Consider the following 72,089-nt stretch of genomic DNA (forward strand, 5'->3'; position numbering starts at 1 on the left):
CTCCATGAAGGTTATCTAAAACTGCCAAGTGGTAAAGTAACCATTTGTAGAGGACTGGAAGCATTTGCTGAATGCTGATTCATGGCTTCAGTCCCCTGTTGACAAATACACAACTCTGATTCCTGCTGTGTGAGATGAAAGGAGCAGAGAGATTTACACTGTGGCTACTTCTTTGACAGAGTCAACTAAATATTTGACTGAGTCAACTAAATAATCTACTACATCTGTGTCTTCTCCTGTGGATACGCCTAAATCATATTAATAAGCCATTATTTTTTGAGTAATCAAAACCAGCTAGTGTCTTCTGTCCCTCATTGACCTCTGTACGAATACTGATTCCAAATATATGCTCAAATCTCATATAACAAACATGACCAGGCAGTCTTTTGATGTCATTCCTGGTTTATGTAGAGCACAGCACCACAGCAATCCATTTCTAACCAGTTTGCATATGATCTCTATGCTTTACCTCTATTGCTAATGTTTCTTTGAAATGACCATGTGTGCGTGCAACAAAAAAAATCACGTAGCAGTGACAGAAATATTTTTGCAGTCCTGGCCCAAGCAATCTGATAGATTATTTTCTTTTTTTTTTAAGTTGTGATTTCAAAATAAACCTACTCCAAACCCCAATAACTGAAACAGAAAATATCCTGTGTTATAGGCAACTCCTCCAGTCATCTGGAGACATATGCAGCAACCCATTGAAACTCATGGAGTGGATGATGGAACAAAATGACTCACTTTTGGGCTTTGACTAGTCTAGCAGAGATGATGTCATTATTCAAACATGACCATCACTCCTGTCTAGCAGACGAAGCCTGAGGCATTGGAGTCAGAAGGGCTGGGTTGCTCTCCCAGTTCTGGTGTTGGCTTGCTGCTGGATTCTGGACAAATCCTTCTTCTCCATTTGGAAAGAAAAGGAAAAAGGAAAATAATAGCATGGGTATGGAGAGTTTGGAAATCATATAAAGTAAGAGGAGCTGAGTGTAACTGCTAAAAAACAGTGTCTATGGAAGCACTGTGGTATGTTTGCATGGGCCTGGGCCCATGCGCGTGGGCACGGACACAGGATGACTGCCAGGGAAGGAACTTGCTCATTGCCTTAAATTGGGCCCAAGCTCTTGTCCACGTGCATCTGCACAAGTGGGAATTGTAGATGATGCCTTAGGCTACAGTCCATCCCATCAAGAGTTATTCCAAGTTTAGCCTGTCCTAAACCCAAGCACAGGCATTTTAAATCTGAGCTGCAGCCAACAGTGTGATGGAGCTATAAGGTATAGGGTACTTAATTCTGTTCTCAAACTGCTCTTCACCCTGTAGACTAACTTCCTTAGAGACTGTTGTCTCAGAACAGCTGCAGGGGACTGCCTCGCACTGATGGGCTGAAGAAATTGCAGAGCCCAAGGTGGGAGTGTGTGCTTGGTGGGGGAGCAGCCAAGCAACCCCAGCCAGCCTGGCACTTCCTGCAGGTCAGCATGGAGAATGTGACTGCAGTGTGGGCTGGAGACCCACCAGTTGGGCTGTCAGTGGTCAGAAGAATCTGTGCATGGTGTCAACCACCCTGCTCCACCATGGGGCTGCTGGCCACAGAAACAGCCAGCCTTAGGCAGGGTCATCCAACTGGCTGTTCAGCAGAGCCAGCTCTTGGAGCAGAGGTTTCCTCAGAGAACAGCCCTGGCTGGGGAAATTTATCTGATTTTTTTTTTCTCTGGATAAACACTGAATCTGGGTTTCACTTGAAGGGCTTGTTTCCCATTGAATTTGTTCTATCTTGTGCTTTCCTACAGGAATGACATTGCAAAAGGTACCTCCTTCTCCTTTCTCTTAAATGCCTTTCCAGATTTGCACCATCCCAGCCCTACAGGCAGGCTGCCTACTCATACTTAAAGACACAGTACACAGAAACCAGAATTACAGCTGTGCAGCCCACGCACTCATGTCTGCAGGACAAACGTGCATCAGTGGAGTACAGGAGGTAATGAAGTTTTTCCCTTCCTTTTTTTTTTTTCTTTCAGGTGCTATATGATGAAATGGAGATATGTAAGAACCACAGGAAGCATTTAAGTACAAGCTAATGCCATGAATGTTATTTCCATTACATGACAGCCCAATGAACCACAATATGAATAAGGAAAGGAAAAACTAGTGTTTTCATGACGGGCAAATCTCTCTGTTGCTTTCTCAGGTTTCCTATCAATACCAATTTGCATTCCCTTGCAGACCATTAAGGATGTCAATAGCTAACAGCATCAGGGAGGGTTCAGAATTGCAAAAGGGCTTGTGAGTAGATGCTGACATATTTCTGGGGGGCAGGAAGTGGGTGGGTGCAGGAGCTGAAAAAGGAGGTGTTGGTCTGGCTGATATATATTTCCCTTGATATATAGCTGGTAACTTAAGCCCATCAATGTGAAATCAGTTTTGATATCGTGAAAACAATGCTCTCTTTGTTCAGCTGCAAAAGAAAGACAAGCAGGCAGGCAAAAGCAAAATATTCTAGCACAAATATCCTGCTGGTTATCAGGCAGATAGAGAATCAGGCAGAGAACCTCTGTTTCAAATGGTCAGTGTCCTGGCAAATATCAGCATGAGTAACTGGAGTTCATCAGCCTGTACTTACAATTGGATACAGAACGCTCTACCCAGACGCGGAGTGTTGTCTTGCATTAAACTCTCAACCACCTGAGCACCTCAAGTGAAGTGTGATTAAGTGTCCTGCTGACCAGCTGCTCATTCCAGCTGAGAGTAGCCTGTTTTTCGGTAGTGGGTAAAAATCACTTCTATATAATGTGAAGTTGGCATCCTGCCAGGATATAACCATTCCCTCCTTTCGCTCAGTGAGTCATGGACCCTCTCATGACATCTGTGACTGGGAGGCTCACTTGATCTCATCTGAAAATTGCTGCCTCCCAGACATGCTCCAGGAATATCACCAGTTTGGTCATAAACTCCTACTCTCACTGCTGAGGACTTCAGTGGGACCTTGCCTGGTTTTCTGCTCACACTTTTCATCAGCTTCACTCAGGCAATGGCTGCAGAGGGGATGTGGAGATCTCAAGCTGGAGATCTGTAAGGAGCATGGAGAAAGTGAGCCAAGGGTGGCCACCAACTTTGCTATCTAGCCCATAGCAAGAGGCAATTTGGAAGGCCCAAATGTACCTTCATGATGTCGCAAAAAACCTCTGGAAGGGGACTTGGCTGTGTACAGGATAGGCAAGTAAAAAGTGACCTCTCAAAAGAGGAATTGAACAACAATCCCTTGTTCTCTCCCTACAAAGTAAGAACCACCCACAGAGAAAGACAAGTCATCATTTTCATTAACCAGAGGGCTAGTTTAGTCTCTACTGTTCAAATTGGATGACAATTTCTCCTGCACCCTAAATTACAGAGAGGATGTAACTTCTGGATTAACTGGGTTTTGACATCCCCACCCCATTGCTCACCCCTTCCCTCCTGGCAAGGATGACAGCAACAAGCACCACCCAACTCCTGCATTAAGGGTTATCCGATACAGGGAGCTTCGGTGGCTGTGTGAACTTGGTTTCTCTGGTATGAGAGAAGAGGCCCATTTAGATTCAAGCCAGAGTCAACATGACTCATTGGCTCATACATCCTTCACTGCAGGGCTCAGGAGGTCACTGCAGGTTCAAGTCTCACACTGGGACTTGAAATGGTACTTCACACTGTGGGGAAGGGAGGGGAGATGCTGAGCTCCTGGAGGTGCTTCCTACTGCAAGAGAGAGAGATTTTAATCTAAGATCCCTGCTGGCAACTCTTCCAAATGGGAATTAATTACAGTAGGGCAAATTCATCCCTGGTGGGGGCTCTTTTAGCTTCAATGTGTCTGTCATAGGGCTGATTCTGTTGTTATTTTGAAGGAGGGCTGTGTGCTATTTCTTTCTTTTTGTTGTTGTTGTTTTGGGGTTCTTTATTATTTTTTGGCTTTTTTGGGTGACCTGGTCTTCTGGCTCATGTCCACTCTGGCAGCCAAACAGGTTCCAGCAGCCAAAGGTGTGTGTGTTTGCATGAGCCCTTGCAGAGTTGCTGCACAAGTTTCTGGCCTTGCTAAATCACAACTTTGCTGCTTTGCAGACCTCTTTCTTTCACCTTTCTCCTAGGACTGGAGGAGTGGGGAAAGAGGTATACAGACCATCTGTCTCTGCATTTCCCAGCCATGCAAACCCCTAACACAGAATAAGTGACTGGAGAGCTACATCAGTGCCCCCTTCCCTGCAACTCCAGCTCTTTGCTGCTTTTCCATCACCAGTTCTGGTTTTAACACTGCTGCTCCCTCTCTCCAAAGAAATGCATGAAGGTGCAGCAGGTCTGGGGGAGCTGTTCCCAAACAGCTACAGGCTCAGCAAGAGACAAGGACTCATTAGGTAGACCCTTCCCTGCTGTCATTTCAAAGAACTTCCTGAAGCTTGGTTAAATGGCCTTTTGCAGAACTATGACAGCTGAGAAATGCACAGAAAAGGTGGGAATTTTCTTAGCAAGCTCTGATGGTTTAAGCTCCTTTTCCTTGATGAAGCAGAAGGAAGCATTCATCCCTCTAGATCAGCTCAGCTGGCAGTGAAACACAGTCAACTCTGGTTGAAACTCAGGACTGTGTACAAGGAAGGGATGAAAGTCCTCATTTCTGAGCAAAAAGGGTGACAAATTAAAGGGTGAAGGTCAGTGTTGTCTTATCACAGCTGGAATACCTCTGCTTTGGGAAAGGGGTCTCCATGGAGTTAATTCCAAAAGGTTTGCAGCACCTGGTCTTAGAGCATCATCTAAAATGAGAAAAAAGAGGAAGCTGTCAGAACCTCTATTTGTAGAAATATGCTGAAATATGAAACCATTTTCCTTACAGGCACAACATCTGGATGTAGAGTAACCAGTAAAGAGTATCCAAACCTCAGCTCCTGCTGCTTCTCCCTCCCAAGTGGCCCCATTTATCTATTCTCTCAAAATGATCCCAGTGAGGTTCTTCCATGACCACTTTGTATTTTCCTCCGTACTCTTTTTCAAGCAAGCAGGAGTTACCATTCACTCCATTTGTCAGTCACCCACTAATAACATTGAATCTATCCACTGATCAAAATTGACAGAGGGTGAAAAGTATTGTGTTCCTACTATTATTGGGAAAATAGGCAACTAGGGTAGAGGGAAAAGAACTCTTCTGAAGGGAAAAATTACAGCAGGGAAAATGTTATTTTTAAACACCAGAAACTCCAGCCAAATAACATTATGCCTCAGAATCCATGCTCAGTCATTTCTGCTCTTCACAGGACTGGTAGTTTCTGAAGCGGTTGCACAGCAGATTTGTCTGGCTGCTGCCTGACACTCTCAATCCTCATTTTCCTCTTAAAAATCATTGTTGCAGGACCATGGGAACAGAAATTGTTCAAGAGGACAATCCAAGGGACTACCACTTTGGGACAGACCTCATGGTAACTGGGCTTCCAGTTCATTTCAAAGGGCAACAAAGTGGGTAAAAGTCATCACTTGAATGAGGAGGACTAAAGATGGGTCAAGGCAAGTTTGCATTAAGTTAGCACCCACAGATGATGCTAACTAGAGATTTTTAGTCTCCCTTTTAAGCCATTACAGCTGAGGCCAGAGGTGAAACATGATGATGTTCGTGCAATAAGACCCATTGGCAGGATTTTGCCAGACCTGTTTTCCTGTCAGATTCACCCCAGGAGGGACGAAGGAGGATCGTCAGCGAGACTTGCTCTGATAGAGTTAATGTATTTTACAAGGAAAGCTGCCATCTCTCAAGGTCATTTTATCTCTTAGTTACACGAATTCTAGGAAAGCAAAGATTCTTTCCAAGTAAGTTGCTGGTTTATCCAAGTGATGGTGTTACAGAAATTGTTGTATAGAATCCAGGTCTTTCCAGGGTATAGTGTGTGTGGTGTTTAGATTTAGGCTGTGTGCTGCCAAGCTACTGACTCCCTTTTTTCTTCCTTTTTTTCCTCATCCCACTCTCTCTCCCCTAAATCACAAGCCTAAGAAAAATAAATAAGAATAATAAATAAACAGATGAAAGTGGAAACATTCCCAAACCTGTTATCACAGAGGCAGTTTCTGTCCAGACCATGCTAGTTTCACAGCAAGCCTTGGAACTGTCAATTCTCATTACTTTCCAGTGTTGAGTGCGGGAGGAGAGAATTTCAATCTCTGCTTTCCAGAATCAAACCCTCTGTTTAATGCGGTAGGGAAAGTTGAGATGAAATATAGGTCTCAGGGGACTTTTCCTGTGTGAAAGCTTATTACAGCTGTAACAAAACCTTCTAATCGGAACGGATTCTGTTACATGCACGATATTCTGGTCTTGGGCAGGGCGGGGGGAAATGAGAAAAAGATGACAAAAAGCTTTAAAAGCAATTAAATGACAACTGCATTCATTCCCTGCCTCCTCCTCCTCCTCACTGCTTGCACTTGCTGTTTACACAGAACATTTTCTCTTCTGCATTTTCTGGCGGTCTTGTAATATTTGTAGGAGTTTTGCTGGTTCAGGTTGTTGAACGATATTTTGAATTTACAAACTCGGAATCACCTGCCCGAATGGAAAACTTTTCTGTGGTGTTTGAAATACAGAATCCATATTACCATAGCAAGAGAGCCTAATGGTCTATCTAAACACAGTATTCAGTTACAGCTGAAGACAGGGAACCACTTAAAATGTGTCATGATGTCCAGTGTAATAATAAAGTCGTAGAGAGAATAAACCCAAAGGTGCAATTCCTGTCCAAATCAAAGTGTCTCTGGGCCTGTGCGGGTGATGTAAATGGCTTCAGTAAAGCAATTGAGAAAAGAAATAGTGCCAGCCTCTAATATAGACACATCCAAGTTGTTTTCTTCTGGTTTGCTTCAATGAATTATATAGGCTATAAAAGAGACACAGAGAAATTGTGAGGGGAAAAAGAAAAATATGTAAGAAGAGGAAGTACCTTGCTATTCTGCATTGTACTACCTGAGTTTCTTGTTCCTTGTGATGGTCTAACAGTACAAGTCCACCTCACCAACTCCTTTGGGCATTTTGGGGATGCTATGGGTTCTCTGCAGCAGGGTGGCTCCAGACCAGAAGTAACATCTCTTCAGTTAGGAAAGCATGGAAAAGAACTGTATTGTGCAGGGACTCATTTTACGGCTTGGCGAAAAGAGCTGTGAGACAGCTGTGAGACAGACCCTGTATACCTGCCTGACCATGATTTGCTGGGTAAGGCTGGGCATACTTTTGCCTGATAGTGGTGAAGTAGCCACATTTACTTGGGACAAACACACTGCAGTACTCAACACCAGTGATGTCAAACCCTGCTGAACCGTATGTAGATGAGGAGCAATGAAAAGGTGCTTCCAGTCTCTTAAGATTTGGATTCCCACCAGAAGACTGTAGGGTGTTCTGAATATGGATCATCTCTTATTTCATGTGTCTATTTGTTGGCATGACTTGGAAAGATTATGAGGCTCCCTCTCCAAGGGCTGCTGTGACAGTATAAAATAAAAGCAGCAAGTGCCCTGGTGTTCTGAGGCAATCCCACAATGATGATGATGATCCAGGAAGGAGATCAAAAATCATCTGATCCTCTCTGCTATCCATGTGAAACACTGTCTGTGCACTGGGGTTTGAAGGAAGCAATCTCATTTTCCTTCACCTCTCCCGTGGGTAGGTCCCCTTTGTCTCTCCTCTCCTTCCCCTTAAGAAATACAGGGTAGGGGCAGTAAAATTATAAAGCAGCCTTTAAAGCTGCTTCATGCTGTGAAATGCAACTCAGATAATGAATGTTTCCAGCCCAGCCAGAGCACTCTCTGAGGGATATTTTTATCTCCACAGTGCCAGAGATTAACTGTACATTTGTCATAATGGTATCACCCTTTAGTGTTAATGGAAGTTATGTGTGTAAATCCCTGACCATCCAAATGAGAATACACTTTGAATAATCACAATAAATCAAAGTAAATGGAAGACCCCTGCAGAACAAATTCATCCCCAGAGCAGCTCCTGAGGCTTTTAGGAAGATTGTGCCAAGCAGGCACAGCAAGAACAAACACAGTAGATCATGTCACCTGCTTTATGGTTTCAAAGTATTCATAATGATGGTACTTCCAGTTCAAACACAGCAATTTACTCTTTTGAAATGATTTGCAAAGGAAAAACACCACTGCATTTGGTTATGTTGGGATCTCTGTAGTATTTGCAGAAATTGACTCAGTGATTATTTATTTCCAATCTACTTTCATCTCAAAAATGAGAATGAAGGTCTGAAAAAAAGGTGATGACTACTGGAAAGGGGAAAATACATTTATTTTCAACTGCTTAGACCACTTTGGACTGATGAAATTTTGTGAAAATGGGTCAATTTTAAACACAACAGCTATTAAATTCTTAGCAACAACTCCAATTCCCTTTTCCAAGAAATACAGGCGAGAGAGACATAAAAGAATAAAGAAACATAATGTTCTTCTGTGTGTGAAGTAGAAACAAATATCACACAGTATAATATATTAGTCTTTTGTGCTTCACTTAGGCACCATGGAAGTGAAAGACAGACAAATCATTGTCCTTTTATAATTTGAAGATTTTTTTAGGTGAGGAACAATAACTTAAAGGGCACTGATGAAAACAGGGATGAGTATAAGACAAGAAAGGAGTTTCTTCTTCCAAAAGACTCTGCAACTATCCATATGCAGAGACGACCTAGAATTATATTTCAGACTTTATCAGCAACTCTGTGTTTGTTGAAAAATATATTAATTTCTATTGCCCACATTTCCCAAGTAGAACTGCTTGAACAGAAAAATGAGAACAGGGAAGTCAGGTAATTTGCTGGTTTTCATTGTGAAATGCAGCAAAATGCAGAAGAGATGTCAGAGAAGATTATTAACTAAAAAGTAGAAATATTAGTACTTAGGTTGTTTGATGAGGGCACAGAAAAAGTCCTCTTATGAAAAAATGACTCTGGAGGCCTCCTTCATTCGGGCTATTCCCGTTCAGTCTTGCTCTGTCACTTACCTTTGAGGATTGCTGTGCCTTATAGGTGACAAAGTCAATGCCAGTCAATAGCTTTTCCCTGTTAGGTGGTAGCAACCTTAAAAAATTCCTCATTATAGCTTTGCAATGAAGTAAGAAAAAAATCCACCTCTCAATGTCTCCATCCAAGGTCTCTTGAATTTCATACATCAGATATAGTGCAGACTACTAGGGAGCTAGGAAATCACCAGTCAAGTACCCTGGTCATTTTAAGAATTCAGCATTTCTATGCTGGATAAGTCTCATCTGGAATAATGCATTAGGAAATAGAAGTATGTGAAAGGCAAAGAAAAGAAAAGAAAACTCAGTCTATAACCTGTTATACAGATTCTCTTTCCATCTCTAGATGTGGATTAGAGACTTGCAGGCTGATGACAATGAATACCTCCCTCCCAAACATTCACTTTCCCTGTATGCATACTTTCTTTCAAAGCCTTTTCTTTTGATGGATGGGAAGAGGGCTTAGAAATAAATCCTCTAGTTTCATATCTAGTTTTTTCTTCAGCTGTCCTCCAATGTAACTCTAAAATTAATTCTTTGGCTGCAAACTGCTCTTCAGAAAAATTGTGGCCATTTTCCATCCCTAGAGCTTCTCCATTCTTGTTTCTTTGAGAACTTATATGAGCTTTGTGCATTTAAATCCCTCCTGTTTTGTGTAGAAACTGTTTATGCATTTCCTTATTTACCTAGACAAATCTCGGGCACCATGACTCCCTGATTCCTGAAGAAATGTAAAGGTGCTATCAAGAGCAAGAGGAAACTCTTTTGCACTTTCAAACAGTACTCCCTGGGTTATACCACTGCAGAAGTGGAGCAAGCCAATGAGTTAAGATCTACATATTAAACACACCCATGTTGCAAACTGTTAAAATCTGACTCGCTACTCTGAGTTAAACAGAAGTATTTGGAACTCAAAATATTTTGATATTTTGTAGTTGCTTCCATCCTCTTTCTCTACTCTCTGAGAGCAACCAAGACTGAAAGCTCGAGTCAACAGTCAGAAAGGGCAGTTCTTAGCCCAAGAGACAATCAGGAAGCACTGAATTTGTTGAGACTAATTAAATTTCCGACCTGTTCCTGCAGTGATGAGAGGATCACGTAAGTCAGCTGGGAATTTGATGGAGGCCTGCATTTAAATAGAAAGAGGTTGTGCTGGAAATTCAGCTAGGCAAGTGCTGTTCATGTCCCTCCGTTGACTCCAGTGGTATTGAACTTAAAAAATAATGGACTTACACAAAGCCCTTTTCTGAAAAACCCCAAGACCTTGGGGACTTAGCTGGGGGAGTAAACAAATGGGGCTTTTTGTTTCCTTAGGAGGAGGGCATGTAGCTAAAAGGCAGCTCTCCCATCCTTTCCTCCCCCTTTGAGCTGGCAGCCCCACCTGTTACAAGGCAGAAGTAATCAGAGAGATGAACAGCACAAGAGGTATTTTTATAGGATGAACCCACCGGGTCAGCTGGAGGCCTGCTGAAACCCAATATCAAGTTGTGGCTGCAGACAGGCATGGTGAGAGGCTTGGGGGAGGAGGGTGCTGAAGGATGGGTAGAGGGAAAGCAGGGCAGTCCCAAAGGAGGCAGAACTTTGCTTGGGAGACTTCTGTTTCCCTTTGGTGCCCCTGAAAAATGAATAGTTGGGATTGTTGATTAAATGTGTGAGCTAGGGCTGGTTGCAGGGGGGGGGATAAGGGGAAGCGGTGGGGCAGGGGCAGTAGGAACAGCACTCACAGGAACAAAGAGCACATGTGTGCACAGGCACTGTGTGCCCAGTCACCAGGGGAAGGGGTGACTCAGAGGTATCTATTTCATTCATTCACCTGCTTCTCTCTCCTTTTGTACATAATAAACAGAGAACCATAGCACTTCAGACTTCCCCCTTCCCAGCCCTCCTGGTACCGCCAGCACTGGGCCAGCATGTTTATTCCAGAGAAACTTATTGTCTGACCATGACAGAGTTCCCCCCACGCCTCTCATGTAGTCAGAAACTTGCTGCTGAAGGGGCTACTTGGGGAATAAACACCTGCAAGGAGCCACAGCTGTGGCGTGAGCTGCTCTCCTAATGCTCTGTTTAGGATTACAGCACTCCAGAGTATCACATTACCCCAGTGGCTGCACTGAAACCTGGTATTAATTCACATTAGCAAGGATCAGATTTAGTATGTTGGGAGGGGGAGGACTGTTATTATTGTTTCTAAAACTGCTGGAGCAAACTCCTAGGATTGGTCTTTCATTAATACTGGCAATGGCCAGAGAAGCTTCTTTGTTCCTCCACACCCCTGGCCACTCACCCTGTCTCCTCTTGCATGAGTGCCTCTAAACACAGCTGCTTATTTCCATGATGGGGTTACTTGCTTATTTTTATTTTTGGTGTACCAAAGTTAGTAACTTTCAAAGCAAATTTCTGGATGTTGTGGAATTGCTTTGGAGTGCAGAGGTCTTCCAATAATGGGAGGAGAGCTACAGTGTGGTGTGGGATCACCTCTTCTCCATGCTCATGATAGATTATCCAAAGATTGGAAAAAGGGAAAGTAAGAACAGTGAAACTTTGGGATAGATTTGTGCAAGGAGGGTAAGAAGGGCATGGAGTCTTCATTACCAGGTAATTTTGAGCATATCTTTTGGGTTGATCTGATTTTGTCTTTGGATAGGGACATTCTGCATGCCCTTCAATGTCCTTTTCAATGTCCCTGCAGCCATTTATAAGGGTGAGGTGGAGTAACTTTTCTTCCTTTCTTCCTTTCTTCCTTCTTGCTTTCCCTACCCACACCATCCTTTCTTTACTGAGTGTTGCTGAGGCTGTTTCTGTTTGAGGAGTGTAGGTACTCCCCAGGCTTATGGGTGGCACCTAGAGTGCTGTTGTTCCTGGAGGGCCTCATGATATAATCTTGGTGCTTTTCCAAACCAAGGGCTATTTCACATATGTATAATTGACCCCTAATTTCAGATGTTGCTTCTTGAATCCAAGGGAACAAAACCATCAGTAGCAACAACCCCCATTCAGTACAGATAGGGTTAAACATCACTGGAATGCCCATGCAGAGCCTTGGAACAGATATGAAAAAGGAAGTGAAAAAAGTTTTTCACCTGAAGCCTTCCCTCAGAGGTTGCAAAACCATGTTTATTAATTTTATTTACAGTTTTAGAGTTATCTTGAAATGTCGTTATTATTGGCCGTGCTGCCAAATTCAGAAAAGTACCAATGTTTAGCTAGAGACGGGTGGACGAGAACAACAGGGCCAGAGATGGGCCATGTGCTGTACGCAGTGCCAGGGGTGAAGAATGAGGACTAGCACATCATCTATTGACTATTGTGTGACATTTCTTTGTGTAGAGCACAGAATTGTTCTGGTATTTGTTAGAGTGTCAGCCTTCTGCATAGAAATCTTCTACACATCATCCAGATTTGTAAAGCCAGAAGAGGACATCTGAATATCAGGTTTCACCTCCTATACAAACACAGGCCTTCTAATTTCAGCTTATTACATGTCTGTTGAATATTTTATTCCAGAAAAACATCCAGGAGATGGGAAATCAAGTGCTTCATATGGTGCTTTATTCCAATTAAGCTGGTGAATTCTGATTCCCTTCCCCTGCTGCCCTAGTGTGATCCCACACCATCCTGATGGGAATGGTATGCACTGCAGAGGACAGTCCATCTTCAGAGATCTTATTGGCACCTCACTATCAACACCCTGTAACCATCCCTCTTTTATATACCACAGTGTCCCTCTCAGATGGCAAACTTAGTAGGCATCTTAGTCATCAATGAGTTTGGGATCATATTTAGTGAGTTACTGTTAGACCCTGGATTGCTCTGGTATCAGTAAAGTAGCTGCTCCTGTATGTTAGGGCAACTATCGTGGCCAGTCTGGATATAGCTCTTGATTTTTATTCCTCTGCTAGGTTTTCTGAGCCATGTGTATGTCTCCTGCTGATGCTGTGTTTTTAGGATTATTGCTTTCTCCTGTGCTTTGACACCCAAGCCTATTAAAGTTCATTTTGTTTCCCCTGGAAGAAAAAGAAACAGGAAAAAGAAAATCCTGTCTTCAATGTTCACGTGTTTTTCTGAGGGCTTTCAGCATTACACTGTTGTGTGTGTAAATTGAAGGCAAGGCTCTGCTGAACAGGTTTATCTCTTCAGCATGTTATCACTCTCTGGACAACAGGACTTCATACAGGGCGGAATTAATGGGCTTCTGATGGAGTCACAATGCAGCTTCTCAAAGGCCAGTCTGTCTGGGAAACTCCAGGTATTTCTGAGAAACCCTTGAAGTAATTAGGTGACTCCAGGAAAATGCAAGGATTTAGAGAACTCTGTTGGTGTGTTCTTCTGACCTGTGTTTGGATACATCCAAAAATTCATGCCTACCTCTCGTCTCTGCAGATCTAGGACTCTGAGTACAACAAGTGTTTGGAGGGCAAGGATGAAGCAACACAGGAGACTTAGTCATTAGTGGGGACTGTTTTCCTTCAGACAACATCAAACAGAACAGGGTGTTCAGCTGTCCTGCCTGTGGATCTCAGTGTGTTTGTGAGAACAGAAAGTATCCTCGTGGCAGGTGGGGAGGTTCCACAGAGAGCGATGAGGGAGCTTTTCTGACCAGACATAACCACAGCTCCAGTTACTCCTGATCATTTAAGATCACTTGACATTTTCTACAAGAGGAGAAGAGGTCCAGTGTCTGGGTAGCATTCTTGTTAGATCAGTTTGCTTCTGCTTGAATTTTCTGCTTTCACTTTCAGCTGCAGGCACACTTCTTTTGTCTTTCCTTTCCTGAGCTTTTGCAAACATTGTGCTGTGAAACAGCTACTTCCACTCATCTCTACATTTCATCAGGTAGCAAATATCTCTGCGATACAGTTCTTGGCTGAATTTGCTCAGAATGAAAGGTGTTGATGCATTGTCTCACACAGAGAAATACTAACAAACCAAACAAAAAGAAACATTTCTAAAGACAGTACAGAAAATAATCTGCTGTAGAAGAGGTGAGAATCATCTAAAAATGAAAAACCATCAAAATAAAGTAAATGTGTTCTTTTCATCAGAACATACACAGTTGAGTAAGTTGCCTGTCATTATGGCATAGAAAATCCAACATCTGGATAAGTGATGAAATTTCATAACCTCCCCTGTATAACCTTGCTTGATTTTGACACTTGTGACTTATGACAGGTTTAGAGGTCAACCCTGAAGCGTGAGTATTGTTTCAATCATGCTGTTCCCTCTCATGAATTACGTTAGCAAGGGCTTGGTCACAGTTATCTGTGCAACAAAGAAATATTGTAGTAGAAGTTGTAGCATGGTAGGATAGTTACTGTGGTGATGTAGTTAAAATGCCTGGGAGAGAGATTTTCATTGTTGAAAAGTCTACATAATAAAGTTTAATGTAGTCCATAGGGCACGTTTTTTCCTTAGGATTTATGAGTGGAGCTTGGTGAGTGCTGCGTATTTTGGTCTGATCACCAAAATGGAAAATCAGAGAGGAAGAAAAGGCTCAACCAACACGATAACCTTTTGAGGTTTAGGATGAAAGGAAAAGGTTAATTTTGGATCTAAATGAAATGTTTCATTGGAATGAAATTGAAAGGCTTTTACACTTATTAGTTACTCAGATAATTTAGAAACTTCTTTTCTCCTTGCTTTTAAGTGCAGTGCCTATTTTTAATTGTAAAGTTTGTTTTGAAAATACCTGAGAGATTTTGAAAGATGTCAACACTGATATGTTCTTTGGCCAAAAATATTCACCACACTCTGCTCAGTTTGGTGATCTCTTTTAGTCCTACTCTAACGCCAGCTTTTGGCACACTAACTATTATTATTATTAATAATAACCATAATATCATCACCCAGCTGTGCTTAGAAGGCTTGGGCACCAGTCCCAGATCTGCTATGACAAATCTTTTCAGCTCTCTGGGCTTCTGTTTCACCTCCCACTCTTTGGCTCTCTTATCTAGTCAGATTTAAAGTCACAGGGTCAGGAACTCTCATATATGGAGCCTCTTACGTACACACCAGTGCTTGCGCTACTGCTTCTGCTACAACAGCATGAACAGTGGATTTTCTGCTCCATCCTCCCCCATTGATCAGCCCACTACAGGGATTTCTGAAGTGTCTCAGCCTCCTAAGACAGCTAGCTCCATGAGAGAAGGGAAAACGAGGCAGCAAAACCAATAAAGAAATGATATATGTTTGCATTCTCTATGCAGAGCCCGAGTGGTTTGTCTGGGGAGTGGGTGAAACCGAACTGGGACTATAAGTACTGCAGCCACTCTTTGCTCAGCTGTGATTAACTTCTGTGTGAAGCAAAGTAGTATACACCCAAAATACTGTTTGCATGGAAGACCAGCAAGGATCTGAGGAGACTGAATATAAATATAAAATAAAACTGAGAGAGAGGGAATGAAAATATGACTTTTGGGTTTTTTTAACCTGTTTAACCTGGATACCTGTTTTGAGAGGCCTCATTCCATGTCAGCCTAGACCGTGGGGGGGGGTGGGGGGGGACAAAATGTGCCTTTTCCTCCCTGCATCTGTAGTTATGTTCCTGTCTAGAGAGTAGGTTGGGGAATTAGATATATGGGAGAAGGAACCAGCAGCAAACAAGACGCAGAGCATTGAGCCAGTTTGAAAGCTAGCACTTGCAGTGGTGCTGGTACAAACCCAACACATTCTAGAGGCAAAATGCTGTGAAAAAAATTATCAGAAAGGACTCAGAGAACCTATCTCATATTGTTTAATTTTCTTCTGCATCTGGGCCACCAGGGCTTTATGTATGTCTTTAGTAAATCCATTAGGATAGCGTCAAAGATACCTGACTACCTCATTTTCTCCTTCCATAGTATTTGACTGCTTGGCAACCTGATTGTTGAACCTGCTGCATAACATATTTTGGAGCAAGAACCTGCAAGAAGGTTGTGCAGAGCAGGAGAGTCCGGGTTTGATAGCAGGCAGCAAGGCTGACCTGCTCTGTATTTCAGGTCTTTTTTTCTTGACTGTGCTTCCCAGAAAACAGGATTAAAAACTTGGGGGTTTGCTGCCAAACCACACGGAGTGTCCATTTTTATGACTTCTGTGACTAGATAGTGGTGCACCTGCCAAACAAGCGTAGCCTCACTGCTGCCCTCTCCACCCCACTTTCTGCAGACCCAAGACCTGGTTATCTGCACTTCCATGTGCAACAGCATTGCTGAATGCCATTCCCAGCACATCAGAGAAACACCTTGACAGAGGGAGAGCAGCTGCTGGTGGTTCTGTTGACAGTGATATGGAAACTGAGTCAGAAGCTGTTTCTAGCATAGGGCTGCATTGTCAGCTTTCAGAATTTGGCCCCAAAAAAGAGGTTCGAACTGAGCCTTGGTTAAAGCTCCCTCATTCATACTTAAGTCCAGACCTAAATCCTACTGTGTCAGAGGGTGGCTGTTTCTTACCTGTTGAAATATTTCTCCTGGGACAAGTCACCAGGCCTGGCATCAAAAGGGTGATTTTTGAGCCTCAGAAAACTCTTTTGTGGGTTTTGTGCTAGGGAGTGACTGAAACTTGCTACTGGTTCATTTCAACTACATCCACCGAACCGTAACTCACTACTGCATACAAGTTCAGCAGGAACATTCCCAAAACCCCCGTAGAAGAAATTTACGGTTGCTCAACGCTCTGTTACTGGCGGCCACAACTGTGTGTGCTCCACATGTCTTTGTAATCACTTAATGACTCATTTCCTTAATCTCTCATTTCCTATAGCCTTATTACAAGCAATTCATAAACCCAGATCCATAGCCGTTCTCTGGCTGTAGTCAGGAAGCACTGAACTGACTGCATCTGGTAGGTTGGCTGAAGTACCCTTCTCTATTCCCCTCTGAAACTTTCCACTGGACCCTGTCTTTTGCTGCAGTGACACCTACTGATGAGGTAAGAGTGTATTAACTACGCGGTCCCTTGTTGCCAAACCCAGCCAGCAACCACTTCCTAGTACTAACCAGATGTTTCTGCTCTTTTGGAGCAAATTTCACACTACACTGGGAGAGGTTTTACATGGTCTTGACTGTAACACACCAGTGGCCAGCAGACCTGAACAGAGATCACTGCAGCAGGAAGAAATGGCACTTCATGTCCAAGCTTCTCATTCAGCCATCAACCAACTTATGGCCTTGGGAAGAAAATCTTGCAAGGCAACATCCCTGGGGATGCTATATGGCACTGAGGAAGCAGCCAAACAGCCAGCATGCCTTTGCTTTCCTCTAGAGATTCTTTTATTTTTCTGGAGAAATAACTACTGCCAGGAAGTTGTAACCTTGATACCTCCTCAAAGCACCCCGTGGTGACTGGGAGAAGGTGAGTGAAAGCCTGAGCCCCACTGCTTGGTGCTGCCAGGCCACGGGTTTCTCTTTCAGTGAAAACTGTTTCTCTCTCAAACCTCAGTCTTTTTCCTATACAATTATTTGGAAAATTTCAGCTTCAGTTAAAAAACACTATAAAAACCAACCTGCAACATCTCAAGAAGAGAAGAAATGGGTTAGTACTCCAGAAGGGAAAGAGGAGAGTCAAGGAAAGGGTGAAGGAAATAAGGACACGTTCTCACTGGAGACCTTGGCTTTAAGCCAGTTTGCCATGAATGTTATCTGTTCTCTAATATACCTAAATATTAATTCATGTCGGAGACAGCATGATAAAGGAATGAGCACAGGATAGGGTAGGATAGGATTAGGTAGGATGGGATAGGTTAGGAATTGTCAAAACATTCCTCAATCTCCCCCTGTGCTTTGAGATCCTATCTGGCTGGCACTGCAGTCTAGCATCTTAAATCTGAGGCCAGTGATCCAGAGCCAGTGGGTAAGCATTGTGAAACAGTGTTGTAAATTCACGATCTCTAAGCCTGTCTGTGAAGGAAAGGGCTATGATAATCTGCATGGAGGCTTTGGGACATAACAGGTCTGCACAAGAGGAGGAGTACTGAAAAGGTTCTCTTTCACACTAGAAAACCTGGCTACATTTTAGCCATTGTTTTGTAGGATTGCAGTGCCTGAACATGAATTCCCCTGCTCATTTTGATGCAGAAGAAATGCATCTTCACCATCCATCTTCCACTTCACCGTCACCACAGCACAAACGGGGCAAACACACTGAGAAGATAAATAACCTACCCAACGTAGAAAGGAGGAGCTTCCTGAGATGTATCAAAGTAAAGCAGAATCTACCTACAGCCTGCAGAAAGGCTTTTGCCAACAGGTCCTCTGAATAAAAAGGACCTCGGGTACTTGTTATTAAATACTGGCTACATTATGTCAGGTGCTATATGTTGTACCACCTCATTCTGGATGGATTCTGCTCACCTCTGCTGCCCACTTTTCAAGTAAATTCAGGGTCTTCTGGGCAAGAATCTGAAATCTCACTGTTCTGTTTCTGTGACTTCTCCTGTAAGACTCTCCAGAAAAGAGGTCCTATCTTGAAAACTTGAGTCTTTCTCAGGATGGAAGGTACTACAAAAAGAGAGAAATTATAGATGCAAATTCTCTCATCTTTGATGAAGCTCCATGGTGAGATGATTGGGCTCAGCAGTTTAAAAAGGTCTTCAGCTTTTAAAGAAATTCTGTCATGGCTGATGGGGACATGAACAAGGGGCACCAAACCACAGCGTTTCCACAGAGCCCACAAACATAAACAGCGAGATCCTTCATGGATACCAAGTAAATCAGAGCTGCTAGAGTTCAGGGGAAGAGAGAAATGTCCTCATGGTGGTGCAGACAGATAGACAGACAGACAGACAGTAGAGTGGCTTTGTAGTGTCTAATTTGTTAGAATAATGCAGCAAGACAGATCACATAACATGAAAACCTTATCTAACTACCCCTGTACACAACCTGACCTGGTGCTACAAAGAGCTCCAGTGTTGTCAGCTGAGAAACCACAGTGTTTGCACTGAGATCTCGCAGTCCCCCAGCACAAGAAGCCATGGCATTGCACCAGATTATCTGTGATTTCCAGTTTTTGCAGGCACAAGAGGTCAGTGCCACAGCGCCTGCAGGGAATGTGACTTTTCAGCTGTCTTGCTCTCCCCAGTACACTTTGACCTTTGAGCAATCTACTATCAAAGAACCAATTATTCTCAACACTCATAGATTTTCCTCCATAGACTCAATGCCACATGGTTGCCCGGGGGCAAGGCATCATGCTAATCAAGGCAATGATTCAAGGGAAGGCAGAGGGGGGTTGTCATGACCAAGAGCCTGGGGTCCACTTCTGCCTCTCAGCCACAAATATGGACCCAGTCACGCCTGCTTGTTCCTTCCCTCTCCCCCAAGTTTGTGCCATGATCCTGTCCTTGTGTAAGTTGTATAAAGAAATTAAAAGAGATACACCAGTGTATTCCAGTATCTCTTGCCATACTCAAGTTTCCCTGTCATCTATAGGTCTCCTCTTAAAAGAGGCTCTGTTGTCCAGTGCTTATTTATCTTTTTATTCCTCAGCACCCAGAATTACCTCTCCTCTGTCTTTGTGCCTGCAGCAACTGGAGCCATTGGAAAAGTGACACTAGGAAAGTATCACTCTCTTGGTGGGATGGGGAAGAAAAGAGGAGGCTGCTGTCCCACATGGCAGACCCATCCAAGTATCCCACTGCTCACTCAGTGTCCACAGCCTCCTTTGACCTCACCTGCCACCACTGCATACTCTGAGATCACAGCATCAGGACTGATGAAAAATCAAAGACCCATCCAGGAAAGGATCTTGCTTCCAACAGCAGGCACAGGGAGCTGCCTATAATTTTCCCACCCGAAGGCGTTAATGTGCAAGAAAATGCATTAAAATGTCAAAAAGTTCTGACAACTTCGCTCACTGTGACCACCAGAATCCTGAAGCTAAGGAGTGAACACATTTCCCAGTTGTGCTGACTATTAGCCCCAGCCCAGGATGTCAATATAGAAAAATATCTCCAGGAGTATACCTGAGCCCAGACAGGTCAGAAATTCAGTTTCAAGTGCATGAAGACACTGACTTTCCCAGGTTAATGTGGTATCACAATGTGGCCTCAGAGTAAGATGAGGAGAACTCACCTGGTTAACTTCTAGGAGGGAGATGTTTTACAGATATTTTATACATTTTAATAGTGTTATTGACTGTTCTGTCACTAAGTCTCAAGATCTTTTAAAGTGGAAATTGTGGAGAGCTGAATGAATGTGCTGGAAATTCATTCATCCCCTGAAGACAGGTGGGGTTAATTCTGACTAGCACAAACCTAGTGGGGGGATGGAGAAAGAAGATAAACACGTAGAAGAAATAGAAGTTTATGGACTTACTGCACAGTTAAACCTGACAGGTAGGATTGTACTTCAGAATAGTTTGTTTTCCTGCAGTTGTTCCAGATGTCTTTGTTGCAAACCAAAAACATCTACAAAGGGCCTGCAAGCCTCAAATCCCACTTGTACTGCATGGAGGTGATGACTGCGCTTTAAAAGAGCTCAGGATTATTCAATGGCACATCCTGGGGCGTAAATCAGCTGAAATTTAACCTTAATAACTATGGGTAATCCATGGAAAGGGTTTGGTTCAGACTGCAAGGGTAAAACCAGACAAGGCTGAAAGTACTCAAGGCTTCTGAAGGAAGAAAACTTTGAGGTACGGATGTTGTTGGCTAAGACAAAACCATCATATTTCAGGAAAAAATACTAAATGCTTAGATTATAAAGCATTCTGACATGCATATGTGAGCAGTCTTTCTCTTTAATAGCAGGATGTAAATGCTTTCTTTCTTTTTGTAAATATAGGAGACAATTTCAGCCTGAATAAGTTTGATTTTGAATGACTAAAAAGTCAATAATCCCACTCCCAAAAGGAACTGCAAAATATAAGAGCAGAATATGAGAGCAGAAATGCAAAATACTATGACTGAAATGCCTGCTTGTCTCCTTCAACTTTAGAGTCCTTAGAGAATTAGAGGTGCTCTACACCAAAGCAAAAGTATTACATACCAGAGCTCTGAAAAAAAAAAAAAGAAAAAGCAGAAAGTTAGAGGCTGAGGTACCTTTTTTTGCAGCTGGAGACCTAAAAAGATAGAAACCAAATGCTTTGCCTTTTTGATAGGTATTTGGTTTTTTCAAAGGAAAGAAGCTACTGGAGAAATTGAAGAGGATGACTCCTGGTACCTAAATGGAAGATGGAAGTTAAACTCCGCCTACTCAAGACTTCATAGAATATGTATGTTGGGGAAGAAAAGAGGAGGGGAAACTTTTTCTTACCAGGACACACATATCTGAGCAGCTCCTGTGTGGAAAACATTCCCATGGTGTGGCTTGTGCAGGTCCTGTTGGGTAATAGGATCCTCCAACCAATAAAGGCAATGTGCTGCTGGTCCTGGCTTACAACACCTCATCTCTCTGGGCCCATGGCCTTGTTCCTCCAAGGAATGATGCATCCCTGTGGATTTCTGACCATGGCTCCCCAGTGTCACCATCATTGATGCTCCCCAATCTCCATCTTTCTGGCATAAGTTGGGCATGCACTGAGGCTCCTGCATGTGTGAGTGTTTTAGTACATGGCTTGGAAAGTCAGGAATGTTAGTCCCACATGATTTATGTTGAAAGCCTTAAATTCCCACAATTTTCTACATCTGCCTCATACTTCTTTGTCTTTCATTAATTACACTTCATTAGTTGTTTTGTTTTTCATTGGAGGCATAGGTGAGAAAAAATCAGGTACTTCCCATGGAAGCAAAAAATATCTTAAAGCTGCCCCATGAAATGGATCATTCCCAGATTTAGGAAGAGCCAGCGAAAACATCCTGGCAAGTGCTGAGAGTGCTGCAGGGGCCAAGTCTCTCCCAATTATTTTGCCTCCCAAGATCTTGTCTCCTGGCTTGATTAGTCCTTCAGACCATGTGAGAAGGAAAATGTTGAAAAGAGGAGGTGGGTGAGAGGGACGTGTTTCTTACTTTGTTTCAGAAGCAACTCCATAAATCTCCCCATATTAAGGTCTTCCATATCCGGATTTTCAATATCAGCTTGTCACTTCAAGCTGTCTGACATGAACTGCTGGATGGGGCTGCCGTCTTCTCCATGGCTCGCTCACATCCCACCCAGACGCCAGAAAAGGTTAAAAGAACCAGTGAAAAATGCAAAAGATGACAGTTCGGAGCATAGATATTTTCCAGAGTTGCAACCTATTGACCTATTTTCATCAGGCTCAGTGGCATAGACTGTATATCAGGATCAGGGAACATCAACAGAAGAAGGAAAAGGATAGTCTAAGAAAGAATAATTCTCATGGTGAATTTAAAGCGACCAAATACTACCTTAGTTCTCCCAGATCTTCCTGTAGATCTAGCAGCCACCTAAGACTTGGAGATTTCTGACTCATTTCACAAAAATGTGCTTTGGAGTTCAGCAGGTGACTGAGTTCTATTTTTTTTTTCTTTTTAAGGGAAAATATAAATGTATATGGGTTTATAAACCATTCTCTTCTTACTATTATATTCATTATTATATTGTGCTGGAGTGCAAAAGTTACAGAAGCAGGTAGGAACAGAATGGGAGAAAAGCACTGAAAACCTGAAGAGGGCTTTGAGATCTACTCAAATCCCAGGGGCATAGGTCTCAGAAAGCTGGCAAGTTCACATCTGAAACTCAGTTTTGTAGCTGCTTCTGCTCTTTATGGGATGCAAAAATTTGCTAAGTCCTGGATCCTAGAACTGAGCATTAATTCTCTTTCTGGATTCCTGTCCATAGCTTGGGTTCATCTAAGATCTTGCGATTAGGGGATGAGTTAGACCACTGAAGGTGCAAATACATAATTGTTTATAAGCACTGGGCACCACCAAAGAAACTTATTTTTAACTGCGTTTTCTCCAGACTTCTGGATTTCTGGAAACAGATATTTAAAATGAACGTTGTAGGACCCATAGCCACAGGTTACTTTAGAAATCAAAGGCAGAAGTGGATTAAAACCCAGATATTTTTCAGGAGAACAATTCTTCCATTGGTAAGTAATACAACTGCCTAAATCCAGTCTCCAGCTCAAAAGGTTCCTAAACACGTGATTGCTGAGGAGATATAATGGGGAAATGCTACCTTATCTCTGACCTGATTTTAAGCTCTCTCTTTACACATATGCAATGGGTCATACTGCCGAAAGCATGTCCTGGTAGAGATGGCTGATCTCACATGAAACTCAGAGAAAAGTGAGGATGAAAAGTGAAATATGTCTTCGTTTTTACCTTTTAAAGAACCTTGATTCAAATTAGGACTAGGAGCTAGTAAAGTTGAAACTGGAAAGTTGGGGAAAATTCGTTAACTTCCTCCAAATAGCTGTATGTAGGGTTAGGAAAACACCCCAAATGAACATGGCCTTCCTCAGGGTTTTGTTGTCTTGGTACTGCCATGGGAGCATTGCTGTGATATTTGAGAACCTATAGCTGCTGCAACTAAGATCCAGCTGTGAAAGTGATGATATACAGTAGTGACTAGGAATAGCAGGAAACCAAACTTCAGTGACCCAAATGCCTCTCACAGTCCTCTAAAAAATTATTTCTTTGCCTACTGCATTAACAGCCAGATATTTCCATTCAATATCAATGGGATGTATTGGGGGTGGCACGTGGCCTGTTCCTGGGAATAGATGTATACTTAAAATCAATTTTTCTGGGGTGATACAGGTTCTTTTGAGCTCTTCTCAAGCTTTGAATTCTGCCAACTACTATCAGTTGGGAATTTTAAAAAAACAACAGAAAAACACTTTACTTTGCTCCAGGTGGCCTTAGCCCACCAACCAGTTCTACGCAGAGTCAAATACAGCTGTCAAGCAGTAATGTGTTTTGGTTTTTTTTCCTCTCCCTGATTATTCCTGGGCTGAAGCTGAACTGATAACCTCAGAGACTGTCTTTTTGGGCTGGCTGCAGACCAAGAATGTCATTTCACAAAGAAGTGCTGAGGTTTCAGAAACAAGGTTTCACTGCAATGTGGAATGAAGCTGGGAAGTTTTAAACACTGTCAAGGGACAGTTAATGCCCTCAACAGCTCCTGCCCCTCACTGAATTCCCTTTTCTCCTGGATGTCAGAGTACCAATCTGCCTTGCGGAAAACATGGGTTCAGCTTGCTCCTTTCCTACTCACTTTCAAAACTTTCCTGTCCAGAAATTCATTGGACTGTGAGGCATAGCAAGTAAAACAGCTATATTTCTTGCATGCCAGGACAGATTAGAGGAGCAACTATCCAACAAAACTTCCCTTTGACAGGAGGGGTGACACTCCTTGGGGTGGTGGCATGTAATTTCCAGCTGAGTTGCTCTGAGGCTTGGGTGTCCCTATCAGCCCATTGCACCTCCTGTTTCCTCTTGAAATCCTTGAGACAGTCCTCAAAATGCCCCATTTTTTTGGCAGGGGACAAAGTTGCAGCAGCGGATAGTCCACGCCTCCCCATCTTCCCTTCCTGGTGTCAAAAGGCACAAGGGAAAAGCTGAACATTGCAGATTTCCAGCCTAATCAGAGAGGCACGTTCCTGTCTTTGCTGACAGCTTTTCTATCCTCCCGAGTATGGTGTGGCCAAAGTGGAGACTGGGGCTGCTGGAAAGCTAAAGGCTTTCTGTATCCATCTGGGTGCATAGCAGAGTGGCTTGCATATGATGCAGATGATGATCTGCTCTCCATTAGTCTGCTTAGTGGATCTAAGTGTACAACAACAGCCTGCCTTGCGTGGTATTGCCACATTTCCAGACGAGTAAAAATGCAGCTAAAACTTTGAAGGTTTGTTTATAGCTCGAATTTTTCCTCAGTACATTTGTTCCTCTTCTTGTCTGCATGCAAATGCGTGTCAAGGGGGAAGGGAATGCTTCCTAAAAGAAATTTAGAAGTTTGTGGAATGGTGTCTGTCTGCTGTCTTATCTGACAGTAGTTCACCAGCTCCAATGGAGAGACTCAGGTCTAGACATCACAGTGTATGTGGGGGTGGGGGTTGAAGGAGAGGGAGAAAAGAGGAAAAAAATGCAATCTTCTTCTTTAAGTGGCTGATTTCCTTCCTCTCATATTATACCAAACAAAATTTTAATGATGAAACCTGCTAACAGCTGGGGCTAATTTGGAGGTTATTTTTATGGGAAGAGCAGCAAGACAATAAAAGGTCAGTCCCAATTGTGGCTCAGTTCAAGTGTTTATCCCAGCAGACCCTCTAAAATAGTTGTGAGCCGAACTCCTCCATCCCCATTGCGTCACCTCTGCCTGGTAACTGTCTGTCATGCGGATGTGATCACACGCTACATCTCCCCTCCAAAGGATGCGGAGGCTGCTGTAGCTCCTTGCTTAGCAAATCACAAGGCAGGGCCAAGGCCTGCAGGGTTCACTTGGGGACTCTCTGGAAATGTCGTCAGTGCTTACATTTATATGTCATTGGATTTTCAAAACTTTTCCACTTTGCTGTTGGTTGGTCCCTGTCTATCCAGGATCTTCCCCATCTACTGTGGAGGAAGACTCTTGTCCCAAAGTTTCTCAGGGTTCATGGGAGTTTAAGAGCTGTTTATTACTGCAGGATGCATGGCTATCTCTATGTAATAAGATGGAAAGCAGCTTGCTCCCAGGACTTGGAGAAAGGCTGCACTGCAGGATCTGAGCTTGGGTGGTTGACAAGGATTGGGTTTTTTGGGAAAGGAATTTTTTAGCCCTGACCCTGGTGTACCAACATTCCCCAAGGAGCACCCATGGTGAGGCATGGGGTGGAGCAGGAGTCCCACCAGCCATCAAAGGAGTCCCTCGCCTCAAGGCCCACATTTGGCAGGGAGGAAGGAACGTGACAGACACAAGCTTAGACTTCTGGAGCTGGTTGGAGCTTCAATAACCGCCATAGGCTCTTAAACCAAAGCCACTGGCTCTGGGGATAGAGGAGGGCACCAGCCGAAGGGCAAAGAAAGCCTCCTTTCACAAGTGAGAACCAGCACCTCTCGTGACGCTGCCATATAAAATCATGCAGCACCTGTTAGATCTTTTCTCGCTCTGCTCTCAAGAAGCAGGAACAGCTTGGCTCTATAAAAGCCTCGATGTGTTTGTTTTCATTCTGAAGAGCTAATCCAAACCCCTCTCTCCCCAAAGGACAGGGGAGGAGGGGCTGGAGGGGGTATTTTTATTTTTTTCCTTCTGCTGGGGAAACAGGTTGGAGCTGTTAAAATAATTGGCAGCAGTAGATTCCTGCAGATTTTGGCTGCATTTTAAAATAGAGAGTTTTTCTTCTTCTCCCTCTCTCCCCTTGTTTTTTGTCTTCTGATTTAGCCATAAAATTGCCACTTATTACATTAGCAGTTGCAGAAAGCAGGAGTTTTCCTCATTAGAGTGGCTCCTGCCCACCGGCTCTGGTAATATCATTCGGTTGGAAGGACCTTGCCAAAAGGCTGTAAAACCAGCTGAGAACTCACACGGCAGTGTCAGGAGGTTGCTTTCTTGGTTACTTTGGTAACACACAAGCAAAGCTTCCCTCTCTTTTCAGGACAGGGAGATGGGTTTAGTTTTGGATCTATTGCCACCTCCTCTGTCTTGTGAAGGACTTTGCAAACAAGCAGCAGTGGGGGACACAGGAAGACAGGAAAAGGTCCACAGCATGTGTCACGTCTGTCACTGAGGGTTCTGGCTTTCAGGGCAGCTCAGCTGTGTGCATCCCTACCTGCATCCTCCTGAAGACCATCAAGGGCCAGCAGCATACAAGCCCACACCTTTCCCAGTCCTCAGAGCACACGCCACACACTGATACCCACCTAAGGCAGCTGGTGAGCACCACCTTCCAGCTGGGACCAGACCCTTCCAGTGGTGGGCAGATAGCAGGGTCTATGGCCTTTGACGCCCTGGAGCAGCATTGCTGGGCAGCAGAGAACACTCCCTGCCTCCTCACAGCAGCCAGGCAGCACAGAAAAGAAAACTCTGCAGCTCACCAAATTGTACCTGCCCTTTTTACCTAGATTAGAATCTCAGCAGAGACCCAGTCTGCAGGGGATTTCCCCAGCAGCTCTATTGCTCTTTCTCTTAAATGCATTCAATTTGAAAGAGCGCTTCAGTCTTCAACAAATTGGAAGCTATGTTACCAGAGCAGATGAGATCATGTTCTGAGTTAATTGAGTCCTACTACCACACTCCCACCCAAATTTACAGAATAATTCAGGAAAGAGGGGAAAGAGGGAGTCCTGCCCGCATGCCCTACCAGCTTGCTAAAACTCGATGACATAAACACACCTTGCAAAGCTCAGGAAAAAATACTTCTGGAAGGTACTGCAACTCCTGGAAAGATGTGTCCTCATCAAAACTGTCTGGTCAGGGGCAGACATAGACTCTTGGGGCCACAGTGCATCTCTGGCAAAGTCAGAATTACTGGCATTTCTGCCTTGCTTTTTACCTCCATGGGCTTCAGCCCGGCCAGCCAAAATATGCTGTATTGCAATTGAACAAGCCTTCTCCTGAAATGGACCTATATTTTACTGCAGGAGCTGGATACATCCCACTTTGGGGCCAAACTTGAGCAAAACACTGTGTTCCTTAGTGGCCTGCCCTCCTCTGCAAGCCAACAAGTGGCAAAGCCCAAGAGTTGCAGGTGGCCAGAGCTACAAGGCCCAGAAATACATCTGCTTCATTCCTTGCTGTGAAATTCTAGGAAATCCCTCAATTTCTGAGAGCCCTGATTTAAAGAGCAGCTAGATACTTGCTCGTCATTAGACATGGCGCAGCTTCTTCATTGGCTGTGTCTGCAGCTGGAGTACAACAAGCAGGCAAAGGACAGACACTTGGCTGTACACCTACAGAATCCAATCCTCTCTATCCCAAACTGGCAAAACTGACTGAAGCTTTCATTCTGATACTTCACAGAGCGTGGCCATTATAAAGCTCCATTTGTTACAGCCCTATCAGGAGCAGTCCTCACAGCACCTTCACACAATCAACCATCCAGTCAATCTTCTAAAAATCAGGTTGTCAACACAAAGTTTCAGCAAAGGGGTCGGGAAGATTGTGGAGTCTTCTGCCCTTTCCTTTGTCAGCTCCTCCTACCCTTCCCTGAACTTTCCTTCTCTTTGGCAAGAAACTTCAGAAGTCAGTTCCATGACTTTATGGACAGATCTATATAAAACAGTGACTCAGTCTGCACTCACTTACTGGCAGAGATGTATCAGCTGCAAACAACTTTAAAATGGCGAAACAGAAAAATTACAATTAAACAGAAAAAGAAAACATTCTGGGCCAAATGGGGTGTAAAGTCTTCCATATGTGTCAGCAGTTTCTGCTATTTAATATTAGAGATGGACCCAAAGAGTTTCTTTATGAGTCTCTTCTCCTTCAAAGCTCAAATATTGACTCTAGAGAGGATTTCTATCTCTTTGTCCAGAACTCATTTCTACCTACTTTCAGTGTAAAGCTCATATTAAAATAACTAGGTGGCAGTGGCTGGCAGTGATGAGAAGGTGTAATCTACTCATTAGATATTTCTTAGCACGAAAATCCCATCTGCAAGCAGGGATCTTAGTTGAGGATGGTCCTGAAAGGTTCTTGTTCTGAACACCTGGAGGATATTGTGCTGCTCATTGTCAAAAAATGCAATAATTTTTGGTCACTTTTAAGTTACAAGTCTCAGGAAAGAAAAAACACTGGTAGTGATTTCAGATGCTTTTTTCTCCTCCCAGAAATTAAAACCAGTGCCTGGACTGGTGCCTTTGAATTTATTTATCTTTTTTAAATTAGAACAACCACTTAAAAAAAAAAAAAGCACCAGCTACTGGCTTTTACTTTAGCTAAAATTTTCTGGCAAGTGTCATGCCAGGATTTTTTTTTTTTCTTTTTTTTTGTATGGGAACTGGAGGGGTAAATTGGTGTGAGAAACTTTCCCAAATAATCTGTATAAACCACACCAAAAACCCAACAAACTCAACCAGTCTGGAAAGGTCCGGGAGTGAGAGGAAGGCACATCTGCAGACAGGCTGGGGACATCAGCACTTTTCAGCTGGCTGCCAGCAGCAGCAACGGCTTCTGCATTCCCTCAGGCAACAGGGAGTTGCATTTGGTGGTTCTGGAACCAGCAGAACACCTGGTCTGGGCAGCCTTTGGCTTCTTCATGGAGGGTTTGAAGGGAGCCTGAGGAATTGGGGCACTCCTCCCTTATGGGCAGTCTGGGCACCTGACAGCTGTGGGTTGCTGGGGAAATCCCGGCTAGAGCCTCTCGGTACTGCAGGCAGGTGTCCAAACCTTTGGGCCAGAGGGCAAGTGAGTCCTTGAAACTTTACTGCGGACACAGGAGAAATCCCCATGGAGGGCAGGACTTCAGAGGGAAGTGAAAAAGCCAAGACAGATCAGTACAAGCATCTTCAGTGAATCAGGAAGGAGAAGGCTCAGGGTTGGACAGCACAACCTTCTGTTAAAATGTGGCTTTTTGGTGGGGGTTGGGGGGCATTCAGAAAAATAGGCAATTCTCATTGGAGGTCTACCTCCTGCATGCCTTTGGACAAAACAACACATTGCCCTCTACTCTGAGCTCCTGGGTCCCCATCGCAGGAACAGCAGCATTTCACCCCAGCGCTTGGTGTGTTATGGAAGAGCCTCTTTCAGGCTTGGGCAGGGTACTAACTGCTTCCACCTGCCCCCACAGAGAGTTTGAAGCCTAAATACCCCCAACATCAGCCTCATGGGCACCATCACATGTCTTTTCTCCCAACTCCAATCTGGAGAGGGAAACATGGTCCTACCTGTTCAGACCAACACAAGCCTAAGTTCACCACCTTTCTTTTGGAGGTTGTGGTACCTCAACCTGAAGCCAAGCCTCTTTCCTGCCATTTCTTTCTCCCTGCTCTCCTTCCCAGTTCAGCTTGTTTCCTGTTCTCAGACATTTGCAGCAAATGTATGTCTCTTGCTTTGTCCTATAAACTCCGTGTGACCATGGGAACAGTTCCTGACCCAGCTGGCAGCCCGTGTACTCTTCTCATTAAACTTTGGCTCCTGCCTCAACTGGATCTTTAGGCAACATCCAGGTGAGCACAGCTGGGAAAGCACTTTCATTTGCCTTTAGGATGCATACGGCATTGCTTCCCAGCCTGCCTTTCATCAGGGGAAGCTTCGTCCCATGTATCTGCTAAAGCACCAACCCTCTCCCCACTCCACTGCCTCTCCTCAGATCAATCCCATTTACAACTGCCTCCCCAAATCTTTTTTTCAGGGCACACAACCAGAAAAAAGACAGTGGAGTTCTGCGAAATGACTGGTGCAGGGAAAGCCTGTACCAAATTAGAGAAGGCCAGAATTTAGGGGCAATGGTATTTTGGGAAGCCTGAGCTTCTTATCGAACCTGTCAGAGCATCTGAAATACTTTTGATAGTCAAAACCAGTGGTGCACAGGGTCCTGGTTCCTGAATTTCTTCAGAAAACTTCAAAGCACTGTCGTGTGGCTTGAAGGGCCACATGGATCCCACCTGTTTGTTAGCCCAGCTAGGTGATTTAGTTCTCCTCAGACACCTCCCTCACACCAACTCAGGGACTGAGCAGGCAGACAGCACTGACTGCAGTCAGCACTCATGTCTTGTGCTTGCACCTTCCCAGGACGCTCAGGAGGGGCTATGGCCATAGATGTGCTGCAATCCCCTGCTGTGCCCTGCCAGCACACTCCAATGGCACAGCCTCCATGGTGTCCCACCAGGAGACGAATGGGGAGGAAGCAGCAGGGCTTGCAAGCAAGACCCATGCTGTGGCTGTATGCAGTGTTTGACAGAGGAGCAGAGCAGCAGAGCAGCCTTCAGCCCTTCCTGAGAGCTGGAAGCAAAGCCAGGGAGCCCACCTGAGGGGATCAGCATCAGGTCCCCTTGCAACCCAGCTCCATACTTCCAAGGAACCGGGGTCATCTGTGAATTTTCCCAAATCCCTCTGCCATCCAGACCCCAGGAGTACCTGGTGGAAGTGGCCCATTATGTCAAGAGGGCAGACCACTTGGGAATCATCGCTTTCTGGCCAAAGCATGCAAATCTTCCCTTAAATATCTGGGAGAGGAGGTCAGTTATCTTCCTGGTCCTCCCAGCTAACTTGGTATGTCCAGCTGGGAGCTGCAGAGAGTAAACCGGGTGGAAGATGATACAACAGGGAAGGTTTTTGACCAAGGAAATTAATATCTCTTGCTGCTTTTGGAGGGTGCTGGCATTAGCTCAGAAGGATGATCTGAAGCCTGAGAGGGTCCGTGAGAGCCATTTTTTAACCGCCAGTATGAGAGTTACTGTAAAATAAACTCTCACAGCTCCCCCCTGGGAGGACTGAGCAGCAAAGTGCTCTGTGCATGTGCACGCATGGGCATGAACAGAGCGCACTGAAAAGTGTCAACGGCGCTCTGAAGAGCATGGTTTAAGGCCATTCTGGGGATTTCCCAGCCCTGACAAAGAATTTAATTTCCCTCCACAGGGTGGGAAAATTCAGCAGGGGGTTTGTTGCTCAGGACACTGAGCGGAGCAGCTACAATGTAGATGGCAGGGTCTCCTGCCATCAGCAGCTGCGCTGGGCCCAGTCACTGCAAGTTATTTAGGCTCATGGAGAGCCCTTAGGTTCCTGACTTCAATGGGTTTCCCCACCATGAATCCAGTCTTGACAGACCTGCAGCCAGGCCTGTCTGCTTTATGTGCAGTAACAGCCCCCAAATCTCACACTAAAGGAAGGAGAGGGTGGCAGAAGGTCATCTCCGTGGCTTAAGCTGGCAGCACAAGAGTCTTCAGTGACGGGGCAGATGGCAAGGCCAAGCCTGCCAGACCACCACCCATCCCTAACAGAAGAGAAAACATGCTTTTCAAGTGAGAAATCTTCCAGATATACACTGAAAAAAAGCAGAAACAGAAAATATGTGGGGGAGGGGAGAGAGAGGGAAAGCATGTGTGAAAGACAATTTCCCAGAAAAGCAAAAAAAAAAAAAAAAGAATATCTCAAAATATGAAAAATCCTTGGCACCAATTCTGACAGTCCAGTTTCATTGGGTGAGTTCTGAAATGAATTTCATTTGCTTTGCAGAATGAAAAGATCTTTGGATAAAGTTTTGAAACAAAGGTAAGTCCCAGTTCACGCACTTTCCTGCAGTACCCCAGGACTGGGAGAGTTCCATGCAGCTCTCTGTCACCAGTGCCCTGTGTGACCTTCAGTAAAGAATTTAAATCACCTATGCCACAAGCTTAGCTGATATAATAGGTGATAACAGGATGAAAAAATGTTTTGATTTAAAAGCCAAGATACAGTAAAAATATGTAGACTGGGGTTCATCTGAAACATTTCCAGTAAAACATCAACAACAAAAACCTGTTTATTTTATTGGGAGGTAAATATGAATGCTCCAACTAGTCAAAAAAAAAAGCCTTTTGTTTAATTTTCATGGCTCAAAAAGGTGGGAAGAAAAGTATTCTCTTTATTTTAAAAAGTTAAATATAGATATATCTATGTAAAGTTTCAAAACAAAAACATGAATAATTTTTGAGATGTCAGACCGATTTAGTTCTTAACATAAGAAATTCAACATGAGTAATGTTAGTTGAAATTAATAAGTATTTTTGAAGGAAATTAATAAATATATATATAGGGAAGAATTCATCAGTGCAAAAAGCCAACAGTAACTCCCAACCTTGCAGGAGTTTGGGGATAGTTAAATCAGACAGATGAAATCCACAGAAACTATGTGACAAGATGCCAGATAAGTGTCTCAGAAAGACAGGATTTGATTGTCATGGGCCTGTTCTCATGAAAAATAAAAGACTCCAGTGTCTGTACAATTATGTACAGACAAGACATGTGTTTTCACTGCATGGCACCAAGCCTGGAGTGTATTTTTTGCTCCTGAATTACAAGGAAAACTTGGCATGAGGATGACCCACACAGCAAGAAGTGGGCAGATTTAATACAGATGCATAGGATATTCTCTCAAATTAAAAAACTTTTATTGCCATAGCTGTTTTTCCTTTGACCTATCTACAGGATACCCTCATAGGGACCTTCTGAGATTGGGCTGGGATTTTTAGGTGTCACCACCATGGATTTATAAAGGAAAAAAAATCTTAGTGCCCTTCCACCTATGCCTGGGATTCTGCAGTAGCAGGGTTTTTGAACTACCATAGTCTGCAAGAGAAGGTGAGATTGAACTGGACAAGCAGAGTATTTTCTGCTTCTGCCTGTGACTAGAGCAGCTCTTGAGGTTTCCTCTTTGGGTGCTCTTTCACATGTGTTGTCTCCATTTCCTTTCTTTCAAGCCTGGAAAAGCAGGAGGGTGAAGATGCTTTTTCATCATGATCTGGTTCAGGACAGTGGGAATTCAGAGAGATGGGGATGTAATTCTGCTTCTCAGCAGCACACACATGTCTGTGCAGCTCCTGCAACCATTAGAGGTAGCCACCAGGCTTGGAGACTGTCAGAAATGGAGATTTTGAACTTCTCTCTGCTGGTCCTCCCTTTCCTGCCTTCCACACTGAGTCCCTCAAGACCATTTTCCAGCCCAGGTAGCCAGATCATAGTCAGCCCATGAACAGCAGCACTGCAAGGCCCTGATGGCTCTTTTCTCTCACTTCTTCAAGATAATGCTGCTGAGTGTTTGCACCAGCAGCGTTCATTGCCTGTGGACCTTTGTTGGCAAACAGCCTATTCACCATCTTTCATGAGTGGCAACACAACCAACACAGAGAATTAATGTTGCTCATTTAAAGAGGAGGTTGGCAGTTAGTGCCAGGAACAGCCGTGCCTCTTGCAAGATTTAATCAGGGGGTCTACAAACAAGCCAGAGGAAGAGGCAGCAGGCTTCACATAACAAACTGACTAGTCTGACTGACATTTTCCTTCTGTGTCCCCAAGGAGCAGCCGCCCCTCAGGAAAGCAGGCAGCACAGTTATGCAGTGTTAGAAGTATCCTTTGAAACCGTAAAATAGAAGAGCCTCCCTTTTGGTGCAGGTCCCTGGGTGATCTTTTGAATGTCACACAAAGCTACCACAGAGGTATGTGTCCTTTGAGAGTTAAAAACAACAAACCTGTCTCGCTGAGGACAAAAATTCTAATTTAATTTGTGCTCCAAAACATCACTAACAGTAGCATGACTCTGTCCTGTCATATGAAGTTTTCAAGGACAGTGTGAAAAGTTTGCTTGTGTGCGTTCAGAGTGGCCATGGGTGTGAAGTGTCACACACATAAGCACATATCTATGTATGTATATATATGTACACACATACACACGCACTTATATATATACTGCAACTGTGATGGACTGAAAAATCAGGCCCTCAATATTTATAACTTTGGCTCATATCCCAAGCAAAGCAGCCCTAGTGCAGAAGCTCTATTTGTGGCAATGGGATCTACACACTCCATTTTATTTCTAATCCTAGGCAAGCTGGCAGACATAAGGTTTTATGGGAAGTAGAACAACTAATCCGTGCTGAAGCGCACTGCAGAAAGTTTCCTAAGTATAGCGTCCCCTCAGAAATATGAGGGCTCAAATTAACCCCCTAAATCCTCTTTATCAAAGTCAGCCAAGCCTGGGAATGGTAAATTGATTATGTGGCCATCTCCAGCTGATGAAATACTTATGGGAGAGGGCTCTGAGGGAAGTGTAGAAAAAGGACTGAATTAGTAAATCTACTGACATGGAAATCTCCTGGAGCTCGAAGTCTGAGTACAGTTCTGCTGAATCCCCAGCATTCACACCAGAATCTGGGGGGACCTGTGTCTTTCTTGGAGACCCTGGTTGATTTGTGAGGAACAGAAGGATTAGTCCCTGGCTGAAGCAGGGACTTTGGGTTTTCCCTTAATGTGGGTAATTATGACCCTGCAATGTTATTTGCTGCCCCTTGGCATTACTGCCCAGTGTGGGGTGTACTCTTTCTCCCCTAATATTCCCATCCAAATCCATGACTATGATCAGCTCTGCTCTAGTTTCTGGGGTGTATTAAGTAATCAAAGAGAGGTTTCATTCCACTTTGTGAGTACTGGCTTGGGGCCAACTTTAGAGTGGAGGTCTGGTTACAAACTTTTTTAAACACAGAAGTGTGGCCAGGTCCAGGCTTTATGTTTGGACACATTGCTCCAAGTCAAGGAGAAATTTCCAGTTGTCTGGATGCTGAGTCAGCAGAAACGTTGGGAATTAGCTCAGGGTTTTTTTTTGTTTTGCTTCCCCTTCGAACCTTGAAACGGGCTCAAATTTTTTTGCAGCTTTGGCCAGTGGTTCTCATGTCTTCCCAGATGAGATCTCTAACAGGAGATTGCCAAGTGCCCTGGGAGCTTTCTGTGACCCTGACAATTGGCCCAGAAAGGAAGGAGCTGAGGAGGGAGCTGACACCTATCATGCTCATTTCATGTGAGATCCTGGAGGGACTGACAACCAAAGGTCTTTCTTACCAAAGTGCAACTCACGAAGGAGAAAAAAAGGGAGAGGAATGCAATGAAAACATCTGATATAGAAGAGCTTTTGGTTAATATTTCTTTGCTGAACAATCAGTTGTTTGTGGGAATTATTTTTTTTTCTTTAATGAGTAATTCTGGGAGAATGAATATTATGTAGAAGAAAATTTTCTGATGATGAAAAACACAGATTTTTGCCACACCAATTCAGCTTCATGAATTCCTAAAGCAGGAGCAGGTTCACCAGCTTCTCCCTTCCTAGTACCTGTGGAGTAAAGGAGAAAGACTAGAAAGCTAGGAGTTGAAAATTCAGTTTCTTCACTACTGATGGCTACCACAGAGACTTCTGCTTCTACAGCACTGATCCAAATCTGAAGGCCTGGCCCAGGGAACGGCTGTGGACTGACAAATACCCCCACTTATCCCCTGTTTCTTCAGACTTAAAGTCACAGTGAAGATTCTGAGTAATCCCAAATTCACCCAAGAAAGATTGGTGCCATTTGAAAATTAGAGAAAAGATACTTCAAACAAATTAAGGGTCTGATTTGGGGCTACAAATAACCAAACCAAAATAAAGTATACCATGTAGACAGGTCTCCTTAAAACCATTTATCAAGGATCCCAAACAAAATGTCTCATCTCCCTGACCCTAAGAGCTGAGGACCTAAATATCTAGGAAGACTGGTTGTATTTTCCTCTAAGATCAGATAACCAGATTTAAAAAAGGGATAAAAACATGCATCCCTTTTAAATTATTTTTGCCCTCCTTTTTCCTTTCTCTTTTTGTGTGTAGGACTTCTCAAGAGAAAGTAATGTCTCAAGCATCCTGTGAACGGAGGAGTAGTTGGGACAAAAAACATGGTGAAGAATTTCCCAGGCCTCTGGTGGGGTAGAAGTTCTGTGAACTACAGCCTGAACAGTTTTCATGCACCCTCAGAAACCCATAAATGTTTTCAAAGAATATTTACTAGCAACCTTTTCACTAACGTTTGCCAAACTCATTTGAAAAGGGAAGCAAAGTTTCTGTCAGAGGAGCAATTCCAAGCAGGGGAGTCACAAGCTCCTTTGAGCTGCCTTGGGGGGGAAAAAGAAGCAAAAAAAAAAAGAAAAAAAAAACAAGCAGAAAAAGGAAAAGGAAGAGGAGGAGGAGAGGGCAAGAGGGAAAAGCATCTGTAAACCATAGCCTGCAATTTTGGCTTTGGAGCTCAAGATAATAAGACCACGGACTGACAAATTCCAAGAGTTTTTTTCTATTTATATTAGGTTATATTTATTTGTTCAATATGTGAGGATGTGATTCCTTGCATTAATCATTACCTTGGTAGAGCTTTTCCTTATTCCTTTCCAAGATAAAAAAAAAAGAAAAAAAAGAAAAAAAGGACACACAAAAATTTCATGTAGGTTGTAGTATTACATGGAATAAACCCCCCTGGTAAGAAAGGGCAGGACAAGTTGTCAGGACAGCCCTGTAGTCTAGGGTTTTATTTATATCATTGTTGCTGGGAGATTTGCAAAAAGGCGTGCAGATGCTCTCCTCATGGAAACAAAGAGGCCAAGTTTGTGTCAGATTTCAGAGAAGGTCTGTATAAACCTCTCTGAGCCATGTCACCCTTGAACTCAGTCCTCCATGTGGAATACCCCAAATTTCCACTTTGGTTTCTGTTCAAGAATAGGGTGTTTGAGACCCCAACCTTCTGGCCTGCTCTACAACAACAGCCCTGCCCTGACTCACCTGCCTTCCCTACCTATGGCTGCTTCTCTGGAGATGCCCACTGGCCTAATAAAGTGTTTAGTGCCATACCAGTGTTCTAAGCTCTGGAGTAAAGCAGAGGCGTGTTCCAGTGTATGTGGACACTGATCTCATTCAGACCCCGAAGTGTCATACTGGTATGGAAGTGTAACTGAGATGTGCAATCGGAATCAGTCCCATTTTCCTAAAGAATGTGCAATTTCTGTGTTTAGAGCTGGAATTAATAAGAGTGTCCACTCAGTGCAAGCATGAGCAATTGTTTCCTTCAGTTACCAGCAGCAGAGGAGGAAGACAGCAGCTGGAGAGATGCCCTCCAAAAAGCTGTTAATGAAAAAGAAAGGTGAAAGTAAAGGTTCTGTACTGGGATCCATTTTCATACTGGCTGAGTTATAGCAGAGCCTTCAAAGAAAAGGAGACTCTGCTTTGCACCTAGAAAATGTCTCAGTCCAGGAGTAGAATCAGGCTTGGATTAAACAGACAAGAGCAGCTCTGTGAGCTACCAATTTAAGGGTCACTGAGAAGATAGGATTCACCTGAGCTAGAGAATATTCCTCTCCTGAACAACACTTAAGGCAACTGCAAGGACAGAGAAAGGGAGAGCTGTAGGTGTGACTCAGTTTCCTGAATGGAGAAGCTTTTTGAAATGCTTACAGTGCTGTATAGGACTGTTAAAAGTTGCACCCCCAGTCTTCCCAGGCACTGAACCATCCTTCTCTCCTCCATTCCTGTGTATTTTATGTCATCAAACAAACAATCTCTTCTACACCATAAACATTCATCAGCTGCCAGGATTGTAAGGAGGGAAGATAATATTTTCTGTGCTTCTTTTGTGCTGATGGGTAAAGATGGCTTAACTGATGATTTCTGGTATGCTTTTGGAGCAGGTGAAACTTAAGCACTATCTAAGCAATGAAGTCTTACTCTCCTAGCAGAGACATGTATCCTGGCCAGCATTGCTCAGTTTAACCCACCAGCTTAAAATTCATCCTGCACTTTGAAGTGAGTCATCCAAGCGGGGAACAGAAATCTCCAAGGTACGCAGGCTTCTCCCTGCCCATGTAGAATAGTTCACCACAAGAGTCCTTCAGACACAGGGCCAGTCCAGGGCTGCATGACTCAAACAATCAGGTTTCCATCTCCTGCCTTGGGAGACTAGTCCACTTTTAGGAAAGTTTTCCTCAAGCTAATCTTTCCTTTGCTAAGCCTCAACCCACTGCTCTTAATTCTCTGTGTCTTGCGTTAGCCCCCTCTCCACCCTGGACCTCCCTGAATGACTGATCTTTCTTCTTGGATGATCTTCAGATATTTGCACATCATTATTTTTCTCTCCTGCTAAGAGGTCTTGTAGCCCATGGTAATGCTTTTGTGTCATAGTGTTTTGGGTTTTGTGTTTATCTGAAGCAATTTTCTTGTCTTCTTTTTAAGAAAAAAATGTCAGAAAATATAAATGGAAATCAAAACCAACCGGAGTCACTCAAGAGTCAGGATGCCATCTGCCAAAATGTCTTCCAGGGTGCTTTTATTTATGGCTGACTTTCAAAACTGCAAATGAAGCAGCATAATGGAAATACTGGCACCACCTTATCTTTTTTCTACACTAACGCAGAGACATGTGAACACACCAGGGATTCGTGGGTGTGATACTTTGACCCTGTGGAAGCTCAGCTGGGAATAAACAAACATCCTTTTGTCGTAACTTTCTTTCCTAGAACTTCCTCGGGTTCATTAGTAATCATCCTCACCATTATTTTATATGTCTAGAATGTCAGGCATCCCAAAGGATACTTATGTCCTTAACACAGTATCCATTTGTTTTTATATGAGGGAGCAGCAAGTGCTGTAGCAGAGGAATCCTACATCTCATTTAGCAAATACCAGCTTCTTGAACAGGAAGATGCATTAATAAGAAGACGTAAAAAATCATGACAGGGCCAATGAGGGAATGCCCAGGGAAATGATAAACACTTATGGCTAGGCAGGGGAATCACCTTCTAATAGTGACTTCTCTCCACTCCTTGCAAAAAGTTTGGATACCTAGTAGCTTGGATAACTCTGGTATCTTGAACTTCCTATGTCCCTTGTAGACATCTAAAATTAGGGTAGGAAGAAACAGCGAAATGAGAGCTGTACTTTAACTGTCCTCTGTAAAATGGACAATTAACAGCAATGAGCACTAAGAGGAGAAATATCCTACAAACATTCTGAAATGCTCGTATATTTCTGACACCAAGGCCACAGAAGAGGCTGCATTAGATGGACTGAACCGTAGTTAATTTCCTTTTTTTTCTATTGGGCTTGTGACTTAAATCCTTTATACCCAAAAGGTGAAATTCCTGCATGAAATACTCCATTCCTTCCCATGGAGCGGACCATGGTGGCTATTTTGCCACCAACACTGAGGCTCCACAGAAGCTCTGAAGCCTGGTGCTTCTACAGCAACTACAGGTCCATGATTTCCAGCCATGGTTCTGTGGATTTCTCCTAAGAGGAACATGAATCGTGACTGCAGTAAAATAGTTCACCTCTGACAAGCTTCTCTTGGACATTTCTAACAATCAGTGCCTTCGTTGGAAAACCCATAAAATAACCCACAAACTGAAAGGGACGTCACTACTGTAGGAGGGGTGGGGAGGTGCAGTGAGATGGAAATTGGCCAGGATCTGAGAGTTAATGATGTTGACAACTTGGAATTTTCAGGAAGAAATTTTATCTCCATTTCTCCCCATTGGCTGCAGTGGCCATACCCGTAACCCGTAGCATGACACTCCAGGCCCTAACTGCTTAAACATTATTGATTGCTGACTTTTTTTTCCCTGCAACATATTGCATTCTTTCTAAACATCTGTTTGTACAGAGAGATGTGTTGAAAAGACTGTGGTTATTCATTTAATCACATTTTGTCATGGCATCACTGAGTGATTATATTAGCAAGGCTGATGAGTTTTCTTTACAAAGGGAAGCCCCATGGAACAACATGAAACAGGCATTGTTGTAATTTTGCTGGAACGAAAGAGGAGAAAAATTCAAACCCAAAAAAAGCCCTTGCTCACGGCATGTCTCCACCCAGCAACGAAAGGCAAGCCAGAGATCTCTGAGCAAGTCCTAATTAAGGCAATAAGTTCACAGAGCAACAAGCAGTACCAGGGGGACAGGCTGCCTGGTCTCAAAGTAGTGTGGCTGAATTCATGTGCCTGACGGTGTAAAACCCCATTGTTCCTTTGGAACAGAAGTGACCGGGGCACAGCACTGCACGATTGCAGCTGGACTTCTGCACTCACATCAGATGAGGGGACAAGCTGTGAGTTATGTCAAGAAACCAGTGCTCTGCTCCAGATCTGGTGCAACCGATTTACTGTTTGTGAAAAACCCCACAACCCAGCTGTGTACAGTTCCAGCATGTGTTCAGTACTTCAGTCTCCTCTCCCATATAGAGGCAAGGAGGGTGATTTGAGGCAAACACCTGAAGGTCTTGTACTGTGAGGATCTTCCAGCTAAAAACAACATGAATGACTGCTATTAACAGCTCCTTTGATCGTTTAATTGGCTATTCTTTGGGGTCTGCAGCCTTTCTGTGGGCTCCAAGCTCTGCATCTCTAGGAAGCATGATTTCAGAGCATTTTTCTACCGTTACAGAGAAGGTCCAGAAGAAATCCTTCTTAAACTAAACCTTCTTCTTTCTTTTTTCTTTTAGGCTGAAAAGTAGAACAGATTTAGAAGAGCTTTGTTTCTGCTGCTTTCACTGTGAATTTATTGCTCATGAAAGGAATTGGGCTGATAGCTTCAACAGCTTCATTTCATTCTCAGAAGAGCAACTGCAGAGGAAGGCACTGGCGGATCCCCCAGGGCCGGCCTCCAGCACTCGTGCAGAGAGTCAGCAGATGCCCATCTTCACCACAAACTCAGCTCTCCTTCTGAGCTGGCAAGCTGGGCTGGGACAGTCACGTCAATGGTACGTGCCATGGCACAGACAGGATCCTCTCTCCTGCAGTTGTCACCAGGAGGGTTGAGGTGGGGGGGGCAGTGCTTTATATGTGCTGAAATCTACTTTAAATCCAGTTCCTGGAGGGCAAATGCCCCTCCAGGGCCAAAATCTGAGACTCCATGAAGTTAAGACTATCTTGAAAGCTTGTCCCCAATTCAACCAGAAGTCCCCAAATGCCTTTGTGTTCTCTTCTTCAGAATGAAAGGTAAATATGCTCTATGAGAACATTTCAGGCTAACAGCTATGACTTGTATAGTGCTAGAAGCCACACTAGATAATCTGCTGGCTTTCAGAGTGAGCTGCTTCCTCCCCACAGCACCCCACTGACAATCCCAACAGAGATTAATGGTGCAGACAGATGTGCCCCCTGCCAGCAGCTGTGCTGATGGGAGAAATCATTTACCCTTGAACTTGTCACACCTCTCCTGCTAACAGCATCTCCCATTGCATGTTCCCTTACTCATTTCAGTACAAGGAGCTGGATTAGTAAACTAATTAAATGATGAGGTCTTTGCAATTTTGTTTCAATCAAATTGAAAGGAAGTTGGAGAACTTTTACACAAGCAGCTCTACTCCTGGGTGGTTCAAAATAGAGAATATGTGTCCATAAGCTGGACACCTTTTCTCCTCCAAGGGGCTCATGCTTAAGTAGTACAATGGATGCAGGTCTCTGGAAAGGCCATTGGGAAAGGTGCTCTGCTGCTAATTGCTTTGTTTCTTCCTGTGATTAAAATCAGACTTCAATGGACTCCTAATCCCAGTCTTTCTCCCTTCTCAAGGCTGAACAGAAAGGTTTCACAAGGAGACTTGAAATGCTGTTTTGATGTCTTATAGGAGGTGGCTTCAGAGTAATCCTGGGTTTCTCTTTATTTATTAGATTTCCAGCAATGGAAGAGCTTTCAGAAGCAAGGATAATCTTAGATTACAAACTTGCAGCAGAATATCTGTGCAGTTGTTTTCTTTCTGGTGGAGTATCCTGTGTGTGGAAGACACACTGAGCAGGAGGGATCCTGTGTGCACACAAGGGTGCCCCAGGCAGCCTCATGCTTCATGCAGCTGTGACAGCAGGGAAGCCTCTGTGAGCCAGTGGACAGTGCTCATGGCAAGAAAACCCACCTGTCTGTATGTGGCACAATGGTATTTCCTGTTCCTTCAGTCAGTGGGTCAAGCAGAAGTGTGACTATGCAGAGTCCTCCACGGGGAGAGAGCCCATGTAAGTGAGCCAACGTGCTGGCTCATGGGATCTATTAAAAGCCATTTCTTTCCCTCTTTTATTAGCATCCCAATCCTTCCTCTGTCACATGCATTGACAAAATGCTGTTTCATGTGTCAAAGTGGAGCTATTATTCTATGCATATATTCATCTTCAAGGACAGTTTGAGTCACTTGAGGTTTTCTCAAGGCTTTGAGGTAGGAACTGATATCCCACAGAAGAGCTCCAGCTTGGAAATACAGCACAGGGCAAGTCAATATACTTGAGTCTCTTGGATGCATGTCAGGAGCTCACTGCTTTGTGAGGCTTGGCTACAGCTCCCAAGATCTCTCCCAGGGAATTCATCAGGATCTCTCTCCTATGTGTCTGCAAGTTTATATTTTGCTTTGGCCTGAGCATCCATACTGATATCATACATGATTTTTTATAAATCAACCCCCCCATAAGTGAATGGAGGAATCATCAGGAAGCTAATTGCATCATTTAACTCCTCATCCTCCTCAGCTGTCAATCAGCTTTCTGCTTTTGTGACCCAGAGTTCAGTTGTCTCCAGGTTTATTTTCATTTTAATTTTTGTGCTAATTAAATTTGGATTCCAGGTTTTAAAAAAGCAAAAATGGTACTGCTGAGGCTGGGAATCAGGAGTTATATTGTTGTTATCTGAGTCCAGCCAGAGGGTAAATGATACCAGCTTCACTGTAGGCTCAAAAGGCCAAAAAATAAAAAGGGGGAGAAAACACAAGATACCTTCCAACTTGCAGTTTTCCTAACTTGTCTGTTTAATTTTTTGGGGGGTTTCTCCCTCTGCTCTGGCACTTTGCAAGGTTTGTTTAAATCAGCATATGTTTCCCCACATCTGTGTATCTTACCGTACATGTGCCAGCACAGCATATGTTCACATCATTGGTCTGCTGTTCCTTTACCTGCATGTGAGTGTAATGCTGGATGTGTAAGACACAGAAAAGAAATGGGGGGTTATGACCAAGCTACTCTTCTGTGGTGTACCATGGAAGCAGTTAAAGGTGCTGAATAAGGTTTGGCCCAGCTGTGACACGTTCTGCATGCACAAGATAAAGGTTAATTCCAAATTACCTCCCTGCAAAAGTGCCTGCTCACCTTTCTTTCAGCTGGTTAGATTTAGATGTACAGGTGGTCTCCTGTTGTGTTAGAAGCTGCACAAGTCATAAAAAAGGGCAATTCCTGCACAAGAATTACCAGCCAGACTAAAAAATGAGAGGGAAGAGATAATGTTAAAGGAGCTCTGAAATCATCAGAAAGTTGATGGCTGAACAAAAGCTCCTGGCCACATGTTCTAGCTTTTTATCACACAGTCTTCTTTCTGAGCATACAAGAAATGGACATGCCTTTCCAAGTGCACGTGGGTCAGATCAAGGCAAGACACCCTCTGTGACCTAGACCATGTCGGGCCCCTGGTTACTACCAACCAAAAGGATGATGTGAGCCCTCCCTCATCTGCCCCAGTGCAGAGTCAGCCGGCACCGCTCAAGCAGCTGATCCAGGTGGTGTGAGCTAATCCAGATGACTTTTGCTTGCAGCAGAGCTGACTGCCAGCAGAGCTGCGGGAGAGGTAATCTTTGGCTGGAGGGCTGTGCCAAGCATCTGCAAGCTGTAATGGCTTCAACCAGCACAGCCACTTGCTGGCTGAACATCTGCTCGTAGCTATTTATGAAGGGTAATGCATACATCAGCACAGTCACATGCCTGGCTGCGCGCGACACCAGGCTCCACCTGCTCCCTGGAACTGGGCTTGGCTTTCCCCTTCTTCCCTTTATCCTCCCCAGCCTTCATGGTCAGCTTTGCTGTGGGAAAACCACTGACTCAACTCAAGGTGGAGTGGGATAGAGTAGAGAGGAGAGCAAGGAGGGTCGTGCACTGGGGCATTTCTCACCCTGTTCTCTCTCTCCTCATGTGGTTCACGTGTACTCACATGGTCTTTTGTGAGGCCATGGGCCAGGGGCAGGGAGAGTCTCAGATGGACCTGATCACTGAAGCAGGGTGCTGTGGGAAGCTTTGTGTTCAGTTTCAGGATGCTTCTCTTAGGTAATTGCTTCAGCTCTAGCCAAATCCCTATCTGCAGGGAGCTGCACTTCCAGTCCATAACACCTTGGCATTATTCTGCTCTCATGAGTCAAACCATTGAGCAAGTCAAGACTGAAGAAACATGGAACAAATTATCTTTATAGATCAGCTTGTTCAATAGCTCCAGCTTCCCTGACTTTTCCTTGTGGGATGTTTCCCTTTCAAAATGATGAAGATTATTAGGCCTGTGGGCAAATCATGATGGCTCTCTTTAGAAAGCTCTGGGAGTGATAGATGACTTTCTCTGTCTTCCTCCACCTCCAAATTAATAATGGTACACTGTAATTTGTCTCCCTGGATCCTTTTTCCAGTCTTAGCTAGATCTCAAGAAAATGTATTTGCACTAGGAAAAAAGGCAAGATCTTTATGAGGAGAAGGAATCTAAAGAAATTGATAATAAAATATTATCTGTTACTGACTGGTCCTTCCTGGTAGAATGATTGACAACAGTTGGGGTCCAAGCCCTTCAGGAAGGAGTTAATCAGAACAGTGTCTTGGAACCTTGGGATATTTTGGAAGAAAATGACTTTTCATGCAAGAAGGAGACTGGATGGGAGCTGGTTGTTGGATGGTAGCAACACATGGATCACATAGTGTTAAGCTCGCATCACTCTTTCCGTTATAAATCCTGAGCCCGTCTGGGCTCCAAACTATCAGCTCAAAGATGAGCAATATTTATTTTCAAATATTGTGCAAAATACTTTGAGTCTTTTTGGAATCCCAGGGTGATGGGGAGGGGGAAGGCAAAGCATGCTGGATGCTTTCCTCTTTTGCAGAGCGTCCAAACTGTTTTGTTGCTGAAGTTCCAGACCAAAATGGGCTTAATTTTAAGCAAATATTTATTCTTTCTTCAGTCAGGAGGGGTGAGGCAGAAATAAAAGCATCAGTGTTTGACCTCTAGCGAGCGAGTTCAAGCTGTGCAGAAACTGCATGTGGTAGATGAACCAGACTCCAGAATGAAGCGGAGAGAGAAAGCTAGGGGAGTACTCTGTAGTGGCCTGGAGTTCAAACTAACAGCAATACTATTTTGTAGGAGCCTTTAAAGGACACCTTCAGATGGTGCCTGGTCTTTGTATGGGTGCGGGAAATGACAACTCCTCTTCCAAACCCACCATCTAATTCTGATGCTATTGAACTGGACATGGTTTAAATGAGTCTCAGTTTTTCCAGCAGGACAAGGAGTCAGTAGAAGTCCAAAGTTGATGGGCTGACCAAGAGCACAAAGGAAAGGAATTCCTCACTTCTTCTATTCTCTTTCACAAGAACCATCATTAAGAGCAAATAATTACCCAGCAGTACCCAAGGAAGGTGGTCTCTTGCAAAGCATTTGTAATATATGTATTAAAGCTATGATTACTTCTGAAGATTCAGGCTTCTTTAGACTCTCTGGGGAGGGCAACCACCTTCTAAGGAAGTGGTCACTGATGCTAACTCAGACTTGGAGCTGTATTACTCATGTTACTATCCTGCTTTTTAAAATTCCCCACTGCCTTCTGATTTGAATATGCCATTTTATGTCCCTGTTTGCTGTGGAAGACCAGGAGAAAAGCTGGTCCTACACACCACAGAGAACAGAATTTCTCTTGAAGCTGTTATTATTTACAGAAGGTTTGCCATAGTTGGTAGTGTTTGCATGTAAAAAGATCAAACCACAAGCTTGTTTGAAATCTGTGGGGTGATTCTCATGTTCCTCTGAGTAATTGTTGTTTCTGATGACCAGTTTGACTAGGAGCAGCAGGCAATATTTATTCTTACTCTTATTCAATCCCTCTACTACCTGGTCCTGTATAGCTGTTGATCACTACTACAGCTGGGTCTACAGCCTCTGGAACTCATTGAGGGCTCAGGCACCTCAAGTTTTGTACTAACACCTGGCTGTGGTGAGTAGCAACCTGATTTTTACTCAGACAACAGCTGAGCATCTAGAGTTTACACAAATGTAACAGAAAGCTGGTCAGTGCCTCCATTTCTCTAACTCAAGGAGTGACCACTAGAGTAATGTACAATTTCTTTTCAGTTCAGAAGTCTTCTCTTTGGAGTCAAGGTGGGATTATGGCCATTTTCCAAGGAGCCACAAAGAATTTAAGACACTGCCCAGCTCTGTATCCATTTCCCAGGAAAAATGGGACAATCTGAAGGCATTAGGGTCTCTCTCAAGGTCATTAGGCCTCATCTGGGAGCCTGCACTAGCTCTTCTTATTAGCAGAGGCAACATTAAGGTTTTTCAATTGAGCAAAACTCTTCGCTGTCATTATACCCTGAACCTACATAAACAATTCTGCTGTATGACTCCATTCAGCTTTGGAAACTCTCTACAGACTTGAAGAGATTTGGATCACACCTACAAAGCCTTCCACTGGAGTTTGATTTAAGTCCTTTGGTTCAGATTTCAGTCTCAGGTGAGATATTACACCTCAGTCAGTGTCTTACACGTGGACAGCAGCAGATCTTGCAGTTAGCAACTGGCCTGTGCTAATCATCAGAATCTACTGACACAGACCTCAGTGTAACTCCCTTTGCTGATGTGATCTATCTGTTTATAATGTGGTGGTGATAAAAACAAAGGTATTGTCTTTTGGGGAACTTCTCGATGATAGTTCCTGGTCTTGATTGCATGATTCATGTGATCTCAGAAAGAAATGTAAATTAAGTCTATCGAAAGATAAATTTGTAAATAAAAATATATTTTAGAGACTAAATACATTATACATTAATGTATAATGCATTTTTGTAATGTATTTATAGAGAAAGCACCCATTCCATTAAGAGAGGAAAAAGCCCTCACTCATTTCTGCCCTCTTTTCCACAAAAGTAAACTGTTTACTGTTTGCTTTCATTTACTGAATTGCTTTCATTTACAGTAAGGATATTTGACATCCAAAGCCCCTTATCTATCTCTTCCTCTTTTTCCTTACAAACACAAATACTATTTTCTGCATTAAAAGCCATTGTACAACACTAAAGGCACAGAGTAGAGTTAGCAAGTTTTTTACCCAAGCTTTCTGTGGCACCACATGTCCTTATTGCAGTTTGTACTACAGGACCACTGAATAGTAGATCCACTTTTTTTTTTTGTGGGAAGTGTGACCTGGAGTGTTACAGGAGGCAGCTGACACGGGACAGATCTGCAGAAACGATAAAGCCACTGCAGTACTACTCAATGCTGCAGCCTGGGTTTAACCTCTGAGCTCCATGTAGGCTTTTGTTTGGTTGCTATCAGTTAGCATGATTCGTTTTGGGTTTTCAACTTGGATTCAGCAAACCAAGTTTAATCAAACAGCTTTTTCCTCCTTGATTAGAGAAGCAAAGTGTGTACGACACTTTGCAGGAGATACTGTAGGACCAGAGAGTTTAAAAAAGCTTCTGAATCTGGGGTATTTATCCTGTCAAAGGGAAGATGAATTACTCTAATATATATCTTAGGAATTATCTCTGCCTGTCTTTATGAGGCAGAGAGGTGGTGGCAGCACACAAGTGTGCCCTGATACCACTTTCTCCTCACATACAGTGTTAGAAGGTATTTTTTGGAGGGGGTGGTGTTTTAATTTTTAGGGGAAAGAATATTTTGGAAGAATGTAGACTTAATACTTTCCGTTTAAGATACCAGTATCAGAATTCCAGTCCCCTACTGAACAGTTTCTCATAATCCCGCTGGTAAAGAACAATCTCCTTAGTGGGAAGTTTTCCCCTTACAATTCCTTCTTCTTCCCTAGACCATCTTCTCTTTCAAGCTGAGAAGTCAGCAGCAAAACTTTTGGAAATATAGAGTTCAACACTCATGATTCCAGCTTCTTATTTCTTGCCACTGCAGGACCTGGGACAACAGGCTGCAACATCCAGCAATTAAAGAAAAATAAATGTGGGATCAGTCTTAAGATGGTCACAAACTCTGTGTTACATAGACTACTGCCAGGATCTGCAAATATTTGTGTTATCAGGCTCCACAGGGTTTAGAGGAGTAAGGACTGAGTTGCTTTCCCACAACCCCCCTTTTCCCTCCCTCTCTATTACTCCTCCACCCCTGCAATTTCTCCCAGGTTTCAGGATAAGATACAAAAAAATTTATTATTCAGTCAAAACTCTTGGGTGACCTTGGAGGTATAAATGTCTGGCCAAATGACATCCTAGCATTTGCTCGAGCACACCCTTCCCTATTCCACATGTCCTCTAGATCCTGTCGGTTGCAGTTATGTTTTTAATATTACTTTCTTTTCTCTCCCCCTCCACCCTAGTGCAACTAAGTTAATTTTTTTTCCCTTTCAAGGCTTGTGTCAATGAAGAGTAAAAGAGTGAGACATGAACCTGCGTAGAGGAACCTCTGGAAAAACCTCTAAATGCTGTGCATCTGTGTGAGAAGAGAAATGTCAGGAGCAGTTAGCAAAAAAATAATAGCCCTGATCCAACTCTGTGACTCTTCTCCTGCCAAGTTCTCCAGTGCTCACTGGATGATCCAGCACAGCCTTGACAAGGCTCTCTGTTAAAAATTTTTTCCCCCTGTTTACCTGCTGTCCGGCTTAGCTGGGAAACTTTGAGTTCAATAGGAAATGGTCAGTAAGGCTCCAGGTCATGCTAGCAACAGCAGGCTGGAGTCAAAACAAACTCAGGCCCACCACCACAACAAGGTGGTGCCCCTGATCCAGGAGAGACTGGGGAGGCTGGGGAAAGTCACTGCTCTGAGCTTTCTCTGAGCCGCACTGTTGGATGTGGAGCTGTGCTTCCGTACAGCAAGGACAGCACCTGGCACTGGGAAGTGATGAAAGCAGACTCCTTCCAGTGTGCAATGACCACGTTCTTGTCTCCCTGCCTGAAGCTGCCTGTCACATCCATGGACAGTTTCACCGCTGTTCAGTCCCACTGCAGGAAACCAAGCAGCTTTGCCAATGCATGTCTTGCCTCATCTGTAATATCCCTTCTTTGTTCATCTTCTCCTGTGACCTGAGTTGCCAGTTGTTCCCAGCTAACTGGACCCAATGTCATCCGTGTACAGCGCAGCCTGCATTCAGCTGCCATTTCCTTCCATGTCTGACAGCCCATCTGCTGATTTACTAATGCCAGCTAAAAGATGAGTTGTTTGGGAAGAAAGGACCTATATGTACATACACATTCTAGGTGAACTGATTGTCCTGGGTCTTTTTCAGACACTTAACAGTACATATATATATATTTCCTCCAAGAGACTTGTTCTGGCCTACCACCCCAAAAAGGAGCATGTTGCTAATTTTTAGTTGGGATGGAGCAATGGCAGCCAAGCCAAAGTGTAACAAGGAACTCACATGTGGAAAGAAAGGTGCTGCTCAGTCTGTGATAACTTTCTGGTGCAGGAGAAGCAGACAAGATCATAAAATTTCCCTCTGTCTTCCACCCTCACTTGAATACTCCTACTTCCCTTTGTTACATCAACCCAGAGCTGCAGAGGGAGGCAGCAGTGGCCAAGAGGCAGTATTTTACCAATGCCTTATTCAAAGTTCTACTCCTATTTTACAAAGCATTTAGGCACTCCAGGCTTACCTTGAGACCTGATTCAGTCTTCCAAGTTACCTCAGCTCCAGGGAATAAATTCAGTTTCTAAATTGGGTAGACAGATTGATTTTAATGTGTAGCAGAGACACAGAACTGAGCTTAACCCTTCACTTACTGGAGGTGAGGCAAAGTGCTAATGAGGTCTGGCCTCAGATTTTGATTCTGAGATGTTCTCTCCTTCATCCTAAGCCCTACCTGGCAAGGCAGAACACAGCTAGGAGAAGATCTGCAGGAAAGACTTATTATACATCACTTTTTTTATACATTTCCATTTTTATTCATTTTCCTTCCCTTCTCCTCTGGGTTGCAAGAACATTATGTGAGGCACAGCCCTGTCTGGTATCTTTGGAACATGCCTAATGCACTCCAGATCCTACAGCAACCTTAAAACACACAGTGGGAGAATGTGTTTGTGCGGGGAGACTTTTCTAAGCTAGTCAGCAAAGGCAGGAGATCCAGTGGTTGCAAGGTGAAGTCAGAAGGTAAACTTGAAAATGAGCTGCAAGTCTGAATTTTAGCATGAAGATAATTAACCACTGCAAGAGATTCACTAAACACTTGGTGAAGTCAAGGCAGGGAGTTGTCTTAAAATTTGCATGCTGGTTCAACCACAAAATTACATGTATAAAAGTGGGGATTACTGAGTGAGTTTTTCTAGCCTATGAGAGGGAACAGAGCAATTAGAGAATTTTTTTTTCCTGGCTTTAGAATGCCTAAATATTCTTAAGAAATAGAAATAAAATACTTTTAAAATGTAATCTTAAAAAAAAAATCAATTAAAATCTGCAATTCTAGAATATCTCTGGGTTTCTGAAAGAATAGGGGAGAGGCTGTGAAAAGACATCTCAGGAAAGTCCTAGGTCAAAAAATAAGAAGATGGGAAGATGGGGGCTGAGGCAGGGAGAGTAAATGGGAGACTTTTCTTTCTTCTTCAACATCATATTAATTGTTCACCCAGACTCACCTATTCACTAATACACATTTTAAAAAAATAAGGTGAGCTTCTTTTCTACTCCTTTAAGGATAATGAGAAGGAAAGGAAAGGAAAGAGGAAAGGAAAGAGGAAAGGAAAGGAAAGGAAAGAGGAAAGGAAAGGAAAGGAAAGAAAGGAAAGGAAAGAGGAAAGGAAAGGAAAGGAAAGAGGAAAGGAAAGGAAAGGAAAGGAAAGGAAAGGAAAGGATCACAGACAGCAAATTGACTGGAAATTGAGTAATCATCCAGTTATTCCCTTCAGCACTCCGATTATATTCCTTATGCCCTTTCCCAGGAGCCATACTTTCTGGGGTTCTTTCTGAAGAGACCAAACTTAAGATCCATTCATCTATTCCAGCTCCTGCATGCCTGCTGTAATTTTGTGGGTTTGTACTTGTGGGTGCTAATGCAGCTTTCCAGGGCTCATGGCCTGTCAGGGTGCATGGAAGTCAGCATGGTCTGACCTAGGGAGAGGAAGGAGTTTATGTTGTTCAGTTCTGGGGCAGGAATTAGATCAGCTGCACAGTAAGAATGCAATTCCCCCTGGGTTCTGCAGCAGCAGTGACTGGCTGTCTTTAGGAGTGACTGTTATTACTACCTAGTTTCTTGCCAGATAATTTGGCTGCACCTCCAGATTTCTTTAGGGGATAAGCTGAGGGTGTTCACACTGCTGTACCAGGAGTATCTGCTAGATTGCACCAAGATTAGATCCAAGGTCTTCCCACAGACAAGTAATGTGGACAGGCTGCATATTTGACCTCAGGATCTCTCCTACACCTGAGTATAAACACAATCACTGTGCCCTTGAAAGTGTCCTTCAAGAGGCCTGTTACACAGGCTCCTCAGATCTCAGGGATATGGTTCACCTGAAGTTCTACTCTGTGCTGCATTCACACCACTGCAAGCACACCATCCTCTACAGTACACTGTGTTTTGTAGCAAAACCCTGCACAAAAAAAGTGCTTTAACGTCTCAGTTGAAGTCTTGAACCAGTCAGATCCACACTGTGGAGGTTTCAGGCCTCTTCGGAGAGCAACCACTGAACCCAGATAGAAGACAGGAGTGCGAATCCTCAACACACCACTCCTGGCTTGAATTTACCGAGATGTCACTGAGGAATCATTTCAGGGCAGAGATAGGAGGGTGAAGAGAGTCCATAGGGAGCCAGAGGAGATACCTGCCCAAAGCTGTGCCACCACTGTACCTTGGGACTGCTAGGAAAAAAAGACAACCTGTGGAGTTGACAACAATGTCAGCACAACCCTCAGGTTTAAGACAGCAATAAGTTGCAGAGAGATATTCAAGCTTAGTTTCAAGCTCAGGACAGTTGTAGGGAGCACTGAGCTGCTCAAAAGCACAGAATGAAAATTTTTTAATAGAAGTTACAAAATCAAGGTGTGAGACTGAAAATCAGTGTGAATTAAAATTAATTCTCCTTAAGTGAGCAGCATTTCCCCAGCAAATAGCCATGCAAACAAAGTAATAATAATAATTGGAAAAAAAAATTAAAAAAAAAAAGAAAAGACAGGAAGAAAATTGAGACAGTGTGAGAGGAAAACAAACCCAGGGGATTGGATTTATAAAAGGTAGGTTGTGTGTGTCTGCAAGGGTGTCTGAAATGCAGGATCAGCCAAGAATGTGTTTCCCGGAGCAAAAGAATAGCTAGGAAAATGGATGTCTTTACTATTGCTATAGAGGGTCCTGAGCAAAACCACAGCAAAGGTGAGGTGTGATGGATCCCAAAAGGAGGCAAACATGCCCTGGAGGTGTTGTGACTGTACCAGAACAAGAGCTGCAGACCCAGCTGGACAAGACTGAAAGGGGGAACATGACTGTATGAATGCTGTAGGTGCTGAAGTTTCTCTTTATGGCTCCATTTCAGAGTTACACTTTTGAGGTTCATTTGCAAAGGAAATGGTTACATTTGAATCCACCGAGGCACAGAGGAGGTGGTGAGAAATAGGGAGTGGATGGAGCTGTTCTACAAAGGAGTTCATGTGTCACCACCCTCCTAGGAGTGCTTGGCTGCCTATATTTTACTGGAAGTTATCCTCACAATGCCCTGATGAAGTAGGGAAGCATTTGTTGTGTTTTTACAGACAAACAAAGCGTTGAGTAGATTCATTAATTACCCTGGGGAATTTCCTTTGTCGCTACCCACACGTGTTTTCAACATGATGTTGGTTTCTGGCTGGCCCTGGTTTTACTTTGATCCATCAGACCATCTCCTTCAGCTTGCACTAACCAAGAACTGGGACCTTACTTCAATGGGTTGCTGCAAGTTACTGATGCAGTGAAGGGTTTATTACTGGATGTTAGCGGTTCATTCTGTGAAATTCTGAGTAAGGGGAAGGAAATTCCAGACCAATTATGTAGCAGAGAAAAGGAGTAAAATTCATCAAGGAAAGAAAGCCATGTAAATTAATCACTCAACTGATGATTTTTTTTCCTCCTCTCACATGGACAGGACCCTATGTGGCTAGAGGAAAAAAAATCCCAATAAAAAGCTTTGGGTTTGGCTACACAGCATAGACTGATTAAAGACCTGCTGCTGGGTTGTTAACCTTTTATTAGCATGAATCTAATAATAATAATATCACCACAAGTATATTTACTTTGCTGATGCCAGAGGGCCTTCAGGCAACTTAATAAAATGTAGCTCAAATAGTGCTCGATCATTAATAGGACAATGTGCTGAAATAAAACCAAGAGCAAGGGTGAACTAAAAGCCTAGGATCCTTGTCCAGTGCATGTAGGCTGATAATAAGCCAGATAAAATGTCTGTCCTCTTTTAGCAGCAGCTTCAGAGCACTGTGTGTGTTGAACACAATGAATATGTTAGCTGTTGGCATCTGCAAAATAAGCATATCCGTATATCCCAGTCTTAGGCTTCTGAAAAGAAGATGGTAATCTGTCTCTGTTAGAACTCTCTGGCTCTGGGATTTATCATGAGACCAAGCCCACAAAAAGACAAAAAAGAAGACCAGATCCAAAGCTGTGGAAGGCATCAGAACGGCTCCCAAGTTTTCGGGTGGGTTTTGGTCAAATCTCGTTTTCTCTTGCCTTTCCCTCTTACTCCAGCTCCAAAGGAAGCTGTTGGCATAGGATGCTTTTGAAGGCAATCCAAGTTCCTTAATGACATTGGGAAGTTTCTTCCAACAGCCCTGGAGACTAAAGGTGACTATGTTGTTACTACATAACACAGAAAGCACATTTCCAGTTTCCGTGTTCCCTCTTTTTCGTCCTTCATTCACTGCTGTTTGCACATCATAACCCCTGAAAAAATCCTGCTTAGGCATGGAGGAGCAGCTGCATGGACTGAATTCTCAAGCCTCATCTTGTTGGCATCAGCTACCACACAAATGAAAAAAATGTCTCAATCCTAATGGTTTGAGCAGGATGTGTCATTTTCCCCTTATGCACTTTTTTTGCTGTGTCTATTGGGATGTGCCCCCAGTGATCCATGTTGGTAACAGAACCTGCTACATAAGTCTATATCCAGAAAGAGCTTATTCAGAAGTAAAGGAGGCAGAGGAGGCAGTCTACATTTTCAGAAATAATAAAGAAGTGGATAGGAAAGGCATACTGAAGAGTCAAGACGCTCATGGAGCTGAATGGAAAGAAGGAAAAAGGACATTGCTCCTGTAGAGATTCAGTTGTCTTAACCTCCACCTGCTGTGGATGTTCCCAGCTTGTCCTCCATTTCCCCTTGCCTTTTGGATCCCATCCCTATTCCCTCTGTGGGAAAGTGCTGGCAGCAGACAGCTGCTAGGGATCAGATCCAAGAAGTGGGTCCATGCTCAAAGCCAGATGTGTGGCTACAGAATGTGGATGAGGAGGCGAAGAGGAAAGAAGCTGGGAAGGATAACCTTGAACAGAAGTGAGAGAAACAGCAAATGGAGCTGTTTGTCTCATGCCCATGACACAAGCAGTGGAAGGAGAGGAACCCTCTGAAGCTGAGCTCTGACACCAGAGCCTCCATGTGCTGCCTGGTTAGATGTGATGGCTCTCCAGGATCTGGATGGGCATTTCACTAAAACCTCTCATATTATATGCATAAAAGGAGGGGGAAGTGGGAGGTGGCATTTCTTAAATGGCATTTTTCCAAAGCAGGAGAACAATACAAATCCATAAACATTTGCATGTGCTGCCACAAACAGAGTTGGTAACCAGATCGTGTCCCTGATCCTGTAACACTGCAGTGTGTGGAGCAGGGCAGAGGGACCACACTGCAGAAGTGCCTGTTCTGGACAGGCTGTTGGGGAATGTTGCTCAAACTCAAACACTTTTTCATCCACACTGATTTTCAGAAGCTGTTTTTGCAACGTGTCAGGGCAGAAATCACTGCTAAAGCATCCTCTCTGTACATCCAGTCAGATGTTTGGGGTGATGGAGGTTTAACAGCCTTCACTTGGCACCAGGCTAATTATTTGAGGTTGCTGTCACACGCAGAGAGCTCCCACCACCAGGTTCAAAAAACACTAGGAGAGGGGTTCTTTCTCAATAAGTGAATCGATTCCTAATTAAATCATGTGTAATTGCAAAACATTTGGTGAGCTTTTTTTATTAATTTCTCCTTGGCTGCAAGAGTCTAAAGCTCCTAGCTCAAAAAGCACAAACTGTGCATGGAAATACAGTACATGTAATTAGATTACAGATTAAAAGGGATTATATCAAACTGTCCATGAGAACCAAATAAAAAGTTGAAATTTGGAAAAAGTAAAAATAAATACAATAAAAATTAAATCTAAATAGTAGTGGTAAAATGTTGACCATTTGGACAGTGCACAAATGCACAGTGGGGAATTGCTATGTGAACTCTAGATGTAGCAAGTCTGGGGTACACTATACTGATGTATATATATTAGGACGAAGCCAGACTCTATAGATATTTATTTTAAGATACAAACACATGATGAAAAGGGCAGAGTTAAAGCTGAACTTTTTTGTCATCTTTCTAAACTACCTTAAGGTTAGTGCTACGTAGACAATGGCTCTTTTGCACAGGATGTTTTATTTTAGCAATAATCTCAACTCTCTCCCACCCCTTCACCTCCCTGGATCTCTGGGAATGAGAGTGGTTCTCACAGGAGTGCTTTCCTGTGACCCAATTATCTAAACAAATTAAAAAACATAAAAGTGTCCCCACCTAAGTCATGTCATGCTAGCTCAAACTATTTTTTATCTTCCCTGAAAGAAGAAGCTAAAAATACACATTGTTTGTTTGGGACTGATGATAAATGGACCATGGCTCCTGCTCTTAGGGGGTGAGAAGCCACATCACAAATGAACTAAATATCTCTGCATAAATTCCTGTCTTCAACACTCTCAGCAGAAAGTCTGCTGGATTTTTAATTAATAAGAGGCATGCTTCTTTCCCCTATATGCACTTACCTATACAGAGGTAACGCCTCTGTGCTGGAAAACAAAAATGTCTGAGGGGAGGCCAGTTTTAGGGAAAAGTAGCCTAAGTACTTCTAGAGGATCCAGGTCATGGCAAGGGACACTGCTATCAGTGTGTTGTACTTCATATTATTCAGTAGATGCACGGAAGGAAGGAAAGCTGGGGTTGTTTTCAGGTTTGTTTGCTGGTTTGTTTTTTTTCTCTGCCCAGTGAGTTATCTCCCTGCCTTGGACACGTATGAAGAATAGCTGAACTCCATCTACCCCTTTTTGCTCTTCACCCCACCCATTAGCTCTGGCTCCTGTTTGCAGCTGATATCTTAATACTTCAGAGGATAGACATGAAAACACAAAGTCCTCAGCAAAGGGACTTCAGCAGCTCCTGTGCCTGCGACACAGAAAAGGTGCAGTAAATTGGAATCTTACCAGATCACTGCTGAAAATTTTGAGCTATGATTTGATTCCATATAAGATTTTGTATATTGCCATTTGCCTCACAGAAAAATGTGATGAATTTCAGAGTCAATTCACTAAGAAGAGCATGAGTGTCAGGTATTTAGAACTCTCCTCGTCATCTAATCCATTGTTTATTATATTGTATTTGTTATTCCTTTTCGACTATTCTTTACTTTTGAAAACTGTGGCTGACCAGGCAGGAAGGGGTTGCAACATCCTATAACTCTGGGTCCAGGTTGGCACTGTAGCCAATCCCCTGCCAGGCTGTCAGTCAGACATCACCACGTCGTTATTCATTAAAATTGGGTTAAAAGGAATACAGACAGAAAACAGTCTGAGTTCTGAGACTGCAGAAGGGCATTTACGGAACTGTTCTGCAGTGATCTAGAAATAAAATACATTTGCTCATAACTTCATTTATTTCCTCCATTTCATAAAAATTCCTCCCCCTCACTGCAGAACAATTAGTACTATAGTTTTCCCTGGAAACAAGCAACATGCAAACCATGTCTTTGGGTAACTACCAACCACTCTGAACTCCATCAGCTCCTTCACCCCACCTGCCTTTTTCATCTTCCCCATGGAAAGACTTTCACATTAGCCAAAAGAAGGTTTTTTCCTTTCTTTTCTTATGTCAGCATAAGGAATTAAGTGCAACAGGGAGACTCTGTTATGTTAAAGGTCAGTTGCATAAGTTCTCTTAAATGGCAATTAAATGATTCTATGACAAACAGGATGCACTCAGAGTGCACACATCAGCTCCGACCTTGGGACCTGGGAGAGTCTGGGAAAGAAAAAAAACACTTTGGGAAAATAAACATAACACCCAAAACTGTATTCATCTGCTTATGAATCAGCAGCGAAACTCTATCATTTCTCCTGTGTCTCTAGGGAAATGCAAAATGTAGTAACACTTTAATTTCTTGCTCGAAGAAACTGGCTGTCTTAAGATCAGCTGTTCATCCTACAATGTTAGGAACAACCTGTCAAATTTCTCAGTGCCAGCCTAAGTATTTCAGCAGTTTGAGGGTAGAGGAGTCATATTAAGACCACATCTGGTCAATGATACACAGTTCTGTGGTATAAGTTTGGGAAAGGGGTGATGCATGATTACAGAGTTCTCCATGAGTGAGAGAAGAAAGAGCAACACTTCCTGGGAGGAAGCCTGGCCAGTAGCTGGACAGAAGCCTCCAAAAGGAGTGTTCAGGCACACAAGACAGCCCCATGAAGAGAACTGGTCCAAGCCACAGGCTCTTGCAGGATACACTCATTACCTACCCCATCCAGTTGTCCTGCACGTATCTCAACAGGAGACTAATTAGCCTGGAGGGTTCATCTAATGCTGAACTTTTTCCTATATAGGTTTTTGCTGAAATCTGAGACTTTCAGGTTTGCTGGACACCACTGGAGAAGGTTAAGGTGTTCATATGGAAAGGGCCACAGTGGGTGGTAGAGTGGATACGTAAGGACGAGATGTCCTGAATGTCTCATATTTTCATCCTGGTAAAACAATGCACAAGGCAAAGCAAACATGAGTTGGAGGACCCCAAAAAAGGCTTCAGTCAGACCAGGAATAACCTGGTTAACAGCACAAATATGGAATATGTCAAGTACAAGCCAAGTGTTTTTCTGACAAACAATGAGATGTTGATCTGCCTTTAAAACTCACTGGGCACAATATGATGAGGAAAGGAAGGAAGCAATAAAAAGCCTCGTGAATGAGGATGGAAAAGAACCCCCAGACAGTGCCAGATCTGCAAGAGCTGGAGTGGATTTCAGTGAGGAAAAACGTAAGTCAAAAGTTATTCTCTTGAGGGCCATTTTCCTGAGAAAGTTTGTGAGATACATAGACAAATTGATGGGCAGTGGAAAGCAGGGAAATGCAATACAGTTTAGTCTGGGGTGTGTCTCCTTGGGAAATAGTTCTGAGTTTGGGATGAGACTAGGACAGAAAGCAGTAAGGGCAAAGTAGGTTCGGTTGAGAAAAAAAATTTTAAAAGGACAAAAAAAAAATTCAGAGGAACAGTTCCTTGTTTTTCAGTGCTCCTCCCTAAAAAAAAAAAAAAAATCTTGAAATAAATAAATAAAAAATCATTGTTTATGAAGGGCAAGAAAAACTTGAGGACAGCTCAACACACTGGCCTGGGAAGTGCCAACAGCTTGGGATGTAGCACAGCACAGTGCACTGAGAAAATTTTCCCAGGGGTGAGAGGGGGAGCCTGAAATTACAGAGGGAAAGAGGCAATCCAGGCCTGGACTCTTCCCCTCTGTCTCTCCTCTCCAAGTCTTTCCTCGCCAGTGAGAGGTGACTTTGGAAAATATGAAGAATGGGATGGGCAAGCAAAATTCACTTGGCAACATCCAGTTTCAGGGGCTAGAAAAGAGAACTGAAGAGGATCCAGAGGCTGAGTTCCTGACCTCAAGGAGAATCCTGAGGGATATTTAAGCCACATTAATTCCAGCAGGCAGCGGGACATCCTGGCAGGAGATGCTGCAGGGAGGAAAAACTGAAGTGAAGGGAAATGCTCTTGTCTGAACTAGGGCTGATTGATGCCTTAGGAACCAAGGGTCTGCTCTCTTGTTTCACAGTGCTCAGTTATTCACCAGTCTGTCCATGGCAACAGGTGAAAAAAAGGCAGTAGACAACAGACTGTAGGATCCTTCAAGGAAAACCCAGACTTTGCATTAATCACTAATTCCAAAATTTCAAGAAATAATGTGTGAAAACTCTTCTGTGTTCCCTTCCCTCTGGTCTTATTTTTTGGGTCCCAGCTTGACAACAGAAACAGAAAGAAAGCTTCTTTAGAGATGAGGTTTATCCCGTGTTTTTCAAAGAGAGATCACATTCCTCATTTGCTATGAGGGCTGGGAAACTCTGTGTGCAAACCTCAGAACTGAGCAAAACCAAGCCTGCAGATGATAATGGTATCGCAGTGCATCAGATGCCACTTTGATCTTGACACCTGGCTCTGCACTTGAGCCCTTTGGCTGACTGGAGAATCCTGGCAGCAGCAAGTGTACACCTGAGGCTCCATACCCTGGAGATCTCAGTCCACAGTCAAGATTCTGTAGCACAGGAGATCAGATTTTGCCTGGCATGAAAGAAGTGAAGACCCAGCAGGAAGAAACACCACATTCACCTTTCTGTGGCACCATTCATCAAAAACACCCTAGAATGAATGTAAGACTCATTTTATTTTGGCTAGGGAGAAACAATGTTTATCTGCTCTAGACAGAAGCTGAAGAACTGAAGAAGAGCACAGCATCCTACTGGAACAGAACCGAGAGTTTGTCAGAAGAGTGTAAATCAGCAGAGCTGGAATAGAGCCAGGACACTGGCATTTGCACCAGAGCTGCAATCAAATTACCAGAGAATTTCTAAAGACCAGAGCTGGTCAGGAGCTCAGATTTATATCTAGCAACCCACAACAGCCTTGAATACCAGGCAAGGGTGTTGGCTGACAGTTGATTCAAGGAATAAAAATGCCACCTTTGGTTACATTCCCTATAGCAACCAAGCAATGCTCCCTAAGTCTCCCACCCAAGCAGCCATCCAGCATTCTTCATGGGCTCTGACAGGATTAGATCTGAGGATAAGGGTAAAGGTCTTCTCTGAGTCATGCTGGTGAAGTGGCAGAGTTCTTAGTCCTAAACTGTATGTGAAATGATCAGGCTATCCAGAAAATAAACAAGTTTCAGGGATAAGGCTTTCTTCAGATCTGAGAGAGATTCTGCAGCCTCCAGATTAGTTAAAAGTTCAGAATAGGAAATGGAAATCCCTGTTTTAGTTACTTTCTGATCAGTAGTTTTGAATAGTATGTGTTTTGTAATGGCAAGTGTTAGCTTCAAAAATTATTATAGTAGTTAAGCTTCACAGTTACAGGCTAGAGAGGATTCAGAGGTAGAGACTATTTGTTCTGAGACAGCTACAAGATTATCACTAACAATTTTGTGCATACCTAAATAATCTCCTTGGGTGAATTAGTTAATAATCTCTGCTTCATTAATGAATTTTAACTGCCCAGCACTAGTGTCAGACAGAGAAACTCACTGGACAATGGGAAACTGAGGTAAGGGGCAACTTAAAGTAGCATTTTCAAGGGCTGCCTGAAGAGAATACATGGATTAATTTTGGAGAACAGCTCCTCTTCTTAGTAGAGTTATTGCTCTCCTGTAAGATCTCACCCTGTGAGCTGTTGCAGTTTCTCCTGAGTCTATGAAACGGTGACAACGGCAGAACAAGAATTATCTCTCTGTAAGAGGGAGGGAGAGTGCTGTATTTACTGTATTTGCTGATACACATCAAGAGAAGAGAAGTGCAGGGTGGGAAGAAAGAGAAAGAGGAGGCTTTGTTCTTGCAGCAGTTTGCTCAACAAAGCCCAGACTGTTTCAGTGATAGTGGATGCTGCATGTTTATTCCGAAAATTTATGGTTTAATTAATTTTGGGGTGAGATAGCGAACATGGTTCAGTGCCAGATCAGGTGAAATATGATCCTAGCATTTCAAGAATTTAAGCAGCTGAGGGGGCTGACTGAATGGCACCTGAAATCCAGTAAAAGCCAGCACAATGGGAAGCCCTGGTATCTTAAAGGAAGATCTTTGGAGATTTTAAATACATCGAGCAGGGTGGCAGTAAGGAGGGGAGTGGGCTAGATTCATCCAGCAGCTACATTCATCACATTGCCTGCTGAAAACATGCTGGGTTTTTTCCCTTGTTTGCAATTCTGAAACAGAGATCATGCTTCAGGGAAAAGCTTTGGAAAAGCACAAAACCCATAGAGCACAAAAGCCACCAAAACATAAAATTGCAGGACAAAGTGTTTAAGGGGGAAAAAAAAAAAAAGAGATTTGAAGCTCCTTTTTATTTGCTTTCCAGTCTGAGGAGTGGTCATATACAGTCATTGTCCACAACTTTCTTTCTTCTGCCAGGAAGGCTGGGAACATAACTCTGGCTTTTCTTTTTGAAATGTGGACATACACTTTTAAATCCCTTCAGTCAGGGAACACCAGAATCCTGAGGTTTACCCAACTATAGAAAGGCTGATTCTCACATGCCTTGTGCAAGTAACACTGTGTGAATACATTTTGTGTATTAACATGGCAACATTTCACAGCTGAAGGACTCCGTGGTTTCCACAGTTCAATTGGAGCATCCATAGTACTTGCTGTACATCTTCTCCAGAAAGTGATATTTTTCACTGTTTATTGATGAGGAACCATGTCACAGGACACAGAGGATTTGAATAGTAAAAATAAAGACCGTAGCCTACATCTTCTGTGGTGTAAGATACTGCTCTAAATACAGCACAGCTCTTCCACTTGGCAGAGCATGAGGAACCCACAGGGATGGTGCTGACACAGGAATGACATCCCTGAGTCAAGACCCCCAGCTTTTGCAGTGTGAACATAGAGGAGCCAAGAGCAGGACTTCAAATCTCTTTCCAGAAATGCTCAGCTCTCCAGAGGAAAGTGGGAGGAAATGAAGAGTGTGGGATAACTTAGAGCATCTCCCTTTATGCTGGAAGAGAATATATGGATCACTTAGGCCAGCCCCAGTATCTCATCTCACTTGCACCCTGCTGCCTTCATTTTTATAACCACCTACCCTCACAGAAGCAGGCACTGTAGTCAGGCAGCCCAGGCCTGTCCTACAGGGAATGCTGATTTCTGTAGATGCTGTGGCTGTCAGAGATGCCTCAGCTTTATCTGGCAGGCTCAGAGCAGGGATGTAAGAACTCGGTCTCAGGAGAGTCCTTTCTGTTATCCACAGAGCTTGTCCCAGCTAATGACCCGCAGTATTTGGCAAGGGGGGAAAAAAAGTAAATAAAAAAATATTTCCTTTCCCATCTCTTTGTGGGTTTTCCCATAAGCCGGTTAAGTTACAGCTTCTGCTGCATCACACATGTACCTCTTCATTTTAGTGTCTGGTTTTGACCTTTGCTCATGGCATTCAGTCTCCCATGCACACCCTGCTTACTCTCTTTTTGTAATTTATGACACACACTGTACACCCATTTCCTTCTGCCCTTAACTCTCCTGCGTGTGTTCTTGTTATCTCAGCTGCTCGATAGATTTGCCATATTCTAGCCAGCTTCCAAGCCTGTTCTCATAACAGCCTCTCTCCCAGACAGTATTCCACTATTTATGAGGGCCAATCTGTGAATTCTTATGGCTTGTTATGACTTCTCAGCCTGTCCTACAACCTTCCCTCTTGAGTGACGGGGAGTGATATTTGTACAGTATTTGGGCCTTACTTGACTTTCAGGGTGTATAGGTTTCATACACTTTTTGAGGCTGTCAGTCAGATGTCAGTGTTGACCCTTTCCAAACTGAGAAATCAGCACTGAACATGACTTTTCTTCAGAGGTCTGCTCCTCCGCTGGAGACAGGTAACATTTGGCTTTCTTTGGTTAATGTTTCTACTATTACTTGGCGTTATAAATGGGAATGCTGCAGAAAATGAAGACTGTGATCAGCCTGTGAATCTTTAGTGAGAATTTATTCCTCCTCTATGCTGGCTTTGTAGAAAATCATCACAATGCTCCAATTATGTCTACAGAACTTCAGTTTCTCACTCTTCCATCAAATTCTTCCTTTGCTTCCTTGAGCCAACAAACACCTCAGACCAATTCCTTCCCCATGGTAGAGACAGGACATGAAGAAGCTCCTGCTGGAGGGCTGGGGTGCAGGGTAGGGGGTAGCCAGGAAAGATGTTGGGACACAGGGCTGCTGTGTGAGGAGAGGTAATGCTAGGTGGTCAGCCAATAATTCCAGCAGGTCAAAAGCAGCTCTTAGCTGGGCAGCAGCAAGGTTGAGCTGTAGTTAGGAGGTGGGTCCTGCAGTGGTACCTCATGTTGGCTTGTTTAGCAGTGAAGAAGCTGGAGGAAGTGGAAGTGTACAAATGGACTTCTGAGAATCCCGTTTCCCCTTTTCTCTTTGTTTTCTGTCTCCTGGTAACATTACTGTGCTGGTCTGAGTCCTCCACTGATCAACTTCCAGTTACAAGTCTTGTGAAGGATCAAAGGATCTGATGAAGGAAGCAAAAAACTCTCTCTTTGCTGCTGGCCTCAGAAATCCCAGCCTTCCCTCATGGTCTCCTGTTCTTCTCTCTCTGCCTACAGACGAAACCCTGTGTTACACATCTGCCTTTTTACAACTGGCCAGGAAGGAATGGGGTTCTGCACAATGGTTATGTAACCCTGTCCTTGTTTATCCAGATGGCTTTTCTGTGGCAGAAGTTATCTGAATGATGAATGAATTTTCCTCTTAGGACAGGATCCATTTCCTGGGATGCATCACCCGACTCCTTCTTTTCAGGTCATTTCTCTGAGCATCTGGACAGCTGTCTCACATTTCTGATGTCTTTTGATATTCAACTGAGGTTGACTGCAAGCTTTGAGGCGTGGTGGGGGGAGTGAGAGAGGAAGAGGAGGGAACTCCCAGAAGCAAATTAAGGTGTAAATATGTCTCCATTTCAACCATTGGTGTAACTGGAACCTACAGAGTGGTTCCCAAGGGAGCTTTGATCTTTCTGCCTTAAGTCCCTAGATGGACAAAGGGGTATTGGTATCAGGTGATAGATGACTGAGCATATAAGGTGGCCTGAGGCAGAGAATGGTGAAGAGCAAACAGCTGTAGCCTTACTACAGCCTTGGAGCAATGCACAGATATCCCTGGACTCCTTCAAGCTTCTGGCCACCTTCCTTCTAATGCAGCTTAGCAGGCAATTTGCCTTATTTGCAGTGACAGTGCACTGCTGGCACATCTTCAACCTAGTACACACCCTAACCCCCAAAGCCCTTTTTGGGAAGGCTGCAGCTCAGCCGGTTGCTTCCCAGATAGTGTCAATGTGTGGGGTTACTCTCCTTTATAGGTACTTCTCCTTCCTGAGTCTTGTAAGGTTTCTGTCAGTTCAGCCCTCAGATTTCTCCCTCTTACCTGAAAGTTCTCTGATATGAAACTTTAACCATTCCCCCTAATTCAGTACCATCAGCAAATATGGTGGGGATACACTCTGTATTATCATGCAGATGAAAAGATTGACCACAGTACAGATTCCAGGGATGCTCCTTTATTTACCAGCCAAAAGTGGTGGACACCAAGTTATTGAATGTTATTCTTTGAACTCAGCACTCCAGATAGTTTTTTTTATCCTTGAACAACTAGCCCATATTTCATGAGCTTCATAACATGAATTCTGTGTCAGACTGTCTCCAAAGCCTTAATAAATTAATATTACATCCACTGCTCTCCCCTTGTCCACACAGTCATTTCATCACAAAGGGCAATTAGGTTGGTTGAACCTGGTTTGTGCATGGTAAATCCATGCTGACTAATCTGACTACTTAAACCAGAAATTATTAGATCTGATACCAGCTTTAGGCCCTCCATTAGTGCAGTTCTTAGGGGCAGCAAATTTAATCATTGTCACTTCTCAAGGAGAACTTCTGGAAACCTCACTTCTCCTCCCCAAAAACAGTTGGAGCATCCAGGTTTTCCTTGTGTTTCTCCCTATCCCATGTGGGTATCAATGGAACAAATTAAGATGTTTTGCCTCTCTGAGGCCAGTTCAATTGTCTGTGTAGCACTCAATAAGTACCACTGAATGAAACCTTTCAAACTCCTTAGGAGGTTATAGACAGAGGTGCTTACTTCAATATTGTTAAAACACTGTAATCCCTTCAAGAATATAATTCCCCAACTTCCTAAGCATATTTACAAGGTCAGAGTGTAGGCAAATGGGGATTTAACAAATTTCACTGACAGCAGTAAAATGGGCCTTTTCTGATCCATTTCCTGGACGGATGTGTTATTGTCAGGATTTCACTTTAGTACCTGAGAGCATCATATGGTGAATCACACAGAAGAGGCAAACATCCTCCTTCCCCACCTCTCTCTGGCAGTGGCAATTCAGGTCCTCAAGCACCGACTGCTGGAGCACTAGTTCTCCATTCAGTAAAATCAAGCCAGCATCCTGACAACTGTTTCACTGACCTTAAGCACTGTACAATCTATGGAGAAGTTTATGTTTCTTGTAAATTCTTGGCACAAATAGAAAGATTATTTCAAATCCACAAATACAGAAAGGATTAACTCAGGACTATTTTTGGAGGCAAATCAAAGCAGAGAAGCGAATATATGTCAATACTCAAAGAGAGCATCACTTCTCAGCTGGAATAAGCTAGAAAGGTATCTCTCTGGTGGAACTCTTATTGGGAGTCTTGCCTTTAGTCTCATTATTTTTCTAAGAAATAAATAAAATCACATAGAAACTGATACACATCCCACTACTACTAAGTTTATTGCTTACCTTCTCTTACCAATGGCTCAGAGCTGTGTTTTCCGTGGACTTTCAAGCTATAAAGTAATTTGGAAAAAGCTGTTCTGATTAGCATAGTCATGGAATGGAATTTACTGGTGCCTTCATATTTGCTCACTAGGAGAAGACTTCTTACCTTTATGCAAATGTATTATTTGACTATATTTTCATTGGTTACAGTTAGCTTTAGTCAGGGCAGGAAAATCCAAGATGACTCACAGAACTTCTGACTTGAAAATCTTAGAGGAAACCACATTGTGAGCAAAGTTATGTGATCAAAAAATCGCTCTCTGCAGAAGCTGTAGCCTGGATCACCAAACCTTCTACTGCATGGGTAGTCACTGCTCCCACTAAAGCCATACAGCGATAAAAAGACCACCCCAGAAATAAGATGTTAGTTCCTCACCATAAACTCATATTTTCTCTGGATGCTTCTTGCACAGGGAGAGGAAGAAATGGATCCAGTATCTTGTGCTCGGACCACAAGGCAACACACAGCATGCTGTTGGTGAGCCAGGAGACTGCATCCAGGGCGTTGCTTCAAGATTAAAACCAGACATATGTCAAAAATAACAGAGCCTGTACCTGTGCAGCCTCTCAGGGACGAGCTCATGTTCTGGATCCGGTTTGCAGAGCCAAGTCCCTGGAACCAGTTTCATCTGCAGTGTCTGTAGGGGCAGAGCCCAGATGGGAACCAGCCCTTCCTGCCCTGTACCCAAGTTTTCTCATCCAAACAGACAGCTCCAGACCAGAGGCAAAGGAGCAGCCATCATGTGGGCAGAGCAGACAGTTAGCAAGTTAAGCTCTCATTTAAATTTCTAGTCTCATCCACTCAAGAGATTACAGGCAAAGCCAAAATCCACTGTGATATTCTTGCCAAGGGTGAAGGAAATCAATAGGCTGCAGTATAGGCTTACACATGGAGACATACAAAGTGTGCTTGGATGCATGGTTCCCAAATTAAACAGGGGAAACAAACAGGTCTCTGTTGCAAGCCTGAAAGCTGTTTGCAACATGTTCTGTGCCTGTCAAATTGCCCTGGAACAGCAGTCCCTTGGCCTGATCCTTGCCACTCTCTTCTTCTCAGGGAGGGCAGAACTGAAAAATGTGTCCTGCTTTGGACTGCTTGTCCCTATATTGAAGAAAGGACAGTTCTTGCAGCGTGTCCCTAACTCCCTCCCTTCCAGATAAGAATAAAGGTGGTCCTCTCTGCTCAAGTAAGACTTCAGAGGTCTTCACGGTGGTGGTGAAGGGAAACTGGGGAATCCTTCTTTCTGTGGAGCCATAGCAAATGCAGATGCTTTCTACCATGGGAGAAACCCCGCCCATGGCAGGCAGGTTAGGAGTGTAAAACCAATTAATTATGCTTTCACAGCAGAGAAGAAGCAGTCAGTGAACTCCTTCTTGCCAGGAGGAAAACTGCAACAAGTATAATTTCCTGTTGACAGTTGGAGAAAATAAAAAAAAAGCCAAAACCAAATAAACCCCCCAAAATTAAACCCCTCAAAGAAATAGAGAGGAAGAAGAGGAAAAACCTGTTACTTTTTGCAGCTTCCCACTCAGAAAAGGAGCTGACATATTAAAACTGGCAACATTTCAATGTCCCCTTAAAAGGCTACATTATCATTCCAGGCTAAGAAAAAATGTAAAAGGCTATGTGTAACAGCACCCTCTGGTGAATCCTGTCACAAGAGTATCCCTGTCCCCATAGATGGAAAATAGGATATTCCTGCAAACCATCCCAGAACAAGGCCATAAGTGTAGGTGACACTTTGGAGATAAGGGGGAACATAGAAAAGTGGAGACACCCCTGTCTAGAAGGAAAGAGTGCAGATCTGTTTCATCCTGCCAAGAATCCCCAGCTGTGATGGCCTCCTGTGAAACAGCTGTTGAGGCATCTCCTATTCAAACCGCTCCGTCTCCTGCCTTGGAGAGAGAGGATATGCTAATATTTCCAAATAACTGGCTCATTCCCTCTTTCCTTCTTGGCCCTTTGCTTCCCAGCCCTTGAACTTAAGAGACTACCCAGGTAGAGGGAGGGGAGCATGCAACATGATGCATTCAGCTGGAGAATCCTTTCCACAGACTGAGACATTGCTGGAATTACCCAGAGCTAATTTAAGCTCTGGTGAATGCAAAGTGTGTGCCAACAGGGGAAGAGCTCATGGAGTTTGCCACCCAAGGTGGATTAAACCAGCTTGGAAAGTTTCACGACAGAAAGCATTTCTTTGAGGCAGGATGAGTGGCTGGCTAGTAATTCAACCATGAGAAGATCTGGCCTGTATACAAGTCTGCAAATAATACATACGCTTACTCGTGCATTTCCATCTCAGAGGGGAGAAGAAAGTGGAGAATGAGGGCAGCTCAGTGCAGGAACAACATTTCCAGAAGTAGAAAAATGTTCTGACTGCATACCCATATCCTGCACTTTCAAAAGGTATTTTAAGGCCACCAAAAATGTGTAGTATGGGGAACGGAAACCAGCCCAATCCCTCATTTACAGAACCTCTCCCAGTTGCTTCTGCTGAGGCATCGTTTCCAGAAGCAGCACGAGATTCAGCCTGAAAATGCAGGCCTGTTCTGCCATTGCAGGGTTATTGTCACCGTGCTTGACTTGGCTGCTCTGTGCCCCTTGCAGGCTGCACCAAGGGCTCTGCCCATCTCCTGCCACACAGAGCAGTAGCGCACTTTGCTTGGACTACTCATTATAGGGGCACAAGGACACACATTAGGCCAATAAGCCTGAGTTTGAGCTTTCTCTTCCTCACCTTTTTGCTGTGCAAACTGTGTGCATGGTCATCAAGTCCACAGGCTCAGTTTTGCCCTTAATCCCTGTTGCTGATATGTCTCTAGAGCCCAGGTTTTGGCACCACCACTCTTGAGATCTTCTCGGTTTTTTTCTGTCCAGTGTTGCTTCTGGAATTTCTCCTCAGCACAGACAAATCTGCTCTGCATGAAGACAACTGCTTAGGACAGCAGGACAGAAAAAGATAGCACTTCCCCTAGTAGGTAATAATCTGGTGTCTCACAGAGGTGCACAGGAACCAGGGTATCTTAGTGGCTAGCAGATCAAGATTTGGATCTGACAAGCTGGCTCTCCTGATAGCTGCAAGGTGTGCGGGGAGAGAGGTGCATGAGTAGTGGCACCAGGAAGCTCAAGGAGTGGACGTTCCCAGTGATCTGCTTCCTGCCTCCTCTTCTGCCAGCCTCCAGCTTGAGCACAGCAGGCAGCTCACACTGTTTGTTGGGCGCTCTCCTGGAGCAGTGTAAGGGATGGTCTTTCAGGGACCCTTCCTCCTCAGATTTTTTATGCCCCTGAAATTATGTGGTTTTCCCAGATCTGCAGCCCTTTTGCTTTCTCTGAGGATAGGCTTAGTCTTGTTTGTAGCGAAGGAGACAGCAGGGTCAGTAGCCAGAATAGATCCTTTAGAGGAAGACACCTACAACTTATCTTGGAGAGAAATTTATTTCCAGTCCAAGGAAAAGGGAGAATTCAAAGATTGTCTTTTATTTTGGGGGACCTTCAGAGATTATATCAGTGAAAATCAAAAGGTCACTTGTTGTGAGTGCTGGACACACAGAGAAGGTCCTTCCACTCTCAGTTACAACCAAACGGGAAACAAGTTCAGCAGGAAAAAGTCTTGTGCAGAGCCCTCCAGGAGGTCAGTGAAAGAAGCAGAAAAAGCAACTTGCTTCCTTGATTCTCAGTGTGATTTATCTCAAAGGTCATCTCTTCCATAATATCTCATTTTTCCCCAATGCATATTCCTAACTGTAAATGTTTCTGTTACTTGCTGAAAGATTCATGCTTTCTCAAAAGCTTGTTGTGCTTGGCAAAAAATATCTAATGGCAGAAAACTCATCACTTACTCCTGATTGCTGTAAAAGCTGCTTGTGTGTGTACATCTGTCAACAGAGTCAAGGAACAAGCAGCACATTCAATTTCCCACTTTTTTTTTTCAGTTTCTCCTCACAAACAGATCTTCCAGATCAGATCATATTGCCATCTTTTTCCAGTCTCTGTCTTTCAAAACATGAGAGGAGGCATATTAGTAGCATATTGCTCAGCTTCAGTGGCAGGGGGGCTGGAACTAGATGATCTTTAAGGCCCCTTCCAACCCAAACCATTATGTGGTTCAATGGTTTTTCCTTGATTCACTGCACAGGACAGCAAGTAGAGCCACAGGAGTTCACTTATTTGTTTTTAGCATTTTCCTCCCTTATACCTGCAGAAAGAGTAGGCGTGTTCAACTGAGATACCTACAACGATGCTAAGGTGGTTTGCAAAATCCTGTGGTTGAGTTGATAACTGTTCTCTATTCAACTAAGTACACTGGTGAGTCATTCAGAAACGCCGAAGGGTAGATAATATGGAGACTAAATTTGTTCTTTGAAGAGCCTGACTCCATCTGTGAGGAGAGGACTAGCTGAAGCCAAACCCCTCCCATACCCAACAAAGAAAGTTCCCCACTGAGCTGTATCTAAAAGTAGGTGGTATACACCACTAACAAAGCCTCTCTCATCTCCTGCTAACTCCAGCCAGCTGCCAGATGAGCCCTACTGAAAGGAAGGCTTGCTTTCTACCTTTGCCTGCGTTTTTAGATTCCCCAGTTGCCTAGCCTCACCTCCCTCACCTCCCTGTTCCCCTCTGGTTTTAATCAGCCTGCCATTTAAATCACCTGGGATGCAATTAACCAGGAAAGTCCACTAAAAAGTTCATTACAGAGAGAAGTTCCCTATCTCCAGTTTTCATCTTACCCGATCACAATACTGAACCTCCAACCAAAATGTCCTTCCAGCTACAGAACTGCTTGTCCTGGGAAACTGTGAGCCTGAGGTTTGGGTTAACAGCACTTTCCCAAGTGGGAGAAACCCTCTGTCCTAGATGAAATGAGACATGATCAATGACTACGTGTTCCAACTCTCAGTGGAGTAATTCACAGGCACAGAGATCCAATTCAATCTGAGAAGCAAAGTGAAAAGCTCCATTATAAATCAATAGAAAGTTAACTAGTGCTCTGCATTTTGCACAGCACAATTTCTAACTGAACACTTGAGTATTTACTATTCCAAACCAACTACATCCTTTTAAGCTTAGAATTCCCAGCAGAGGTGCAGAGCTTGTAAACTTTTCTACCCAATTTTAATTCATGAAGGGGGAAGCTGAGGGACGAAGAGGGGAGAAATAGGTCTAGGAACAGATCGCTACTAATGTGTTACCCAGCATATAAGTTATCAGACAATATTCTTTCCTCTATTTGTTTTCCTTTAGGTGAAATAAAATATTTTTTGCAAGCAATCAATGAAAGGGAAAAACTAAACCCCAAACCTAAGAAGGCACAGACTCTAACTCACCATGTTACCATAGCTAGGATGGTTCCTTCCACCAAAGAAGGGTTTTATTGAAACTGGCATAACTCTGCTGGTGCTGTGCAGGAGGAGTCTTTTTCTGGGCCGTTTGCCTCCATTTGGTAGGAGTGAATTACGTCAGCGTCAGTCACCCATATCCATTTCCATACTCCACACGGCAGAGCTACATGCCATTTTCTTCCTTATGATTATGCTTTATTATTCCTATTACATCAGTGCCTGGAGGCCTTGGGATAGACGAGGTCTCTATTGTACTCATTGCTGAATTTACACAATGACATACAGTCATGGCAGCAAAGAAGTTCCTGGAGCACTGAATGCTGTGAGCTGGAAAGGCATTTGGGGTAATAAAAAAGGGAAGGTAATGATAACATGTTCTCAACCAAAGCGCAGTGAAATCGTTGTAAATTCCATGATGGGTAGGTGATTTAGCTTCGATGGTGCATCACTGCAGAGAGCAACCTTGATGTAAGTGTCATAAAGCTTGGCCCAGCATCAAACCCACACACAATAAAGCTATAGGGCAACAGTGTTCCAGCAGATCCTCCCCAGGCCTTTCCTTCTCCTTCCAAGGCTTTTCCTCATCAACTTCTTATTGTGTAAACTGTGTTTGAACATAATAGCTCTGGTAGAGGTGGGACATTACAGGGTTAGGAC

General features: G+C 43.6%; 1 long non-coding RNA gene across 1 annotated transcript; it reads left to right on the top strand.

Annotated features, from left to right (window-relative positions):
• Nucleotides 1-10,404: 10,404 nt before the first annotated feature.
• Nucleotides 10,405-51,000, top strand: LOC109145624. Its single transcript, XR_002047149.2, has 4 exons — nucleotides 10,405-10,528; nucleotides 31,990-32,025; nucleotides 40,788-41,045; nucleotides 48,656-51,000. It is a non-coding gene; the product is annotated as an uncharacterized LOC109145624 (long non-coding RNA).
• Nucleotides 51,001-72,089: the final 21,089 nt, after the last annotated feature.

This window comes from Corvus cornix, chromosome 7 (genome assembly GCF_000738735.6).
Source record: "Corvus cornix cornix isolate S_Up_H32 chromosome 7, ASM73873v5, whole genome shotgun sequence".
In the NCBI taxonomy this organism is placed as follows: Eukaryota; Metazoa; Chordata; class Aves; order Passeriformes; family Corvidae; genus Corvus; species Corvus cornix.